General features: G+C 37.1%; 1 pseudogene; it reads left to right on the forward strand.

The window, feature by feature from the left end:
- The first annotated feature begins 7,428 nt into the window (after window positions 1-7,428).
- Window positions 7,429-31,821, forward strand: LOC113897431 (annotated as a pseudogene).
- Window positions 31,822-72,089: the final 40,268 nt, after the last annotated feature.

The raw sequence follows: 72,089 nt of genomic DNA on the forward strand, positions 1-72,089 counted from the left end.
AAAACAGAAACATGGTTTTATGGGTCCTAAACAATGGAAAGTAATTACTGTTGTTAACTACAGCAATGGAAAGCCATTAATATAGTTATAATACAAAATTTGAGGTTTTGACTATTATTAATTTTGCTTATGAATATTTAAGTCTATATTAGGACTTTATGTTAGCAAACATTGTCCATACATGAAAAACAAAAGAATATTTATGCTAATAGGGATTCTTTCTTTGCTATTGCATGACAAATTGAAATACTAAGTTTATGCCTGTAGTTGTTTATGATTTTGGGGAAGTAACTCAACTTACATTTTTTTTTAAACTTCTGGTGTCAACAGGAATAGAGATAGCATCAGATTGTAAAAAGAAATTTATTTGGTTCTTCATTTCAAAGAAGTATGAATGTCTATTGAATTTTGATGCTGAGCTTCTGATTTTCAGGCTAGAGAGAGAGAGAGACAACTCAATTACAACTTATGCTGTAGTTTTAGTGACTAATTGAAAACACAGAGTCTTATTCAATTCTGTGCCATTAGTACTAAAAGGAAAATACTTTTTTTTTTTAAATGAAAAGCTATATTTTTAACACAAAATATTCAGCAAAATATTGTTACCAATAACTGTCATGTCGGTATTTCATATACAGTATGTAGAGATCTCTCTGTCCATATCGTGTCCAGTGTGTGTATGTGCTTACCTGCTCAGTTGTGTCCGACTCTGCAACCCTTTGGGTGTAGCCCACTAGGCTCCTCTGTCCATGGGGATTCTCCAGGAAAGAATATTGGGGTCGGTTGCCATCTCTCCTCTAGGACATCTTCCCAATCTAGGGATCAAACCCAGGACTCTCGCATTGCAGGTAGATTCTTTACTGACTAAACCACCAGGGAAACCCATGAATACTAGAGTGGATAGCCTATCCCTTCTCCAGGGGATCTTCCTGACCCAGGAATCAAACTGGGGTCTCCTGAATGACAGGTAGATTTTTACCAGCTGAGGTACCAGTTCAGTTCAGTTCAGTCACTCAATCATGTCCAACTCTTTGTGACCCCATGAATTGCAGCACACCAGGCCTCCTTGTCCATCACCAATTCCCAGAGTTCACTCAGACTCATGTCCATCGAGTCAGTGATGCCATCCAGCCATCTCATCCTCTGTCGTCCCCTTTTCCTCTTGCCCCCAATCCCTCCCAGCATCAGAGTCTTTTCCAATGAGTCAACTCTTGGCATGAGGTGGCCAAAGTACTGGAGTTTCAGCTTTAGCATCATTCTTCCAAAGAAATCCCAGGGCCGATCTTCTTCAGAATGGACCGGTTGGATCTCCTTGCAGTCCAAGGGACTCTCAAGAGTCTTCTCCAACACCACAGTTCGAAAGCATCAATTCTTTGGTGCTCAGCTTTCTTCACAGTCCAGCTCTCACATCCATACATGACCACTGAAAAAACCATAGCCTTAACTAGACGGACCTTTGTTGGCAAAGTAATATCTCTGCTTTTGAATATGCTATCTAGGTTGGTCATAACTTTCCTTCCAAGGAGTAAGCATCTTTTAATTTCATGGCTGCAATCACCATCACCCCACTCCAGTAATTTGCTTGAAAAATCCCATGGATGGAGGAGCCTGGTAGGCTGCAGTCCATGGGGTCGCTAAGAGTCGGACACGACTGAGCGACTTCCCTTTCACTTTTCACTTTCATCCATTGGAGAAGGAAATGGCAACCCACACCACTGTTCTTGACTGGAGAATCCCAAGGACGGAGGAGCCTGGTGGCTGCCGTCTGTGGGATCACACAGAGTCGGACACGACTGAAGTGACTTAGCAGCGGCAGCAGCAGTGATTTTGGAGCCCCCAAAAATAAAGTCTGACACTGTTTCCACTGTTTCCCCATCTATTTCCCATGAAGGGATGGGACCAGATGCCATGATCTTCGTTTTCTGAATGTTGAGTTTTAAGCCAATTTTTTCACTCTCCTCTTTCACCTTCGTCAAGAGGCTTTTTAGTTCCTCTTCACTTTCTGACATAAGGGTGGTGTCATCTGCATATCTGAAGTTATTGATATTTCTCTCAGCAATCTTGATTCCAGCTTGTGCCTCTTCCAGCCCAGAATTTCTCATGATGTACTCTGCATAGAAGTTAAATAAGCAGGGTGACAGTATCGAGCCTTGACATACTCTTTTTCCTATTTGGAACCAGTCTGTTGTTCCATGTCCAGTTCTAACTGCTGCTTCCTCACCTGCATATAGATTGCTCAAGAGGCAGGTCAGGTGGTCTGGTATTCCCATCTCTTTCAGAATTTTCCACAGTTTCTTGTGATCCATACAGTCAAAGGTTTTGGCATAGTCAATAAAGCAGAAATAGATGTTTTTCTGGAACTCTCTTGCTTTTTCCATGATCCAGACGAAGTTGGAAATTTGGTCTCTGGTTCCTCTACCTTTTTTAAAACCAGCTTGAACATCTGGAAGTTCTCGGTTCACGTATTGCTGAAGCCTGGCTTGGAGAATTTTGAGCATTACTGTACTAGCGTGTGAGTGCAATTGTGTAGTAGTTTGAGCATTCTTTGGTATTGCCTTTCTTTGGGATTGGAATGAAAACTGAGCTTTTCCAGTCCTGTGGCCACTGCTGAGTTTTCCAAATTTGCTGGCATAGTGAATGCAGCACTTTCACAGCATCATCTTTCAGGATTTTAAATAGCTCAACTGGAATTCCATCACCTCCACTAGCTTTGTTCATAGTGATGCTTTCTAAGGCCTACCTGACTTCACAGTCCAGGATATCTTGCTGTTGGTGAGTGGTCACACCATCGTGATTATCTGGGTCATGAAGATATTTTTTGTACAGTTCTTCTGTGTATTCTTGCCACCTCTTCTTAATATCTTTTTCTTCTGTTAGGTCCATATAATTTCTGTCCTTTATCGAGCCCATCTTTGCAGGAAATGTCTCCTTGGTATCTCTAATTTTCTTGAGGAGATCTCTAGTCTTTCCCATTCTGTTGTTTTCCTCTATTTCTTTGCATTGATCACTGAACAAGGCTTTCTTATCTCTTCTTGCTATTCTTTGGAACTCTGCATTCAGATGCTTGTATCTTTCCTTTTCTCCTTTGCTTTTCACTTCTCTTGTTTTCACAGCTATTTGTAAGGCCTCCCCAGTCAGCCATTTTGCTTTTTGGCATTTCTTTTCCATGGGGATGGTCTTGATCCCTGTCTCCTGTACTATGTCATGAACCTCATTCCATAGTTCATCAGGCACTCTATCTATCAGATCTAGGCCCTTAAATCTATTTCTCACTTCCACTGTATAATCATAAGGGATTTGATTTAGGTCATACCTGAATGGTCTAGTGGTTTTCCCTACTTTCTTCAATTTCAATCTGAATTTGGCAGTAAGGAGTTCAAGGTCTGAGCCACAGTCATCTCCTGGTCTTGTTTTTGCTGACTCTATAGAGCTTCTCCATCTTTGGCTGCAAAGAATATAATCAATCTGATTTCGGTGTTGACCATCTGGTGATGTTCATGTGTAGAGTCTTCTCTTGTGTTGTTGGAAGAGGGTGTTTGCTATGATCAGTGCATTTTCTTGGCAAAGCTCTATTAGTCTTTGCCCTGCTTCATTCCATATTCCAAAGCCAAATTTGCCTGTTACTTCAGGTGTTTCTTGACTTCCTACTTTTGCATTCCAGTCTCCTATAATGAAAAGGACATCTTTTTTTGGTGTTAGTTCTAAAAGGTCTTGTAGGTCTTCATAGAACCGTTCAACTTCAGCTTCTTCAGCGTTACTCGTTGGGGCATAGACTTGGATTACTGTGATATTGAATGGTTTGCTTTGGAAATGAACAGAGATCATTCTGTCATTTTTGAGATTGCATCCAAGTACTGCATTTTGGACTCTTCTTGACCATGATGGCTACTCCATTTCTTCTGAGGGATTCCTGCCAGAAGTTGTAGATATAATGGTAATTTGAGTCAAATTCACCCATTCCAGTCCATTTTAGTTCGCTGATTCCTAGAATGTCGATGTTCACTCTTGCCATCTCCTGTTTGACCACTTCCAATTTGCCTTGATTCATGGACCTGACATTCCAGGTTCCTATGCAATAGTGCTCTTTACAGCATTGAACCTTGCTTCAATTATCGGTCACATCCACAACTGGGTATTGTTTTTACTTTGGCTCCATCCTTCATTCTTTCTGGAGTTATTTCTCCACTGATCTCCAGTAGCATATTGGGCACTTACTGACCTGGGGAGTTCCTCTTTCAGTATCCTATCATTTTGCCTTTTCATACTGTTCATGGGGTTCTCAAGGCAAGAATACTGAGGTGCTTTGCCATTCCCTTCTCCAGTGGACCACATTCTGTCAGACCTCTCCACCATGACCTGCCCGTCTTGGGTTGCCCCTTGGGCATGGCTTAGTTTCATTGAGTTAGACAAGGTTGTGGTCCTAGTGTGATTAGATTGACTAGTTTTCTGTGAGTATGGTTTCAGTGTGTCTGCCCTCTGATGCCCTCTTGCAACACCTACCATCTTACTTGGGTTTCTCGTACCTTGGGCGTGGGGTATCTCTTCATGGCTGCTCCAGCAAAGCGCAGTTTCTGCTCCTTACCTTCTGACCTTGAGCGTGGAATAGCTCCTCTAGGCCCTCCTGCGCCAGCTCCTTGGAGGTGGGGTTGTTCCTGGCCGCCTCCCCTGACCTCGGATGTTACAAATATTTTCTACCAGATACTTATTGATTATGTTTTTTGAAGAGCACAGATGTTTGGAATTTTTATAAATTCCAATTAACAATGTTTCATCTCATAGTTCATACATTCTCTGTCCTCTCTAAGAAATCTAGTCTAATTAAAAATTGTGAAGATAATACTCCTTGTTTTCTTTTATTGTCTTACTGATTTTAAGTTTAGGCCTAATGGTTCATCTCAAATTGATTTTTGTGTAAGACATGATAAGAGCCAAGTGTAGCAGCAAGTGATGCTGCTGCTTTTCCTTCTTCCTTTTTCTCCACTTCTCCTCCTCCTCCCCTTCCTCTTCCACTATGAAAAACTTACACCTAAGAATTGGTGAGTTATCATTCCTTTTCTTGAGGATAAAGTATCTACATGAATTACTTGAAGTTCTTCATGGGAGATTTGTTTATTCTCCTCCATTTTTAAATTAATGCAGTCATTTATTTATCAGTATGGACTCATAGTTATTTTATACATTTGTTTATAATCTTATACTACTTGATTTATTTCATTATTCATGTTGTTTTGACTAATGAGAGAAGAGGGCAAAATATTTGATAATTCTGTATTGCAAAGTCATTAAGGGTTAACTTTTAAACAATTTACTAGATTGCCAAAAAAATTAGTAACAATGGATTTAAATGAGACAAAGAACTCTGTGTAAATGATTAAGTCTAAAAATTTATTAATACAGCACTTAACATCTAGGGGCTAAGTTCAATCATTAATGCCTTATTATGTAATAATCAGAATTTGTTTAAGCATAAATTCTTCAGATAAACATTATATATAAAAATAACATACTTGAAATGAGGAAGAAAAATAACTGCTTCTGCTTTCAGAATCTGAATTCTTACATTCAAAATCAAGTTTAAAAAATCAGACGTAAATTAAGGTCTTAACTGTCTGTACTAAGAAAATTTATATCAACGTAGACTTTTATGAATGGTTGAAGGAAACACCGACAAGGAAAAAGCAACATGTCATTAATATTATAGCTAAAGCAAAAAATATTTCATTCTTTGGGACAATAAAACATGAGACACAATAAAAACATGTTTGTTTTTATATTCTAAAATCCCTATTGTTTACATTGAATTATGGACACAATGCAGATAAACTTATTTAGAAAAGTTTAGACAGTTTAGCTGCTCAGTCATGTCCGACTCTTTGCAACCCCATGGACTGTAGCCTACCAGGCTTCTCCGTCCATGGGATTTTCCAGGCAAGAGTACTGGAGTGGGTTGCTATTTAATTCTCCAGAAACTTATTTAAGTTGTATGTAAAAGTCTGGACTGCTTAAAAGGTCTATAAGTAAATCAACAGAAGATGTGTGCTATGTGTTAAGTTGCTTCAGTCATGTCTGACTCTTTAGGACCCTATGGACTGTAGCCCTCCACGCTCCTCTGTCCATAGGATTATTCCAGGCAAGAATACTTGAATGGGTTGCCACTTCCTTCTCTAATGGATCTTTCCAACTCAGGGATCAAACCCAGGTATCTTATGTCTACTGCATTGACAGGTGAGTTCTTTACCACAAGCTCCACCTTTTTAAATTGTTCTAAGACATTCTATGTGACATGAATAGATGTGTGATGTACAGTGTTAAAATGAAAAACTTATTCACTTAAAAGTGCTTCAGATTATATGCAAGAAGTTATAATAAATAACCCCTTTGTTCAATGAGAAGCTCACAACAGAAAGCAGAGACATTTAGGAGAGAAAATATCATTACGTTTAGCAGTAAATTGAGTAAAGTCATGTTTTTTGTGCATTGTTTGCTTTTTATATATTGTCAGAACACAAACTTTAAATGTAACTTTGAATTTGAAGAACCACTATTACTGAAGAATTCAATCACCCACAAAGATATAACATAACATATGACACACAGAAACAGCATTATTAGGGTAATTTTTGACTTAGGAATTTCCAAATCAGAGTCTTGATCTTTTCCTTATATCTGGGGAAAAAGCTGTTAAAATTAGCCACATGAATTATTTCATTTTATAGGTTAAAATGTTAGTGCTCGAAAAATTTTAATGATCTCTCCAGCTTTTCATAATAGCAGAAGCAGAATGAAAACTCAAGACCTTTCCCTTACTCACATTTTCATTTTTCTATTCAAATGTAAAATAGATATTATAAAGAACTAGATCATTTATATATTTTAAAAACAAGATGGTAACAAAAGTATTCTAAAGTTATCACAAGTATTCATAATCACTGGGTATGGAAGTTGTCCACATTTTCCACCAGTTATTACAAAAAAAAATAGTAGTTTTCATCCCCACACATATATACATGCACACAAAATATCAATAATATGGTGATGTAGTCATATTAGGAGGAAATAGTGCTTCATGAAATTTATTAAAAATTACCTCAAAATATAGTTTTTAATGATACTTACAAAATTCAGTTAACCTGCTTATATAAGCTTGAGTACACAAGCTTAAGGCAGAAGAACCAGAGATCAAGTTGGCAATATCTGTTGGATCATAGAAAAAGTGAGGGAATTAAAAAAAAAAAAAATTGTACTTCTGATTCATTAGGACTAAGCTAAAACCTTTGACTGTGTGGATCACAATGAGCTGTGGAAAATTCTTAAAGAGGTGGGAATACCAGACCAACTTAACTGTCTCCTGAGAAACCTTTATGCAACACAAGAAGCAACAGTTAGAACTGGACCTGGAAAAATGGACTGGCTCAAAGAAAAACGGGTATGTCAAGGGTGTGTATTGTGATTCTGTCGAGACCAGCTCAACAAGCAGGGTTTCCAAAGAGCGCAATACGGTGAGAGAATGAGAAATGAGACACAAGAATTCATAGAAAAGCGAGGATCAGGGGACCAACACCACTCGAAGGTGAAGGTGCCAAAACTGAACCCAAGCCAGCTTTATTATACTTCCAGCCGTGAATGAGAGAATATGCAGGGAGTCAAACTATAACTCATGTGGCCTTCACGGCCAAAGAACAAAATGATCATTAACCATTGAGTAATTAGGAAACAGTAATCAATAACAAATTAGTAACTAAGACTAATATTCTTATCTATAGATTTTCCACTAGATACGTAAAACATGTGACTCTGAGATGCCAGTTGAGAAACAGTCTGGGGTCGGTTTTCCAACCCCAGGATCATATCTTGTTTTCAAGATTATGAACTGTTCCCTCTGGACTTGTTCCAAGAGTCTCATGCCATATAGCATCCATTTTATCAATAATTATAAATTTCTTTTGCAGCCCTTGCCGGGGCCTGCTTTTCTTTTATTCTTCCTGTCTCCTACATGATTCTGCTTATTTAACTTATATGCAGAGTACATCATGCAAAATGCTGGGTTGGATGAAGCACAAGCTGGAATGAAGATTACATGATTCTGCTTATTTAACTTATATGCAGAGTACATCATGCAAAATGCTGGGCTGGATGAAGCACAAGCTGGAATGAAGATTGTCGGGAGAAATATCAATAACCTCAGATATGCAGATGATACCATTCTAATGGCAGAACTTTCAAAGAGGAACTAAAAAACTTCTTGATTAGAGTGAAAGAGGGCAGTAAAAAAACTGGCTTAAAATTCAACATTCAAAAAGCTAATATCATGGCATCCAGTCCCAGCACTTCATGGCCAATAAAAGGGAAGAAAAGGAAACAGTGACAGATTTTATTTTATTTGGCTTGAAAATAACTGTGGATGGTGACTTCAAGCACAAAATTAAAAGATGTTTGCTCCTTGGAAGAAAGCTATGACAGACCTAGAAACCATATTAAAAAGCAGAGACATCACTTTGCTAACAAATTTAGTGACACAGTCAAAAGTCAAAGTCATATAGTCAAAGCTGTGGTTTTTCTGGTAGTCATGTACAGATGTGAGAAATGGACCACAAAGAAGGATGAGCACTGAAAAATTGATGCTTTCAAATTACAGTGCTGGAGAAGACTCTTGAGAGTCCCGTGGAGAGCAAGGAGGTCAAACCAGTCAATCCTAAAGGACACCAACCCTGAATATTCATTGGAAGGACTGATGCTGAAGCTAAAGCTCCAATACTTTGGCCACCTGATATGAAGAGTTGATTCATTCGGAAAGACCCTGATTCTGGGAAAGATGGAGGGCAGGAGCAAAAGGGAGCAACAGAGGATGAGATGGTTGGCTGGCATCACCAATTCAATGGACACGAGCTTGTGCAAACTCTGGGAGATAGTAAAGGACAGGGAAGCCTGGAGTGCTGCAGTCCACAGGGTCATAAAGAGTTGGAGACATCCTAGTGACTGAACAACAACAATAAGCTTGAGTAAGATTCCTTGAAAGTATATTAATAAAATATTAGATAGAACCATTAAACATGTAATAGAGTCTATTCTGTATTCTGGACTTACACAACTTTAGAATATAACAAGAAGTTATAAAAATCTTAAATATAGATTCTATATATTTTTGAAAGGGCATTCCATAATTCTTCATTAATGGCACACTGTCTTCAGTGTGACATACTTAAAAAATATTATCTAATAAGTCACTTATATAAGTTCATTTCAGATGAATTTGTAGAAATCTGTAAAAGATTATAGATAGATGCTCTTTATTCTTGAACACAGAAACTTTCTTAAACTCAAAGGACATATAAATCCTTAAAAATGAGAAAGTCATGACTTATAAAAATGAATTGTTCAAAATTATATACTATATTAAGTTCAGAGAACTTGTTTCTATTAACATATTTCTGTCTTCCTCTTTTAATCATGTTTTCTTTCATACATCTCTGCTCTCTTTCACTTCTTCAAAAGAAAAATGTAAAACAATGCACACTGACAGATCTAATAGTTTAATCAAATTTTATAAAAGCTTGGGGAATATTTAGAATTTTACATGAGTCTGATTTTAAAGAGGTGTTTTGCATTAGCAGTCTAGGGAGTTCTGACTTTCTAATACATCAAGGCAGAAGAACAAACATTTGTCATCTAACTGCATAAGATGAACAGAAGTATCTTGCAACATCACTCATAGGAACTACTAGAGGTACAATACAATGAGCATGTTGAAAATATATGGAATTTATTTTCCTGAAAAGGAAATGTCTATCATTATATGCAAAATATCAGCTTGATAAATGATGCTGGTTATTTTAATAAAATATTTTCATATCCCACAGGGAAAAAAACCAAAGCTCAATTGTTAAATTATTTATATTATGGTCAGAATGCAAATTGGCTGGCTTATAAATATCTTTAAAATCAAATGAGAGAACAAGAAATCATCTTTACTACCAATTTGATTTATCCAGATCTTGTAAAATGCCCTGGGAGGTGTGTGTGTGTGTGTGTGTGTGTCTGTGTGTAACTAATTTTATTTTTTCATTGATTTTTCTTCAATTTGTCATCTTCTTGATACTGAAACTGACTTTACTTATTCTGGGTTGTGGCTCTCAGCCTACCCACTTCTGTGTATCTTTCAGTATCTCAGAATTAAGGAAGGAATAAAAACAACTTATCAAACTCCTTTTCAGCTAGCATACTGATTCAACAGTGTGATACTGAAGCACAGGGTTCCTTGATGGCTAAGATGTAAAGAAATGTGCCTGCTAATGCAAGAGACCCAGGTGCAATCCCTGGGTCAGGAAGATCTCTTCGTTAAGGATATGGCAACCCACTCCAATATCCTTGCCAAGGAAATCCTACAGACAGAGAAGCCTGTTGAGCTACAGTCCACAGGGTCTCAAAGAGTTGGACATGACTTAGCAACTAAAACCACCAGCCCCACTGAAGCATAAGGCATCCAATAGCTATTAGTGGTGATAATGAATAAAGTTACAGAAATGAGTAGGTAGCTAGATTCTGAGGTACAGTGTTTAAGAAACAGCAGCATAGAGGTTACAAATAGTGTCTGTTGTCTTTATTTTTATTAGTTACCAGTTCTGTGGGTGTGAAAGTTAACTATAAGGATACCAGCAATGAGAAGAGCAACAGTAACTTTTATCTCTCATTATTTGTTACAGCATTAGCTCTTGAAATATGTTGTTCAGTTTTTAACTTCACTTACTTCCAATTCTCCCTCTTCCCAAAAAGATTTACAGCACATGATTCCATCTATTAGTATATTTTTCAGTTAAAAATGACTGGTGCTAAACTATGACAAATTATATCAATAAACCTGGATAGTATAAATGAGTCTTTATAAGACTAAATCTAAAGTAAGTCTCTCCTAACATACTTTTTGGTAGAAAGAAACACATAATTGAAATTCTCATTGGATCATTACAATAAAAAATAAAGCAATTATCCTACGGTCTTCAAATTATAATTAGGAAATATTCTAACTCATATTGGATTTCCTCGGTGGCTCAGACTGTAAAGATTTGTCTGCAATGCAGGAGACCCAGACTCTATCCCTGGTCAGGAAGATCGTCTTGAGAAGAGCATGGCAACCTACTCTAGAATTCTTGACTGGAGAATTTCATGGACAGAGGAGCCTGGCAGGCTTTGCACTGTCAGACAAAACTGAATGACTAACACTTTCACTTCCTAACTCATTATGTTATAGAACTTTATATGTTATGAATTTTATATTTCATAAACTTTGAGCCAAGTTTGGTTTTACAAAATCAGAAGTATTCAAAGAAAACTCCATCCCCTTTATCCCTTGGGACCTCAATTAAGAAATGGAAAAAAAAAAAAAAAACCTAATTTCTCAACCTTCTTTGAGAGTGAGATGGCCCTGTGAGTTTTAATCAATGAAGTACAAGGACAAATCAGAAAATTTTCTAGGAAACTAATGTGAAATTTATTACTGATTAAAAAACAAAACAAAACAAAACACAATGTAATATCTCACTGGCAATTCCTTTCCTATTCTTTCTTCATTGAATGGTAACATGATGTATAGAACTGTTAAAGTCACATTGTATCCACAGGCATCAAGCACAATAAACTAAAGCCAAAACACAAAGCAAAAAGACAGAAAGAGAACACGAACTTAATAATATCAATGAACTACTGAAACAATCGTTCAAGTTCCTATCTTCAGATTTTTCATTAAATAATGGGTCATCTTGTGGTTTAGGACACTGATTATCAAGTGTTCTGTTGTGGTGGCTTAATGTATCACTTCCTCGTTTTGTGAACTCAGGCCTTAAAATTGAGATGTAGTCCCAAAGATGTGCTGGTTTACATTTAAGTAAAAGTGAAATTATACAAAGAGAATACCACATTAAGCAAATAAAACCTTTAGACTCAATTTTTCAAAATAATTAACTTCCTTATGTGTTTATACAACTCTGAGGCCAGAAATAGCATTTATTTCTGTCTTTCTAGATTTTCAGATAAACATTGGAAGAAGGCCCCTGACCTTAATAATTGAAAGGAATTTTTGAAATTAACCATGGTGACTGTCATAAACTATACCAGAACACTATATGGAAAAAAATGTCACTGGCTTCAGTAACTTTAAAGAACTAAAGCCTTGTTGAATTCTTAATGTCAATATCCAGGAATTATAATTATTCACCCAGTTCCATCTTGTATCTAATTACACAAAATTTCTTCAGCACTATGTTGCTGGGTTAGCTAATATTAAAACGTTCAAGGAAAAATTATTTCTTCATAAGTAGGAAAAATATGTGAAAGTTAATAAACTAGTTGAAGCTTTTTTCCTAAAATACAAATATAAAAGAGTTTAATGTTTTTGAATATTTCAACTTTGGGTACTGTTTTGTAAGAGATTCTTAAATGATTGACTTCAAGTAACACTGTCCCTCTTAAGGCACTTGTGATAGCTTAAGTACTTCACTTGGCCAAGATGATTGAGGCTTTTTAACTTGGAATACTGAGACTCACTAAATAAAGCAAATATTCTGATTGTAACATTTAACATGAGCATAATTTTATTTTTATGGTTGTGCTTACCTACAGCCTATCCACTCATCTTGCATATATTGTTATAAAATACACATTTTTGGCTCTAATCCTATTTTCCTGGGACTCAACCAGGTTCTGGCCACTCAGTGTGTAATAGCAGACAGAAATACAGGTCTAGTTCACATGGGATTATTCTAAATGAATCACTTAATTGCTTCAAGGTTGTTATAATAATTATAATAGCTCAATCACTCTCTTCTATATACCAACATTTTCTTCCTGGAATTTTGGTTATTTTGTTATTTTTTAAATTTACTGCTACTTTTATCTTTTTATTTTGATATTTCCTTCCTAAGTTAAATAACAATAAAATTAGCTAAAATTAACACATTTTTTTTCTGGGCCTATTCTTTCAATGAAAGGAATTTTTAGAAATTATCTTTCTAAGTGGGAATCATTCTACCTTTCTGGTTGAATGGTGAGTGGTAGCCAAACACTCTTTTACCTATTGCTTTCTTACAATAAAAATCTTCCTATAACCATGAGGATACTCTAAATTATGAGGGTCCTATTTTAATATAGAACAACAATAACAAAACAATAAATAATTAACAGAAACATAAAAGACCATAATGAGCAAACAATATGTGGGAAGCAAAAATATTTTTTATGCTGCTAGATGATGCTCTTTCTATAAGACCTGTGAACAGAAAACAGATTTAAATAATGAGTCCCTGTACTATTGGGAAGGAACATTAAGGTTTGATGTTGAGTCCTTCACAAGAGGGCTCTTGATATAATCCTACAAACTGGTAAAAATTGCTTTGATGATTATTCAAGTTTTGTTTATTTGCTTGCTTGCTTGTTTGATGAAGAGCACTATTCATTATGTCCAAAATCCCTTATACCATCCTAAACTATCTGAAGAATAGAGGCAAAAAAGGTAAGGTTTGAAGCCTACTGGAATGGCAGTATATTGTACCAATCCATCCTGGAACACAGGGTGTTGACAGTATTCCTCCAGCCTGCTTCTAATCTTAAGCCACTGACCAAAACCTACGAAGAATAAGCAGGCTTACTTTTTTATTTCTAAGAGACAAAATGCAAAAAGCAACATATGTTCCTGTTCACAGTAACACAATAGTCCCATTTAGGTTATTAATATTGAAAATACTCAGAGTAAGTTAAACCATTAATTACTGTGACAGCATTTATTCTCCCAGTGGCTTATATATGATTAATTGTAACATATGTTACACTGTTTATATAAAAAAAAATAAAGCAAAGGAAGAAATCAGTGAAGAAAACAGCAATTTTTCTGGAGATGTGATGAAAAGCACACCTGTACTATCTCCATTTGTCTCTTTTTACTCTAGCTTCTTTCTTATGCCTTAATTTATGTATCAGGAAGGTTGAAAAAGATTGTCAACTGCTTCTGTTTTGAAATATAACTTATATTTTAGCTAGTAAGATTTTGACATGTGCATGCCAAAAATTCAGAAAAAAATATGTTGAATGCAGGGGTCAGTTCAAATCTCAAAGGCAGCAGATTCCTCCAAAAAATCAATTAAGGGGCAACATTTTGCTTTAAGGGTGAAGCTTTGTTCACAGCCTTTGCTGCTGATGCTGCTGCTAAGTCCCTTCAGTCATGTCTGACTCTTAGCGACTCCATGGATTGCAGCCTACCAGGCTCCTCCGTCCATGGGATTTTCCAGGCAAGAGTACTGGAGTGGGTTGCCATTGCATTCTCTGGTTCACAGCCTTTAAGGGATGATAATTTGTTTGCATTCTTTTAAATAACACTACAGAGTGTATTTACCACATGATTTAGTTTTTTAAAATCTATCTATGAATCATTATTTATAGGAAAATATTAGGGTAAGGTGCAAGTTGAGGAAATAGGAAAAGCATGTGCATATCTTAATCTATAAGCTGTAGTGTATAATAATATCAATATCCTGCATTTCTCCAACTACTAACTTTTAAAGGAAACTTAAGATTTTTCTAAGTTGTATATGAAAAGTGAAAGTGAAGTCGCTCAGTCGTGTCTGACTCTTTGCAACCCCATGGACTGTAGCCTACCAGGATCCTCTGTCCATGGAATTTTCCAGGAAGGAGTACTGGAGTGGGTTGCCATTTCCTTCTCCAGGGGATCTTCCCGACCCAGGGATTGAACATAGGTTTCCCGCATTGCAGGCAGATGCTTTCCATCTGAGCCACCTCTCAATTGGATATGGCTCCGCTTTTCATTGAGATCTATTTTACATATGATGTTTACAGAATAAGGAACTATGGCAAAACTTAGGAGTGAATGGGTGCTTTTGTATAATTTTCAAAGGACTTTTGTGGCTCTAAACACATATCCTGTGATTAAACTAATGGGCAAACAATGAGGTTACTGACCTATTTTGGCAGATTTTAAGTTGCTTCCTTCTGACTCTGCTAATTGCATCTGGTGAATATTGGAAAAGAAACTGCAGGGCTGGAAGGCATTGCTGTCATCCAGCCAATCAGGTGTACATACAGCCAATGGGAGTTATCTTCCCACAGCCTACAGCCCTGAGGTGGTTCCAAGCAGCTGGTGCCCTACCAGAGCCATGTGTCACGTGACTCTGTACATCAGCGATTTCCTACAGTAAGCAAGGGCTTCCCTGCAGCTTTCTTATTTCTGTGCAAAATATCCCCTTCTTATTGAGAAAATATTGCTAAATGTCTATGACTTCAAAGCTTTAGAGAACTGAGGAAACATAGAAAAATTGCCCTTAGTTCCTGGTACCCTGAACTTTGAGCAATGTTAACGGGAGTTATGTGAGCACAAAAGAAATGCAAGTGCAGCAGGACTGCACCCTCAATCATTTGCTGAGCTGTGAGACACATTAAAAGTTAGCTGAGCAGTATCAGAGGCTATTTCAGAGCTGAATACATTTACCATGTTGTCTTCACTTACACCAGCTGTCTTCAAATTAGTTCTACTACTATGAACTGAAAGGGTTTTTGTTATTTAAAATAGCTACCCTTCACTCAAAGATGAGTCTTACATTATGATAAGCATTTTTTCTTTCTAGATTATTGTGCCATGATGAAAAGAGTATATTTCCTGATATATATATATATATATATATATATATACACACACACACACACACATATATAGTATACACACACACACACACACACATATTTTTTTTCCCCCAAAGAGAGAAAGCCAGTATGCTGCAGTAGACTGCATGACAACTGGAACCAAAGGGTCTGCCATTAGTTGAGTATGTTTTTTGAAAACAATCAGTTAATCTTTCTAAACCTATTTCCTCATCTTTAAACATGAGTTAATACCATATAACTTCGTATAATTAAGATTTAAAAAAACAAGTAAGATATTTTGTAACTAGTAAAATGTCATCTATTATTACCATAATTGTCATTTGATTAGTCACTTTCAAACGACCCTTAGCAACAGCAAACGCATAGTGAGACACTATTTTGTTGGGAAATTTGCTTATGCTTATCTTGTACATTCAGCATAACCCCTAAGGTGGTGATTATTGTAAAGTTTGGTTTCGTCCAGGTTTTTCAGTTGTTTCTTAACACAAAACAGATTCTTGTAAACAAAAATTTCTCAAGTAAACACAAAGACTACAAAGAAAAAAGGGAAATCAGCATCCTCCTTTATAAATCTCAGTTTACTATGGTAAAACCACATATAGAGCAAACTATGACTGCTTCCAGAACTCTTTATGTGTGGCCCTGGGGCTTGCTTACAAGCAGTCTTCGGGCACAAGGGCATTGTGAAATTGTCAAAGAATGGGTGGTTGAGGTTCCACTCAGGTTTCACGCTCTCTTTAACTGGTCTGTCTGAGCTCTGCCATGCAGTGTGAGTTTCTAATATTTCACACAGTGCCAAACATCACTCCCTCTCCTGAGGGTCATACTTAGCAAAAAGGCTTGAAAAGTGGCCAGTTGATCCAAGTTCAGTCTGTAAGTTGTCTCCTCAGAACTGCAAATTTCAAACTTTTTACCATTCTTCCTAGCTTCTTCTCTTTCTACAATACTTACTACTAGAAAACCTAAGTACATGCTATATAGTTGGAAGCCACTGTCCTCCTTAAAGACAAGTCCTCTCTGAAAATACTGTCTACCAACTGCCTCAAATAAAAGCCTCCCTGACACGCCCCAAGACAACATTTACGTCAGTATATCTACATAGGTGGAGCTATGGAGGTTGAGGAGGTGCCAGACGTGACGTGAAGTGATGTAGACGTAAACAGACGTGACGTGAGGTGACATAGATAGGCGTGACCTGAAGTACACCTGAGGTAGACGTGATATGACGTGACGCGACGTAGACGTAGGTATTCCGGGCTTGTTAATATTTGTTCCGTGAGTGACTTTCCTCTTTTCCTCAGTTCTTCACCACTTTTGGAAAACTGTCTCTTCACAGGGTATATTATATAATAACCTGATTAGGCAGAGTCACAGGCATGAGTTACTGCCAACCCTTATCCTGTCCAGCTTTGTGAATTTGGGTAAGTTACTTAAATTTCCTGAGCCTCATTTCTCTAAACATTGAGAACATGACTGTAAATAACTGAGGATTTTATTTAAGCATCACATGGCACCGCCTTCAAGTATAATTGTAGTAATTGTTTTTGTAACATTCCTTCTTTTAAAATAATGCCTTTAAAAAAATGCCTCCAGTGCAGCATCTGGGGTTAACTGCTGCCTCATTGGTATTTTGCTCTTTTTCTGCTTAGTGCACACGTTTTACAGATGGGTATGTATCTTCTCAGAAAGGCACTTTATGAAAATCTAATACTTTTAAGTCCGAGTCTGATGGTTATAACACTCAGTTTCTAAACTTTTGATTTTATAATCTGCATTATAGATTTTGTTGTCAAAATGATATTTTTAAAAAGCAAACATGATACTGTTAAAATAGGTACTAGACTTGCATTTTTTGGATTTTTGATAAACAGTAAATGGCATAATGTCAAGGTTAGTGTTTGATTAATGTTAACCTAAATCTGGAATGTAAGAAATGTTTTCTCCAGCAACTTCCAAGGTTCTGCTTGAATCTTCCTTCGCAGAAGTGCACAGGTTAGTAAACATCAATAATAGATGATACTTGTAGAGTATGGATGTTTGATTTTTCACCCAAATATATCTGTATTTCCATATTAGGTTTTCTACTTCTCATCTGTTTCTTCTTCCTTCTCCTCTCTCTCATGGAACAATTTTGATGAAATTATATTCCTTCATTTTCAATTCCACTGCAGTGTTCTTGCCTGGAGAATCTCAGGGACGGGGAGCCTGGTGGGCTGCTGTCTATGGGGTGGCACAGAGTCAGACATGACTGAAGTGACTTAGCAGCAGCAGCCTGTGTTGTTAATGTATTAAATAGTAAATGATGCATGGCTTGGCTTCTCTGGTAGCTCAGCAGGTAAAGAATCTGCCTGCAGTGCAGGTGACTGCGGTTCACATCCTAGATCAGAAAGGTTCCCCTGGAGAAGGGAAAGGCTACCCACTCCAGTATTCTTGGGCTTCCCTGGTGGCTCAGTCAGTAAAGAATTCGTCCACAATGTGGGAGACCTAAGTCGATCCCAGGGTTGGGAAGATCCCCAGGAGGAGGGCACGGCAACCCACTCCAGTATTCTTTCCTGGGGACTGCCCAAGGACAGAGGAACCAGGTGAGCTACCATCCATGGGATCACAAAGAGTCGGACACAACTGAAGCGACTAAACACAGTACACAGCTAGCATAAATGAGATTCTGACTTTTCTGGGCTAGTCACATGACAACTGAGTAGAAGCTAATTATGTATCATCTTCATAAATGTGACATATTTGTGTCACTGTTGTTTTTAAATTTACTAACCTGCCATTTTCCCTGCTTATCAGGCTACAAGAGCTCCAAATAGGGATTTACTGTAAAAGTTAACAGAAATTCCAACAGTGATATGTCCATAAAATATATATCTCTAAAGGAAGCTTTAGGGATATTCTTCATATGTAGTATACATACACTTCCTATGTAGTATAGCGATTACACTTTAATACTGCTTGTTACCAGTTGAGGTTTCTAGCAGCAGAGATTGAGATGGAGTTTGGTATGCAAGATATTTATTAGAGGTTAATGCTCTAGCTTGTAATTATGTTGCAGGATAACCCAGAAAGGATCTTGGGAGTATAATGATTCATCAGAGTGCCCAAAGTGACTTTTTGCAGAGTTCTCTGATGAAAGTGTCAATACAATATTGTAAAGTAATTAACCTCCAATTAAAATAAATAAACTAATATAAAAAAAAAAACCTACAGCTAAAAAAGTGCCACATGTTGAGACCTGTACCTGCATAGACAGAACTGTAGGGATCTAGGTATCCAGGTCAGAGAAGGCAATGGCACCCCACTCCAGTACTCTTACCTGGAAAATCCCATGGACGGAGGAGCCTGGTAGGCTGCAGTCCTTGGGGTCGCTAAGAGTCGGACACGACTGACTTCACTTTCACTTTTCACTTTCATGCATTGGAGAGGGAAATGGCAACTCACTCCAGTGTTCTTGCCTGGAGAATCCCAGGGATGGGGGAGCCTGGTGGGCTGCCCTCTATGGGGTCGCACAGAGTCGGACACGACTGAAATGACTTAGCAGCAGCAGGTATCCAGGTATTCTTCCTGTTAGGAAAACAGTAGCATGTGTATATACGGATTCAGTATATATACTACATCCTAAAGATGGTACCTAATCCTCGGGTAATAACATCTTCAAACTATCCTTCAACTGCGTATTCAGGAAACCATGCCCTTCTCTATCAGGCTGGGGAAAAAAAAAAAAAAAGGTGGTAGGGTGGTATGGTATTTGATACAGACAGTAGATATCATGTAACCTGGCTTACTCTTATATCTCCTTTGCTATGAATTAATTCCCCTGGTCTGGTACAATATTGCAAGGGATTTCATGCCAGGGAATCAGCCCTGAGATCACGGCAGTGGTTGGGTCAGGACAGCAATAGGGAAACTCTATATCCTCAGTATTTATCTCTTTCTAGTAGAGCAAATATGTGGATTTCCAAATTAAAAGGACCATAATGTATAATTTTTTACCAATTGGTCTCCTTGAGGAATAGTGTTATTCTGGGGACTAAGCATTAGTTTCTGTTGCCAGCAGTATGAGCATTCAGTATCATGTACATAAATGCCCCTCATTGAATGGGAGCTCATATTGTTGGTCCAATGAATAGTCTCATCTTTTCCGATGTGACCACTCTCTTTTGTATACAACACAGCAGCAGGAGTATAGTTGATGACTTAGGCTCCTTAATGCCAATGAGCTGAGTGTTCTGCTTGTTAATTAGTCTCCTGTGGTACATGCTCTATGATGTGCATCCATACAAAGGTCTTCACGCTTTGTTCCTGCTCCCTTATGTCTGCCATAGGTTCATACCATGGACCCATTCCATACTTTCATTGCCCAGGTCATGAACAGCTAGGCTATTTGCCACTGCTCATGGCACCATATAAATTATAGTATCAGACCACTTTTCTTTTTATTTTTTTATAGCAAAATGGATGTTCATATGGACAGCATGAAGCTGTCCATTGGGATATATTTCATTCATCATTAACTTTCAAGTCCACTCTTGAGGAAGACTTCAGTGAAGATATTGCTTATATTTGGCACATCCATAAAGTGTCAGTTTTTACTTTATTGCTATTCAAACAAGATTCTTTATATATCAGATTGTGGCCTGCAAGAACAGCACTGGTCCAGCAGTGGTGAATGATATGCAGATCTGAGCTGTTTGCTCACACAGCTGTTTATAACCTCTAGCCCTAATTGTATCTGGTCACAGAGGTACAACTTTATTTATTTTTATTTTATTTTATTTTATTTTTAAACTTTACATAATTGTATTAGTTTTGCCAAATATCAAAATGAATCCACCACAGGTATACGTGTGTTCCCCATCCTGAACCCTCCTCCCTCCTCCCTCCCCATACCATCCCTCTGGGTCGTCCCAGTGCACCAGCCCCAAGCATCCAGTATCGTGCATTGAACCTGGACTGGCATCTCGTTTCATACATGATATTTTACATGTTTCAATGCCATTCTCCCAAATCTTCCCACCCTCTCCCTCTCCCACAGAGTCCATAAGACTGTTCTATACATCAGTGTCTCTTTTACTGTCTCGTACACAGGGTTATTGTTACCATCTTTCTAAATTCCATATATATGCGTTAGTATACTGTATTGGTATTTTTCCTTCTGGCTTACTTCACTCTGTATAATAGGCTCCAGTTTCATTCACCTCATTAGAACTGATTCAAATGTATTCCTTTTAATGGCTAATACTCCATTGGCATGTTTTCAGTGGAGAAGTGCCTGATGAGACAACAAAAACCTATGAGACTATGTATACATCATCTTCCTGAAAATCTTAAAACTTGACAGAATCCATCTCATGGGGATAATTCAGTCTCATAGGTTTTTGTTGTCTCATCAGGCACTTCTCCACCGAAAACATGCCAGGACTTTTTTCTCAAGAGTCCTGTATGTTGTAGATGGCATGGTCTTGCTCCAGAGCCCCAGAGATCTTTATTATGTTTCTTAACTAGCACTTTCTGTAACTTCCATGGGACATTATTTTACCCCCTACCACCACTACAATCCCAAAGAAAGGTAATGCCAAAGAATGCTCAAACTATGACACAATTGCACTCATCTCACATGCTAGTAAAGTAATGCTCAAAATTCTCCAACCAGGCTTCAGCAATACGTGAACCATGAACTTCCAGGTGTTCAAGCTGGTTTTTAACCAGAAGGGAAATAGACACGTGTACCCCAATGTTCATTGCAGCACTGTTTATAATAGCCAGGACATGGAAGCAACCTAGATGTCCATCAGCAGATGAATGGATAAGAAAGCTATGGTACATATACACAATGGAGTATTACTCAGCCATTAAAAAAAAAAAAAAAAAAAACATTTGAATCAGTTCTAATGAGGTGGATGAAACTGGAGCCTATTATACAGAGTGAAGTAAGCCAGAAGGAAAAACATCAATACAGTATAATAATGCATATATATGGAATTTAGAAAAATGGTAACAATAACCCTGTGTACAAGACAGCAAAAGAGACACTGATGTATAGAACAGTCTTATGGACTCTATGGGAGAGGGAGAGGGTGGGAAGATTTGGGAGAATGGCATTGAAACATTTAAAATATCATGTATGAAACGAGATGCCAGTCCAGGTTTGATGCACAATACTGGATGCTTGGGGCTAGTGCACTGGGACGACCCAGAGGGATGGTATGGGGAGGGAGGAGGGAGGAGGGTTCAGGATGGGGAACACATGTATACCTGTGGTGGATTCATTTTGATATTTGGCAAAACTAATACAATTATGTAAAGTTTAAAAATAAAATAAAATTTAAAAAAAAAAAAAAGAAAAGGCAGAGGAACCAAAGATCAAATTGCCAACTTCTGCTGGATCATGGAAAAAGCAAGAGAGTTCCAGAAAAACATCTATTTCTGCTTTACTGACTATGCCAAAGCCTTGGACTGTGTGGATCACAATAAACTGGAAAATTCTGAAAGAGATGGGAATACCAGACCACCCAATCTGCCTCTTGAGAAACCTGTATGAAGGTCAGAAAGCAACAGTTAGAACTGGACATGGAACAACAGACTGATTCCAAATAGGAAAAGGAGTATGTCAAGGCTGGATATTGTCACCCTGCTTATTTAACTTATATGCAGAGTACATCATGAGAAACGCTGGGCTGGAAGAAGCACAAGCTGGAATCAAGATTGCCAGGAGAAATATCAATAACCTCAGATATGCAGGTGACACCACCCTTATGGCAGAAAAGTGAAGAAGAACTAAAGAGTTTCTTGATGAAAGTGAAAGAGGAAAGTGAAAAAGTTGGCTTAAGGCTCAACATTCAGAAAATGAAGATGATGGCATCTGGTCCCATCACTTCATGGCAAATAGATGGGGAAACAGTGGAAATAGTGGCTGACTTTATTTTGGGGGGCTCCAAAATCACTGCAGATGGTGTTTGCAGCCATGAAATTAAAAGACGCTTACTCCTTGGAAGGAAAGTTCTGACCAACCTAGACAGTATATTAAAAAGCAGAGAAATTACTTTGTCAACAAAGGTCCATCAAGTCAAGGCTATGGTTTTTCCAGTGGTCATGTATGGATGTGAGACTTGGACTATAAAGAAAGTTGAGCACTGAAGAATTGATGCTTTTAAACTGTAGTGTTGGAGAAGACTCTTAAGTCCGTTGGACTGCAAGGAGATCCAACCAGTCCATCCTAAAGGAGCTGTGTTCATTGGAAGGACTGATGTTGAAACTGAAACTCCAATACTTTGGCCACCTGATGCGAAGAACTGACTCATTGGAAAAGACCCGATGCTGGGAAAGATTGAGGGCAGGGGGAGAAGGGGACAACAGAGGATGAGATGGTTGGATGGCATTACCAACTTAATGGGCATGGGTATGGGTGAACTCCAGGAGTTTGTGATGGACAGGGAGGCCTGGCATGCTGTGGTTCATGGGATCACAGAGTTGGACTCAACTGAGTGACTGAACTGCATTAAACTGAACCATTACTACTATCTCTTACACAATTAGGTCTGTCAGAATGCATGACAGCTTACACTGCAAACCAGATCTGCTGTAGAGCTCTTTCCTATTTGGGGCCATGCTCAAACCTAGTAGCATTGTGTTACACAGTATATGAGCCTAGACAGTATGCCCAGATGTGGAGTATACTCCTCTAAAGAAGCTTATCAGGGTGTGTGTGTTTTAATTTCATTATGTTTGGAGATACAAGCTGCAATTATTGGTCTTTTACTTTGGAACATATGATATGGCATGCCAGTGATCACTAAATTCTTAACAGTATTACTGAAGTGGAAGACCACTAGCCACTTCTTGCTCCTGTGGCCCAGTCTGTCTAAATGAAAACCACTACTCCTGTGTATTTTAGATCTTTAAGAAAACAGTGTTTTTTCCCAATCCCCTTGTGATGTAATTTTTTAAAACTTATTGTCTTGCTTGTGATAAGGGGTAGTCTCATTGATTGCTATCTGGTCTTCTCAGTTCAGTTCAGTCACTCAGTCGTGTCCGACTCTTTGAAACCCCTTGGACTGCAGCACATCAGGCTTCCCTGTTCATCACCAACTCCCAGAGCTTACTCAAACTCATGTCCTTCGAGTTGGTGATGCCATCCAACAATCTCTACTTCTATCATCTCCTTCTCCTCCTGCCTTCAATCTTTCCCAGCATTGGGGTCTTTTCCATTGAGTCAGTTCTTCACATCAGGTGGCCAAAGTATTTGAGTTTCAGCTTCAGCATCGGTCCTTCCATTGAATATTCAAGATTGATTGCCTTTAGGATGGAATGGTTGGTGTCTCCAAGTGGCTCTCAAGAGTCTTCTCCAACACCACAGTTCAAAAGCATCAGTTCTTTGGCACTCAGCTTTCTTTATAGTCCAACTCTCACATGCATACACGACTACTGGAAAAACCATAGCTTTGACTAGATCGACCTTCTACATAAAAAATCTGGCCTTCGGCATAAAAGCTATTAACCTATGGCTTAGGTTCAGTGTTTGGCTTGCACAAACTGTTGTGTATGCAATTCAAACTATATAGTTGGGGGACATGAAAATTAAAATCAGATAGGTGTTTGGATTCACTGGAACCAAAATAATCTGAATCTTAACCAAAACTTTATATTTTACATGAACACATCAATCACATGCTCGTACTCTCATACCAGGGCAGGGAGGAGTAAGGAGAGGGCATCATAATACATCACATTATTGTAAGAATCTTTGGGGAAGCACTTATAGAGTTTTTATCAAATTACTTTTATAATGTTACAGGGTCCTTCTTCCAGTGGGCCCAGCTGAATCGTCAGGAAATGGTTCTATGCCTGAAAACCGGCAAGAGTTTATTACCTTTTATCTGGTGGAGGGTAAGGTGAGGTTTAACTCCCACTAGCTACTTGGTAGTCCAGCTATGATTTGTTTTTCTCTCTTATGATATAAGCTGAGTGGTGTCCTTATTGGCTTCCCATTTATAATTACTGTTTTTCCTAGGACACTAAGTTCTTTTAACCACTTCCACAACTTTCTGTGAGTCATTACTCCTAAATCTGCAATTTAAGCCTGTTACTCATTATGAAATTTAGTCAACTTCTGGCAGTTAAGGATTGAACCTTGCCTTTATTGCTTTAGGATTCTGTTGTGCTAATTTTTATCAGCTAGTCCAATTCTATAATGACTTTTCCCAAAAAATGAGGAGAACCATTATTGACTTTATAATTATGCTAGTGTTCCTTTCACCAGCGTATCCCTTAAGGTCTTAGTAAATGGTACACATAGGCTATCTCATGAATGTAATTCTGTGGTGTGTCTTACATTGAGCCTTTTAATTCTTTCCTAAATCATCAGCCATGGAAATTGTGGCTTTTTAACTCCACATCGAATGTGTCATCTCTTACTCCACACTGCTTAGAACATTTTAGGGGTACTTTCCTGCTGTTAAATCCTATAACTTGGAATAATGCTCCTAAATCAATAACCTCTCCCTTATCTCCATTTTATGTTCTGACTAGTTTGATCAGGCATTCTTATAATCCAGTCTGTACATGCTCCTTAACTCTAGCTGGTATATTCTAGTTCAGGCTTGCAGCTCCCTTGGAGTATAGCCCTATTTCTTTCTTATGAGGCCCAACATGCCCCTAACTGAGCTATGATGCAACTTAATGTGAGTCATAGGTCCAGTAGCCAGAAGCAGAGGTGATGAAAGGTCTTAAAGAAACACATGTCTTATAGGGGGAAGTTCTCTGTGTAGTTTTCTCTCTTCTTGGAGTGCTTGCTCTTAATTAGCAGATTCATAGTCAACAGAGAAGTCAGGTGTTTGAAAATGTTGTGAGGAATTCTCCCATGTGTCTTCTTAATAAATTCCAAGATTTCTGTTGGTCCTAATTGGGGGTCTAATGCTGCTATAATGGACAATGCCTTGGTTGTATGTCTGCCCTTCTTGGGAGTTCACCATTTGTGACTATTATGTCCTTTGTCCAGTCCTTAGTTTTCTTTGCCTTTGAATTACAAAAGTATCTTCATAGTTTGCCAGGGTGGTCTTTTGGTTTTCAGAGTTGACTTTTAATTGCCTGTCATGCCAAAGGCATCACCAACTCAATGGACATGAGTTTGAGCAAGCTTTGGGAGTTGGTGATGGACAGGGAAGCCTGGAGTGCTGCAGTCCATGGGGTTGCAAAAAGGCACACATGACTGAGCAACTGAACTGAATTTTAATTGCCTGTGAATGTCTAGCAGCTTTCTGTTACATTTTTCTAGAGTATCGATGACATTTAGCCATCCAGTTCCATTGTCCTTATAGCTATCATTTCTCTATACTTCTCAAACATCTAATAAGTGGCACCTACTAGTACAGGTCCTTCTATCTGTTCACTATCACAGTTTTTCACTGGTGAGGATTTTAATAATTCAACTCATGCTAGGAGCTTTCTAAAGTTCAGCTATCATTAGTGATAGGGTCCTCATATCCTACCAGGTAACAAATGATTCACTTCAGAACCCCATCTTATAGTCTGCTTTCTCAGACATCTTCTGGTAACATCTGTCACACTTAGCTGTCCATAAGGAAAAGATAAATTGGAATTTAGCATACAGGCTATTAACTAGGAATCAACATCTGGGATGTTGAGGGGATGGAAGGAGAGGATGGAAGTATTGAGTAGACTGAAAAGTCCTAAAGCACTTTAGGACCAAGAATCTTGAGCCATCACTGTGGAGGAATGTACATGGTCCATCAGGTGTCCTACATTAGGCCTAATAGCAAGGTCTTTATACCAATGTGTCATGAGTCATTAGATAAAAGCTGCACACAGAAGCAAACTCCCTTGAGTGTGGCGACTCATTGTGAAGGAAAACTCTGAAGAAGTTAGTTGGTTTATTTACACCTGGGCAGCAGTTACTTCCATGATCTCTATGTCCATCACACTACATGGAAATCAATCAACAAACACCAAGTGTGTTTGGTTTTGTTGTTGTTGTTCAGTAGCTGTGTCCAACTCTTTGTAACCCCATGGACTATAGCCTGCCAGGCTCTTCTGTCCATGGGATTTCCCAGGCAAGAATACTAGAGTGGCTTCCATTTCCTTTTCCACGAGATCTTCCTGATCCAGGAATTGAGCTTGTGTGTCCTGCATTGGCAGGTGAATTATTTACCACTGAGCCACCAGGGAAGCCCTATCAAGTATGTACTAGATATCATTTACTGTACCAAACACGGACTACAAAAAAGAGGAAGAAAACAGATGCAGGTCATACTTCCAAATATCATAAAAGTTAATACGGGAGTTGATAGATAAACCAGTGCTTAAAGCAGTATCTAAAGGTATCAGTGAAAGAGATATGCCTGGACAGCCTGAGAGTGTCAAGAAAGCAGCTCACTCAGACTGTGAAGAACAGTGAAAGGAAATGGAGTATTTGAAATAGATATTGAAGTAGGTATAATGTAGATAAAAATTAGAGTATTCAAAGGAAATGTATAACCATATAAAAATGGAAAATTTTTGTTATTTGAGGAAATATTTCAGCATAATTTGAGCATAATATGACAATAAGTAAGGGTAAAATGAAAAGGTAGGCAGGATTTGGATGATAGAGAAGAATGGATGACATGCAAGGGAGTACAGTCTGTACAAAATACAGATTCCCTGAAAAGGTTTATTCTAGGCAGTAAAATGATCAGAATTCCACTTTAGGATATTTACTCTGGCTGCAATATGTAGAATGAATTGTAGTAAAGTTAGCCAAGGTACAAGTTATTCTGGTAAATAAATGAGAAAAAATAGAGACTTACAACAATGGCATTTTTTGTTCCACAGTAGAGTGGTACTTCGGAGAAAGCAATGGCACCCCACTCCAGTACTCTTGCCTGGAAAATCTCATGGGGGGAGGAGCCTGGTAGGCTGCAGTCCATGGGGTCGCTAGGAGTCGGACACGACTGAACGACTTCACTTTCATTTTTCTCTTTCATGCATTGGAAAAGGAAATGGCAACCTACTCCAGTGTTCTTGCCTGGAGAATCCCCAGGGACAGGGGAGCCTGGTGGGCTGCCGTCTATGGGGTCGCACAAAGTCGAACATGACTAAAGCGAGTTAGCAGCAGCAGCATTAATTAATATGTTATTGATTTAATATTATTAAATATAGATTCTTTGCATATTCCCCCCAATGTCTAGTGCCTCAAGGAAGGTTGCTACAGATACTAACCATAGGTAGCAAGTAACATCATGATTGTGGTGAATGAAGATGAGAAGGAGAAGGAAGCTGGTTTTGTTTAGGTCACTAGTGTCAAGTCTGTCTCCTGTGTATCTAAGTAGTTTTATAAATATGGCTCAAAGAGTCCTAGGAAAACTCTTTTCTTCCCAGTATGTATTCAGGTCAAGAGAATTTTGTATCCTGCATACACATTATTTTGAAATTCTTTCAAAAGATAACTTTCTTATCCTTTTTTAACTCTTCTCATCATTTTGCCTACTCTTTAAAATATCAGATGGTTCCTTTTTTAGTCCAAGTATTCAGGTTCAACTAAAATCACTGATTTTCACAAACAACATATGCTTATTTTGTTCACTGCTTGTGGAATCATTTGCTATCTTATCTTTGTCTATCTTGAGTCATCCTCAGTCTGTAAGTGTGTCCTTCTTGTTTTAAGTCAGTCCTGGGCCCCAGGAGCCTCTTTAGAGGTCACTAGATGAAAGGGCCCTTTGGATAAATGTTTTAAAGGATCTCTATACTGCATTTTAAGCAAATACTTGACTGAAAATGCTCTTTTTTTTCAAGTACAGTGATGTTAGAGTTGTTAAGCTTTTTCCCATTTATTGCTACTGAATTCACATATGTATCTTCAATATCCTATGCTGTAGTGGTCTCAATAGTTAGCACATTAATCATGCATTATCTTTAGTAGGAACCTTTAGATCTTTGTAAAGTGTATGTGAGACATTTGGATTTAAATTGCACCTCATGCACTTTTCACATTGGCCATGCATAAAGAATAGGTTGGAACAGATTCTCTAGTCCATTTTGTAATGGCGTGACTTCATGACTATATTCAAATCAATGAAAGCGACCTGTAACAATTCCCGTACCTACCCTGGGAGGGTAGTTGTGTCTCCTTCATGCTCTCCTTTCTGCACCAGCTGAATGCAGAAGAAGGCAGAGTCCCAAGAGAGACAGAACCTAAGCCTCTACATGATAGCTTGGAAGAGAGCTGCCTTGCTGACCTAAACTCCCATAAGGACATGTTAGATGAGCAAGAAAAAAATTATGGAGTTTTAAGCCACTGAATTTTTTAGGGTTATTTATTCCTTTGTCTTAACTTATCAACGTAATTTTCAGGCACACTTTTGGCCTAAATATACTTTTGTAATGCATCATGCCTGTCTTTACTACTTAAAACTTAAGTGGTCTAAGAGTATTGCCCAGACTTCCCAGCCTGATCCTCAAAGACCTAAATTAAGTGATTTCAGCCTCTATTTCCAATGTCATCTTTCACTATTTCCTCCTGATACTAAATTATTGTCTACTTCCTGGGAGTGTCATAGTCCTACAAATTTCTTAGCTCTTGGCACACATCGTTCCCTCTGAATTTTTTCTTCTCTACATTCTTAGGAAATTCCGACTTCTCTTCACGACTTTGTGTAATATAAATGATGTGTTGACATCTTGGTTAAGCATTAGTTGCTCTTCCCTAGGTGTTTTCAACTACTATGTGTCCATCATTACTGAAACACTTAGAACTTTTTATTGTAATCATTTGCATATGTATATATTGCTTAATCTGTACAATGAATTGTTCAAGAATGGGAACCTTTCCATATTTGTCTTTATATCCAATGTATATTAAAAAGAAAAATTAGCAGTGTCTGTTTAAAAGAATGGATAACCTTACATTTTCTTTAATGTGACTGTTTAATTTGATTGGCCTGAACTGCTTTTATTTACACTTCATCTCTGAATGCCCTTTTTAGGGGCATACTTACAATCTTAGAAAGTAGCAGAGAAACTTATTTTCTACAATTTCACCTACTGAACTTGTGAAATATGGTTTTCTTTTTAACCATTTCAAAAATTCTTAAAAAGAAAATACTTCTAAGGTGTGTAGTACAAATGTAACTTTTAAGTCTTTCTCCTCAATAACCCCAAACTCTCCAGCTCCTTCAGCACATCCAGTAATTTAAGATTTAGAAAATTGACCTTATTCCCCATATAATAGAAAACATTGCAGTCCTGTCAATAACTGTAAGGGATACCTTGGGCAGTGGATACAAAGCAGTGCTTCCCTTAAAGACTTTTGTCTCAAAGTTGATGATAAGATTCTAAAAATCCATTTTCCTTTTAAACTCAGATATATTCTTTATCTTTTTTGCATCATGACCACCTGTTGACACCACTCTGATTCCTTCTCCCCTTGAAATATGACTCACATCAAGGCTAGCTTTAAAGATTTCATTTAGAAGGATATGATATTGCTACATAAGACTTAAATCTGAAAATTAAATACACTGTTTTTAATAGTTACCTAATCATTCCTTCACATACAATTAAATTTGCTCTCTTTTCTTATAAAGATTTTAGCCCTCCAATGTATTCCTGGGCCATGCCCTTCCTCTTTGACTTTCTTTCTCTGTCTAGATTTTTGCCCTTAAATACCCAATCCCTGCTTTTTATTTTAACTTTTTCCATGGAAGTAATATTTACAGTTCCATAAAGCATAATTAAAAATTTCAGTCACTCAGTCGTGTCTGACTCTTTGCGACCAACTCCCAGAGACTACTTAAACTCATGTCCATCGCGTCGGTGATGCCATCCAACCATCTCATCCTCTGTCATCCCCTTTTCCTCCCACCTTCAATCTTTCCCAGCATCAGGGGCTTTTTCAATGAGTCAGTTCTTCACATCAGGTGGTCAAAGTACTGGAGTTTCAGCTTCAGCTTCAGCCCTTCCAATGAATATTCAGGACTGATTTCCTTTAAGATTTACTGATTGGATCTCCTTGCAGTCCAAAGGACTCTCAAGAGTCTTCTCCAACACCACAATTCAAAAGCATCAATTCTTTCACTCTCAGTTTTCTTTATAGTCCAACTCTCACATCCGTACATGACTACTGGAAAAACCATAGCTTTGACTAGACCGACCTTTCTTGGTAAAGTAATGTCTCTGCTTTTTAATATGGAGTCTAGGTTGGTCATAACTTTTCTTCCAAGGAGCAGGCGTCTTTTAATTTCATGGCTGCAGTCACCATCTGCAGTGATTTTGGAGCCCTCCAAAATAAAGTCTCTACTGTTTCCATTGTTTACATATCTATTTGCCATGAAATGATGGGAGTGGATGCCATGATCTTTGTTTCCTGAATGTTGAGTTTTAAGCCAACTTTTTCACTCTTCTTTTTCACTTTCATCAAGTGGCTCTTTAGTTCTTCTTCAGTTTCTGCCATAAAAGTGGTGTCATCTGCGTTTCTGAGGCTATTGATGCATTATATCTTGTATCTATGATATTAGCATGAAATCTGGTAACTCATACTTAAGACTATTAACTCTTTACAAAATGGTTAAGAATTCATAGTTTGGAAAAACCAGTTAGTTACTTGGCTCCCTTTCTTGTTTGCCTACTGCTTTAATTGGTTTCAGCTGTCAGTTCCCCTACATGTGTCACTCCTTCCTTGGCAAGTAATTAGACTGCATGAAGTTCTAGAGAAAGAAAAGAAAAGGAGGATTGAGACAGAGCGGACACCAAGCTCATCTCCAGAAAAAGGGAAGCAACCAGTTGAAGATTATGAGGATGTACTGAACCCTATGCCAGCATGTTTTTACTCAGTGTCCCGGAAAGAAGCAACTGAAATGCTCGAGAAGAACCCTTCCATGGGAAATATGATCCTGAGGCCTGGCAGTGACAGCAGAAATTACTCCATCACCATCTGGCAGGAGATAGAGTATGTTTAATTTTAAAATCCTGCCAAGAATCAAGCACTACAAAGTGATGAGTGCAGGGAAAAACTACACTATTGATTTGGAAAAGCCTGTAACGCTCCCAAATCTTTTCAGTGTCATTGATTATTTTGTGAAGGAGACGCGAGGAAATTTACGACCATTTATATATTCAACTGATGAAACCCTTGAGACGAAAGGATTTCCTGTGACACCTTTAAAATAATTTTTTTTTAATTGTTTTAATTTTTTTTTTTTTTTTTTAAAATTTCGGGTGTACGCGTGCTCCCCGTCCTGGGCCCTCCTCCCTCCCCCCTCCCCATGCCATCCCCCTGGGCCGTCCCAGCGCACCAGCCCCAAGCATTTAAAAGTAGGGGGGAGGCTGGGGAATCCAAACTTTTTTTTCTCCATGGATGATATTGTGTCAGTTATCTAATGCTATGTAACAAACCACCCCTAAAACATGGTGATTGTATCAATGACCACTTTATTTACTCACAATTCTGCACATCAGCAACTTGGATTCAATTCCGTTGGGCAGTTCTTCTGCTAGCATCTTGATGTCATTTGTAGGACTATAACAAGCTGGTGGCTTGACTGGAGCTGGATGGTCTAAGTTGGCTTCATTCACACATCTGGTGCTGGTGGTCACCTGGGCCTGGCTGAACCATTCTCTTCATGTGGTCTCTAATCCTGAAGGGTTAGCCCACATTCTCTTATGTGAGAACTCAGAGCATTTAAAGAGAGAAGGATAGCTGCATGTCCTTGGGCTAGGAATTCTTAGTGATGAGAATTAAGTATGGCTCTCTTGGAGCTTTCATTATAGGAGAAACTGTGAATTGAATAAATAATCCCAAGTGTGATATATCTTATATACAGGGATTATTTTTCTTCCTTTAAAAAATTTAATTTGCATGCAATAAAATTAAATTTTTGTTGTTAAAAAAAAAAAAAAAAAAGAATTCATAGTTTGGTTGAACCAAAGGGCTCATGGTTCAGTTTACTTTTGAAGATCGTTGTGAAGCAAATGAAAGTATATTCAGTTTGTGCTGTAGCTGTTTCTTGAAACCATGTAAATTTACTACTTAAGCTTAGCCCTAGGCAGTCAGTAGACAATTCTTCACTCAGGATCCTGTCAGATTCAAATCTATGTAACCCTAGAAGGACTTATGGTTGGAATGACTGATGCTCCAATACTTTTGCCACCTGATGTAAAGAACTGACTATTGAAAAAGACCCTGATACTGGGAAAGATTGAAGGCAGGAGGAGAAGGGAACGACAGAGGATTAGATGGTTGGATGGCATCACTGACTTGATGGGCATGAGTTTGAACAAGCTCCAGGAGTTGGTGATGGACAGAGAAGCCTGATGTGCTGCAGTCCGTGGGGTTCACAAAAAAAATCAGACATGACTGAGCGACTGACCTGATCTGAAAGCTAACACATGCCCAGGTTCAAAGAATATATCACATGTATATGTATGTATCACTTTACTTCTAGTTTGGACATTGAACGATCCAGTATTAGAAACTATGGTCATTTACTCCAGCACAGTGCTCTGTGTCAAAGGTAACTGAGAAAATCACCTCCTAAATCCAGGGCATGAATCTCAGTATTCCCTCTGAAGTCAGTTAAACTTCTTTCTCTGTTTTAGGAACTGGGTTTCCTCCTGTTAAAGTTTCTTTACAGATACAGGGAAAATAGGTGGTGTATCCTAAATTTGAATGCATCATCAAAACTCTTTGTAAGGAGTGTCTCTAGGAAATATTTACTGAAACAGCATCTGCCATCCCACCTCTATTTTGAAACCTTTTCCTCTGTGATTTCTGAAGTAAAATCTCAAGCAGAAGTATGGAGGAAATGACTAAAAATGTGTGCATTTATCAATCATATTTGGGTAATTCTTCAAGATTTTCATTATTTGCATTGTATATCCTAAGAACTATCTCAATAATTAGTGTCAATTTTGATTCTTATATCAAAGTTTGTTCATTTGAAGACTATCAATGGACTATAATTATCGTAAAATGTTTACAGACTCTTTTTTTAATGAGGAAAAGTACACATGTGTATAAGGTATATGACTAAGTTTAGTTTGAAAACATTGTTCTCTTGTAAAGATTTTCTGGGAATAATAAATCACAGCACAGGTTCCCCTAACATCAGAGAAGATGAGTGTTCTGTTTCACAAGGTTCAGCAAGCAAATATTTTATCAAATATTTTGTCACCTCTAACCATGGTTTACTTATTTTCCAAGCTGGTATTATGGGATACACACTATCTAGGTCCTCACCTCTCCTGTCATATAAGTCACATTTCAGGTTCTGTTACTTGTAGCATCCACTTCTGTTGGCATTTTATATTCTGCAGATAGCATAAAATCCTACTGTAGTGACTTGAAGGTATAACAGTATGTTGGTTTTGCACCATAAGTTATCCAAGGGTAAGCAATCCAGTATTAAAAAGGGACAAAATTTCTTCTTCTGGTCACACATTCCTAGTATGTAGAGTTTCCTCTTGACATTTGCTGTATTACACTCACATAGTGGAAGCTATCCCTTTGCTACTTTTATTTTATTCTTGAGAGAAAGAAGACCACTAAGTACAATGAAGAGGGTGAGTTAGTAAAAAGTAAATGGTAAAAAAAATAAAGAAAGATACTTTTTTTTTTCTTTTAGTAAGGACTTCTGTTTACATATTATAGACCAAAACTGAGGCCCAAGGTTGGCCCAGTAATGAGAAAAAAATGATCATGAGAAGAGGTTGTTGCTATTGTGAGTGAGAATTTGCTTAGCCAGCTTAAACTATTTGCTTCATGAGTGAAATTTCAAATTTTATGATTTTATCCAAGAGGCTAGTTTCAAATCAGTTTCAAAGATAATGTAAATAAATTCTAGGATATATAAGGTGATTTTTAATAAATTATCACTTAAGCATTGAGTAGTACTTTAAAAAATAATAAGTGTCCCTAGTGGCTAAGTCGGTAAAGAATCTGCCTGCAATGCAGGAGACCTGGGTTTGATGCCTGGGTCAGGAAGATCCCCTATAGGAGGAAATGACAACACACTCCAGAATTATTGCCTAGAGAATTCCATTGACAGAGGAGCCTGGCAGGCTATTGTCCATGGGGTAGCAAAGAGTCAGAGATGACTGAGTGGCTAACACTTTCACTTTCACTAAGCATTGAGTGATGCTTTACAAAATAATAAGCAAAATTTACATATATCATGATAAATTTAATTACACTGCTATCTAAATTTATAAGAATCACATGGTATCAAGAACCTGCTATAGTCCATCTCTGTGCATGTCACCAAAAAATGAGTTAAATTTTTCAGAAAATAGTGAAACTCTCTTCAGTCTATAGTATAGTGGAGGATGGTAAATTATGAGAAGTTGTAGTTATTTTCTGAGAAGCAGAGCTCAGATCCAAGAGAAGGACACTCACGTATTTGAATTCCAACTAATACTGTGTTGAGAAACCAAGTTAGTGGGCCTTAAGTAGAATAAGCAAATCTTTCATTACATAAGACAATTTTGAGAGAGAAATAAGATGCAATTAATAATGTTTGTCAGTAGATGTAAACCAGAATTTTTCTGAGAAAACCAATATTTATGGTCACTCTAGTAATGACCATTATGTTAAAATGAGATAGAAAATAATAGAATAGAATATATATTATTAAAGGTTATCCCATAGTAAAGACATTGTTTCATTATTTTCTTTTGTTCATATATATATATATATATATTCAATATATATATATATATATAAATATATATATATTCAATATATATATATATTTCAGTTCAGTTCAGTTCAGTTCAAAAAATAATAATAAGTCGTGTCAGACTTTTTGCTACCCCACAAATTGCAACACGCCAGGGCTCCCTGTCCATCACCAATTCCTAGAGTTCACTCAAACTCATGTCCACAACCTAGATAGCATTTTCAAAAGCAGAGACATTACTTTGCCAACAAAGGTCCGTCTAGTAAAGGCTATGGTTTTTCCAGTGGTCATGTATGGATGTCAGAGTTGGACTGTGAAGAAAGCTGAGTGCCAAAGAATTGATGCTTTTCAACTGTGGCATTGGAGAAGACTCTTGAGAGTCCCTTGGACTGCAAGGAGATCCAACCAGTCCATCCTAAAGGAGATCGGTCCTGGGTGTTCTTTGGAAGGAATGATGCTAAAGCTGAAACTCCAGTACTTTGGCCACCTCATGCGAAGAGTTGACTCATTGGAAAAGACTCTGATGCTGGGAGGGATGGGGGGCAGGAGGAGAAGGGGACGACAGAGGATGAAATGGCTGGATGGCATCACTGACTTGACGAAAAAGAAAAGAAAAAAAGATAAATGTGCAATGTGATGGATCTGTCAACTTAACAATAACAACAAAACCTGGAAAACGAGGTCCTGCTATTCTCAACACTCTCAACTGTCTCTTCTAAACAACTTAAGAGTCAATCATAGCCAATAATTTTTTATTAGAAAAAATAAGAGCCTCATGATGACTAGACCACTAGGAAGTCTTTATTACTTGTTTTTCTGAAAATATTTTTCCATGTTCTTAGGGTTCTACTTTAGTCCAGAGGCTCTGAAAAATTTTGTCTATCACTTTATTATTCAATAAATACTAAATATATGTATTGGCTATGATTGACTCTTAAGTTGTTTAGAAGAGACAGTTGAGAATGTTAAGAATAGCAGGACCTCATTATCCAGGTTTTGTTGTTATTGTTAAGTTGACAGATCCATCACATTGCATATTTATCTTTTTTTTTTTTTTGGTAAGAACATTTAAGTTCTACTTTCTAAACAAAAACAGCTAGTGGGTCAAAGAAGAACTCAAAAGAGAAACAGGGTTATTGAATATCCTTTAAAAGTTTGGAGAAAAGATGATAGCAAAAGTAATAAATCTAAATGACGTCAATACATACACTCAAATAAGATTGTGCAGTCTTGAAGATTAGACATCAAGCCCATTTAGAATCTATGTTCAGTTCAGTTCAGTCACTCAGTCGTGTCTGATTCTTTGCAATCCCATGAATCGCAGCGCACCAGGCCTCCCTGTCCATCACCAACTCCTGGAGTTTACCCAAACTCATGTCCATTGAGTCGGTGATGCCATCCAGCCATCTCATTCTCTGTTGTCCCCTTCTCCTCCTGCTCCCAATCCCTCCCAGCATCAGGGTCTTTTCCAATGAGTCAACTCTTTGCATGAGATGGCCAAAGTATTGGAGTTTCAGCTTCAACATCAGTCCTTCCAAAGAACACACAGGACCGATTTCCTTTAGGATGGACTGATTGGATTTCCTTGCAGTCCAAGGGACTCTCAAGGGTCTTCTCCAAAACCACAGTTCAAAAGCATCAATTCTTTGGTGCTCAGCCTTCTTGACAGTCCAACTCTCACATCCATACATGACCACTGGAAAAACCATAGCCTTGACTAGACAGACCTTTGTTGGTAAAGTAATGTCTCTTCTTTTCAATATGCTATCTAGGTTGGTCATCGGAGAAGGCAATGGCACCCACTCCAGTAGTTTTGCCTGGAAAATCTCATGGACGGAGGAGCCTGGTAGGCTGCAGTTCATGAGGTCACTAAGAGTCAGACATGACTGAACGACTTCACTTACACTTTTCACTTTCATGCATTGGAGAAGGAAATGGCAACCATTCCAGTGTTCTTGCCTGGAGAATCCTAGGGACAGAGGAGCCTGGTAGGAGGCTGTCTGTGAGGTTGCACAGAGTCTGACATGACTGAAGTGACTTAGCAGCAGCAGCAGCAGATTGGTCATAACTTTCTTTCCAAGGAGTAAGTGTCTTTTAATTTCATGGCTGCAGTCACCATCTGCAGTGATTTTGGAGCCCCCCAAAATAAAGTCAGCCACTATTTCCACTGTTTCCCCATCTATTTCCCATGAAGTGACGAGACCAGATGCCATGATCTTCATTTTCTTAATGTTGAGGTTAAGCCAACTTTTCACTCTCCTCTTTCACTTTCATCAAGAGGCTTTTGAGTTCCTCTTCACTTTCTGCCATAAGGGTGGTGTCATCTGCATATCTCAGCTTATTGATATTTCTCCTGGCAATCTTGATTCCAGCTTGTGGTTCTTCCAGCCCAGCGCTTCTCATGATGTATTCTGCATATAAGTTAAATAAGCAGGGTGACAATATCCAGCCTTGATGTACTCCTTTTCCTATTTGGAACCAGTCTGTTGTTCCATGTCCAGTTCTAACTGTTGCTTCCTGACCTGCATATAGGTTTCTCAAGAGGCAGGTCAGGTGTTCTGGTATTCCCATCTCTTTCAGAATTTTCCACAGTTTAATGTGATCCACACAGCCAAAGGCTTTGGCATAGTCAATAAAACAGAAATAGATATTTTTCTGGAACACTCTTGGTTTTTCAATGATCCGGTGGATGTTGGCAATTTGATCTCTGGTTCCTCTGCCTTTTCTAAAACCAGCTTGAACATCTGGAAGTTCACGGTTCACATATTGCTGAAGCCTGGTTGGAGAATTTTGAGTATGACTTTACTAGTGTATGAGATGAGTGCAATTGTGTGGTAGTTTGAGCATTCTCTGGCATTGCCTTTCTTTGGGATTGGAATGAAAATTAACCTTTTCCAGTCCTGTGGCCACTAGTAGGCAGGACCAATTTCAGTGTTATTCATTGAGCTACCAAAAGTAACTTATCTTTTTCAGCTGCTAAAGATATTGAAGAAAAAGGTGGAAAAAATGTGATTGTTCATGCACTATGAGCAAAGAAGTGAAAGTGAAGTCGCTCGGTCGTGTCCAACTCCTGACGACCCCATGGACTGCAGCCCACCAGGCGTCTCTATCCAGAGGCAATCCACAGGGATTTTACAGGCAAGAGTACTGGAGTGGGGTGCCATTGCCTTCTCCAATGAGCAGAGAAAGTCAGATAGAAAAGGAAGAATTTCAATTACACAGTCATAGTACTAGTGGAGAATGTAGAAGAGGATTTTCATAAACTTAAAACCTCTTTCTGCTGGAGTAGCTGAGACTTAATTTAGTCTGACCTTTTTCACCTTGAAGTCAGATCTAAATGCTGGAGGGTTTACATGGCACAGAGTCATGTGTGTGGGTTGTACCGGTCTCTGGTTGTTTAATATCCATGTTTGCTTATGGTGAACCTTCCATCGCCTGCTTCATGATCTTAAGCATCAATCAATGAAAACCATTCTCGATTTGGCATCTTCCCTGACACTTCTGTGTGATACTGGAGGGAAGTGAAATAATCAGTCTTCTTTCTATAAACTGCTCTGAGTTGTGAAATCTCTCTTCCTAGGCACTCTTTCTCCATGTAGCTGGGGAAAGAATGCAAAACATAGAAACTCTGGGACATTTCTCATTGTCTATATTCTCAGCAGTTCCCTGCTAGTTCTCCTCCATTCTCTAAACCTGAGAAAACCTTTAGTAGCTTTGAGAGATGGGAAGAAAAGGAAAATCTTTCCCTTTTAAAACCCCAAGTCTTTTGACTAAATAAAAGAGCCCTATTAAATCTGAAATCATGAGAATTTCTTTCTTTCTATGTATACTACCATATCACTCCTTTGAGGTGATGAGAAGAAAGGTGACTTAGGAAAAATGACTAAGAAGGAAAATAGGAAGTATCAGTTTATATTTCAGTTTATAATATATATGTATATGTATTTATATAGAGTAAAATTGTATATTATATACTATATATTTTATAAGAAGATTTATAAAATAAGATGAAGTATAATATCCTATATTTATAAACATATTTACAAAATAAGACTATAAAATGTAACTTACTTTTCAAGTTTTTAATTTAATAGAACATCATAGTTTTCTATAGGAAATATAGATATAAAATTATAGAAATAGTGCTCACTTGAAGAATATAAAATACTTTATTTTCTAAATGCCCCAGTTCAGTCACTCAGTAGTGTCCAACTCTTTGTGACCCCATGGACTGCAGCACACCAGGCTTCCCTGTATAGTCTTCCCTGTACAACTCCCAGAGCTTGCTCAAACTCATGTCCACTGAGATGCTGATGCCATCCAACAGTCTCATCCTCTGCCATCCCCTTTTCCTTTTACATTCTTTTTTTTTTTTTTTTTTGGTTTTAATTTTATTTTATTTTTAAACTTTACATAATTGTATTAGTTTTGCCAAAGATCAAAATGAATCCACCACAGGTATACATGTGTTCCCCATCCTGAACCCTCCTCCCTCCTCCCTCCCCATACCATCCCTCTGGGTCGTCCCAGTGCACCAGCCCCAAGCATCCAGTATCGTGCATCGAACCTGGACTGGCAACTCGTTTCTTACATGATATTTTACATGTTACAATGTCATTCTCCCAAATCTTCCCACCCTCTCCCTCTCCCACAGAGTCCATAAGACTGTTCTATACATCAGTGTCTCTTTTGCTGTCTCATACACAGGGTTATTGTTACCATCTTTCTAAATTCCATATATATGCGTTAGAATACTGTATTTATGTTTTTCCTTCTGGCTTACTTCACTCTGTATAATAGGCTCCAGTTTCATCCACCTCTTTAGAACTGATTCAAATGTATTCTTTTTAATGGCTGAGTAATACTCCATTGTGTATATGTACCACTGCTTTCTTATCCATTCATCTGCTGATGGACATCTAGGTTGCTTCCATGTCTTGGCTATTATAAACAGTGCTGCGATGAACATTGGGGTACACGTGTCTCTTTCCCTTCTGGTTTCCTCAGTGTGTATGCCCAGCAGTGGGATTGCTGGATCATAAGGCAGTTCTATTTCCAGTTTTTTAAGGAATCTCCACACTGTTCTCCATAGTGGCTGTACTAGTTTGCATTCCCACCAACAGTGTAAGAGGGTTCCCTTTTCTCCACACCCTCTCCAGCATTTATTATTTGTAGACTTTTGGATCGCAGCCATTCTGACTGGTGTGAAATGGTACCTCATAGTGGTTTTGATTTGCATTTCTCTGATAATGAGTGATGTTGAGCATCTTTTCATGTGTTTGTTAGCCATCTGTATGTCTTTTTTGGAGAAATGTCTATTTAGTTCTTTGGCCCATTTTTTGATTGGGTCGTTTATTTTTCTGGAGTTGAGCTGTAGGAGTTGCTTGTATATTTTTGAGATTAGTTGTTTGTCGGTTGCTTCATTTGCTATTATTTTCTCCCATTCTGAAGGCTGTCTTTTCACCTTGCTAATAGTTTCCTTTGATGTGCAGAAGCTTTTAAGGTTAATTAGGTCCCATTTGTTTATTTTTGCTTTTATTTCCAATATTCTGGGAGGTGGGTCATAGAGGATCCTGCTGTGATGTATGTCGGAGAGTGTTTTGCCTATGTTCTCCTCTAGGAGTTTTATAGTTTCTGGTCTTACGTTTAGATCTTTAATCCATTTTGAGTTTATTTTTGTGTATGGTGTTAGAAAGTGGTCCAGTTTCATTCTTTTACAAGTGGTTGACCAGATTTCCCAGCACCACTTGTTAAAGAGATTGTCTTTAATCCATTGTATATTCTTGCCTCCTTTGTCAAAGATAAGGTGTCCATATGTGCGTGGATTTATCTCTGGGCTTTCTATTTTATTCCATTGATCAATATTTCTGTCTTTGTGCCAGTACCATACTGTCTTGATAACTGTGGCTTTGTAGTAGAGCCTGAAGTCAGGTAGGTTGATTCCTCCAGTTCCATTCTTCTTTCTCAAGATCGCTTTGGCTATTCGAGGTTTTTTGTATTTCCATACAAATTGTGAAATTATTTGTTCTAGCTCTGTGAAGAATACTGTTGGTAGCTTGATAGGGATTGCGTTGAATCTATAAATTGCTTTGGGTAGTATACTCATTTTCACTATATTGATTCTTCCAATCCATGAACATGGTATATTTCTCCATCTATTAGTGTCCTCTTTGATTTCTTTCACCAGTGTTTTATAGTTTTCTATATATAGGTCTTTAGTTTCTTTAGGTAGATATATTCCTAAGTATTTTATTCTTTCTGTTGCAATGGTGAATGGAATTGTTTCCTTAATTTCTCTCTCTGTTTTCTCATTATTAGTGTATAGGAATGCAAGGGATTTCTGTGTGTTGATTTTATATCCTGCAACTTTACTGTAGTCATTGATTATTTCTAGTAATTTTCTGGTGGACTCTTTAGGGTTTTCTATGTAGAGGATCATGTCATCTGCAAATAGTGAGAGTTTTACTTCTTCTTTTCCAATTTGGATTCCTTTTATTTCTTTTTTTGCTCTGATTGCTGTGGCCAAAACTTCCAAAACTATGTTGAATAGTAATGGTGAAAGTGGGCACCCTTGTCTTGTTCCTGACTTTAGAGGAAATGCTTTCAATTTTTCACCATTGAGGATAATGTTTGCAGTGGGTTTGTCATATATAGCTTTTATTATGTTGAGGTATGTTCCTTCTATTCCTGCTTTCTGGAGAGTTTTTATCATAAATGGATGTTGAATTTTGTCAAAGGCTTTCTCTGCATCTATTGAGATAATCATATGGTTTTTATTATTCAATTTGTTAATGTGGTGTATTACATTGATTGATTTGCGGATATTGAAGAATCCTTGCATCCCTGGGATAAAGCCCACTTGATCATGGTGTATGATCTTTTACATTCAATCTTTCCCAGCATCAGCGTCTTTTCCAATGAGTTAGTTCTTCACATCAGGTGGCCATAGTATTGGAGTTTCAGCTTCAGCATCGGTCCTTCGAATGAATATTCAGGACTTAACTTCCTTTAGTATTGACTGGTTTGATCTCCTTGAGGTCCAAAGGACTCTGAAGAGTCTTTTGCAACACCACAATTCAAAAGTATCAATTCTATACATCTGTGTCTCTTTTGCTGTCTCGCATACAGGGTTATCATTACCATCTTTCTAAATTCCATATATATGTGTTAGTATACTGTATTGGTGTTTTTCTTTCTGGCTTACTTCACTCTGTATAATAGGCTCCAGTTTCAATACAATATTGTAAAGTAATTAGCCTCCAATTAAAATAAATAAATTTAAATTAAAAGTGTCAATTCTTCGGTGTTCAGCTTTTCTTACGGTCCCACTCTTACATCCATATATGATACTAGAAAAACCATAGCTTTGACTATATGAACCTTTGTCAGTAAAGTAATGTCTCTGCTTTTTAATATGCTATCTAGATTTATCATAGCTTTTCCTCCAAGGAGCAAGTGTCTTTTAATTTCATGGCTGCAGTCACCATCTACAGTGATTTTGGAGCCCAAGAAAATAAAATCTGTCACTGTTTCCATGGTTTCCCCATCTATTTGCCATGAAGTTATGGAATGAGATGCCATGATCTTCTGTTTTTGAATGTTGATTTTTAAGTCAGCTTTTTCATTCTCTTCTTTCACTTTCTTCAAGAGGCTCTTTAGTTCCTCTTCTCTTTCAGCCATAAGGGGGATATCATCTGCATATCTGAGGTTATTGACTTTTCTCCCAGCAATCTTGATCCCAGCTTGTGCATCATCCAGTCTGGCATTTTGCATGATAAACTCTGCATATAAGTTAAATAAGCAGGGTGACAATATATAGTCTTAACGTTCTCCGTTCCCAGTTTGGAACCAGTCCATTGTTCCATGTCCGGTTCTAACTGTTGCTTCTTGACCTGCATACAGATTTCTCAGGAGGCAGGTAAGGTGGTCTGGTATTCCCATCTCTCTATGAATGTTCCAGTTTGTTGTGATCCACACAGTCAAAGGCTTCAGTATAGTCAATTAAGCAGAAGTAGATATTTTTCTGGAACTCTCTTGCTTTTTCCATGATCCAGCGGATGTTGACAATTTGACCTCTGGTTCCTCTGCCTATTCAAAATCCAGCTTGGACATCTGGAATTTCTCGGTTCACATACTGTTGAAGTCTAGCTTAGAGAATTTTGAGTATTTTACTCTGCTAGCATGTGAGACGAGTGTGATGTGTGGTAGTCTGAGCATTCTTTGGCAGTGCCTTTCTTTGGGATCGGAATGAAAGCTGACCTTTTCCAGTTCTGTGGCCACTGGACTAAATGCCTACTTTTTCTAAATAAAGTGTAGTTTCTCAATAAATATTTGTTAAAAAAAATTAATGCCTACTTGATGGACTTTTGATTGGATTTCTAAATTAATTTCACAAACTTGACTACTGCCAAAGTTATGTTTTAACATTTCCTCTTTCAACATCACTTTATAATATTTGACCTAAACATTGGATTTAGGAACTTAATTTTTATTTGAATTTCCTCTTCACTTTATTAAGAAGAATAGTCTGAAACATAATGAATTCCTCATTAAATAATTGCCAGATATCTATTTTTTAAATCGTGCTGTTTTTGTTTTAATTACTCTGTTTTCATTAAAATATTTTATCAGTTATTATTTAATATGTTGGTGATTGAAAATTAAAATAGATTATATTTATAATTTCAAAAAGCTTGTCTTCTTTATGGAAGATTAATTGAGAAATAATTACATTGTGTCCCAATATATGACAGCAGGGTTTGTGAGAAGTCTTACAGTCTAAGAACTGATTTCTTTTCAAAATGCTACTGTGGTTTGCAACTGTTTTCAATAGCCTACTATTTAATGCTTATCCCTCTTCCTGGTTCCTGGGTAGCTGTGATGGTTATAGGTCATGTCACCTTCTAGTCTTTTTTTTTTTCTAACTTTATGCGTGGCTTCTTAAAGATGATCCTGTTGCATTTTGTTTTCGGGGCAAAAGTCTTGCAGCTGTACCAAAGCTGCCAAATTCGGTGCCTCATTCCTAATACTTAGGTTTTATAATGTAACTTGTGTGTGTTAAGTTCAGTCTCCAACTGTGTCATAAGTTCAGTCTCCAACTGTGTCATATCATCTACCTTAACCCTGAACTTCCTTTTTTACTGATGGTTGAGAGTCACGGTCGTGGTAGAAAGAGGTGGAGAGGGTCTATACAAAAAAATGGACAAAGATATGCAATGGAATTTATCTTAACTCCTCTTTTCCTTATGGTGTCATAGAGGATAATGGGACAGAGACATGTCAGTGACTTAAAAGTGCAGGTGAAGTGGGTGATCACCTTAACAGAAATAATTTATCACTTTGGATGTACCTCTGATAGGAAAACGTCAGTTCTCATATAAAAGACATTTAAAATGGTTCCCATCCTAATAGAACACTGCAAATTGCTATGGTACAAACAAGGAATGGATGGCTATCTTGTGCTGTCAGGGAATATTTATCAGAGCTGGGTTTGAATGAATGAACAGCAATTCACCATTTTTAACCTTGGAAATAATTATACATGAAGAGACAACAATGTACACACACAAGTGCATGGGATTATGGAAGTGCATGAAGTGTTACTTGGTTCTAAGTGGGTGACCTGGTAAAAGTAGTGGTGATGTGGTAAAAGTAGTGGAAGAAGAAAAGAAAGCTGGTAAGAAATCAATCTGAGTAGTAGACTGGCTATAGATTTTGAAGGACTCTATCTCTAGTGCTAAAGTTTTAAGGCTTGATTCTACCCATAGTGTTAATAACTTAGTAATTGTTGTTTGCTCTCTCTAATTTCAGTGAAACAGCATAGAAAGATTTTTTCAAATGACACATTTGCAATCCACTGTGATTGCTTCTAATTTAAACCCTGACAGTGTTTCCAGAATAATTTCTATTTATATCACTATTCAGCAGTTCTCAGAACTGAGTTTATTTCAGAGTTAGCCTTCAGGATGCATCTTCAGAGAGTTATATCAAGAGTTGTACCATTCAGATGTATTCTTTGTTTAACATCGATGTAAATCTATGGAAATAAAGATATAGAATATTGAGAATTTTCATTACGATCAATAAGATTCTGTTACCCTGCACGTCCTTATTTAATATGTATATCTTTTAGGACACAAAGGAAATAACCTTGCTATTCCTCTATTTTCTTCAGTACAGTTTTTTGTTACGTTTTACATTTGCTGCAAGTATTAGAAATGGATTAAAGTCTGATGTATGATCAAACTATAGTTTTACTGTAGCTCCTTTTAATTTACCTGTGTTTCATTATACCCCCTAACACCTTAGCATAATTTCAATATCAGGGTATTAACTGTTTCACTGCTCTTAACAAGACATTTTATATTGAACTACCTACCAAATCTAACCATGAACTGTGTTGCCAAGGAAGATAATTTTCATAGAATTTAAATTTGAGTCATTTTCCAGCTTGCAAGTTGAATCCTAAAGATAATGTTATTGTGATTTTTACCCATACAAGTACCCATGCCATAGTCAATACCTAAATACCTAATGTGGCTGTAAAGCTGGAAAAAGATAATGCATTAATGAAAGTCTTTCTAGGATAGGAGCCATACTTCTACCTTCCTTATGGTGATGATGTTCCTGAAAATAGCCTGTCAAAAATGAGACAAAGAGTTGGGAAAACTTCATGGCAAATTTAACTGAGAAATAATTGTTTTCTCCATCAAGAGAATTGCCTGATAAATGTTTTGCAGAATTTAAAAGTCATTCCAAAATTAGTTTCAAAGAACTGATTGCAAATGACAGTCCCCAAATGTGTTTTTTTCCTTCTTCTTTTTCTCCCTGTCATTGCCAACTCAGAGCATTAAGGAAATCTAACACTGAAAAAGGACTACTCCTGTGAGATGTGAAAATAATTATATGTTCTGCTTGAACTGATAGGCAGAGAAACATTTTGTCTCAGATTCTGCAAAGCATGTCAATTTTGAGTTTGCATGTTTTCTGTTTCTACTACCCACCAGTTGGAGAAGCAGTGATTGGAAAACAAAAGCATTATCTTTACAGCAAGAAACCTTGAAAATTGGATAGATAACATACTTTTCCACTTTTAGTGTAAAATGAATGAAAAGTATGTTATTTCCTGCTGTAGGTTTTGGGAGAGATAAAAGAAATGGTTTTACAAATACAGCCTCAATAATTTTAATATAGCTAGTTCTGTTGCATTAAAAATAGAGTATTTTTAGTATACATATTAATGGAGTCACTGTGATTTAGAAAAATGTTTCTTAGAATGACATTTCATAAAATGAATCTGGTTTTTCATTGACTTCTTTTAAATTTTTAATCCAAGTTTATTTCCTATGTAAAAGAAATGCCCAATAAAGCAAATTATAAACATTTAAAAATGAATCAGATTTTTTTAGATTGTTGGCTACTATAATACTAGTAGTGATTTTGCCAAAGTTGAATGCTATTATACTTTTAGTGATTTTGCAAATTTCCATTACTTTGCAACATTCCAGCTCCTCATTCTCTGCTGTTGATAGTTTCCAGGTCCCATTCTGGCTTTTGTCATATCTTGGTAGACCAAACACTTGTTTTGTTGACCTGAAATCAACTATTTTCCAATTTTTTTTTAAGGTCTTGGACAACTTAAGTAACACTGATGCACCCTGGCATCCCACCACACGACTGAATATTCTCTCTCTCTCCTTCTGCTCTTCTCCACTTTCTAGTCCTCTCTGCCTTTTCACTTTTTCTTCCACTATATTTCTTAGCACCCACCATGTTATTTCTCTCTGGCTGGGTTTGTCAATTTGAATACTTCCCATTTTATTACACAAGACAATTGAAGAATATCCACAAACCATTTGTGAACAAGAGTCCTTGTCTTTCTTAACTAACAGGCCCATCAGAGTCCATTAAAGTATTTTTTTTTTTATGTTTTGAAAGATCTATTTATTCTACCAGAGAGATTATTGCTATCTAGAAGACATAAATAGCCAGAGTCAGCTATTTAATATTTTATACTTATTTAATAACATTTATTTTCATAGCATACATAAGGAAAATTATTTTATCAACACAAAGAGAAATGGTAAAATCTCAGATTACTTCCTTAAAAGAAATTAGTATATGGAATTTTTTTTACCTAAATAAAAAGGAGATCTATACATCAAGATAATTTGTCAGAAATTATAATATTTATATTTATTACCATTGAGATATAAATTGATGTGGAAGATGTCATCGAATATTAAGATTATTATTTTTTCTGCAAGACTGGAAGCTCTATTTTGCCAGACACCTGCCACAGGTGCTATAACTGGACCATTACTCTACATGGCAGCTAGTGAGATTTGTTCACATTTTCAAATGTAGTCCATACATACAGGTAGTGATCCTTCTTTGAACACATAACTTTTCTGATAACTGAACACCTTTGAACAATAACTATAGGTTTGAAATTTTGGACAGATCTCAATCTGCTTAAGCTTCACTCCTGGAATATCTCTTAAACATTGTCACGATGACCAATAATTTTTCTAGGGCCAATAACTGGTAGTAATATTGGAGGTGCACTTATGAAAATGGTACTCTTCTGTCATAGAATTGACATCCAGCTAACACCACCTATAGGACAGTGATATTTTTCACTTTCTGGAGCTCCTGACCACACCCTCAATTAATAAGGAAAAGACCTTGAAATCTCCATTTACTTTCCACCTCCTGAGAATATCTAAAAAAGTGTATCAAGTGGATAGTAAGGAAATATATTTGTTGCAAAATCTCCTGTGATAAATCCTTTTAAACTATTTTCTGTCCTTATCCACATGGAACACCTCTCTCTCTTTCAGAATAACTATGTTGTGTAAACAAAAGTTTCATATTAATCTTGATCACGCCAGTATTCTGGCAGCCAACAGTAGTCCAGGGTTACAGACCCCCGAGGGAACATCCAGGACACTGTTTCATATATATAAATCAGCAGTGTAAGAAAAGTGACAGCTAATGGTAAGAACCACAGGAAATTATACTCAAGTAGGAAATGTAGTTTTACTTGAGTAAATATTCAAGTTCCAGGAATATATAAGAATTACTACTTGGGCTCCTTCACAGTAATGGCATCATGAGACTGTAACTATTTTCTTTCTTCACCCTGTGTCATCACTTCTAGTAACTACAAGCCTGCACTTCTCCATGTGCTTTTTTCCTATTTCCTAATGTTTTTGTTGTGGTCAGTCTATGTAGTTGCTTCCTACTGTCAGTGGCCTGCCTAATGATGAAGAAGTGTTTTAAGTGTGGTGTAACAGAGCTTTCATATTTTTCATGAGATGATTTAGTACTTGAGAGGGATATGAACCAGGAGAATAACCACTGCATTATACATAGCATGTCAAGAAAGTTGTGGAACACACCTGGGCTGTATAAAAAGAATATATAAGCCCAAATCCCACTACAGTAATTCTGGTTTGGGGTAGAATCTTTTCTTCTCTCTTAGAATAGAGCATTTATTTAAAAAACTAGATGTTTTAAATGATTACTTTGTCTTTGGAAGTCAAATATTCCATACCACACTCTCTTTTTCTCCTCTTTTCCATCATTTTACCTCTTCTTGAGTCTAAGCACATCTTAAATATACTATTATGTCTCAAACAAAAAGTTAGTGAATAAAAATTACACTTCTCCAATTCCATGAACTGAAAATATGACTAAGAAGCTCTTTGACAAGGGGAGATTAAGCAGCTGGTTTAACGGACACTGAAGGTTGGAGTTAGAAGGGCAGGCAGTAACAGGAGGCCTGGCTATATCCTAGCAGAGCTGTGATTACCAGGCTGGGATTCAAAGCAGATATCCAGGCACTAGTAAAAAGAAATGCAATAGCAGGTACCTGTAATTATTGAAAAGTAAGAGAAACAACTTCCATTGTCATTTAAGGAGAAAGGATATGTGTACAGGGATAAAATAAAAGGAAACTTTTCTACCATTGTTGTTCTCCCTTTTAGAAAGACTGTATGATCAGTGCAGAGACAAAGGAAACATGTTATTATATATAATGATATCATTATAGTCTATTTTACTTTTGTTTTTCTATCTTTTTAATCTTCTCATAATATATTTAGACAGTTAATGCCCTCTTGTTAAAATTGAAAAAAAAAAAATCTTCAGACACAAAGGAGTAAACTCCTTTCACAATTATAAATTCTGGGTATCATTATTGGATTTTGAACAGACTTTCTGGCTCCAGAAACACAAAAAACAGAAACAGAAAAAATGTTCAAGATATGGTTCTGGAACATTTGCTTAGATTTTACACATATTGAAGATAATGGCTATATCATACTTCCTTGTTCATAATATCTGAATATTATATAACAACTTGTTTATAAATATTCAGTTTATCCTGAGTGATTTAAATTAGGGCAGATAATAGTTTAATTAAAACAGGTATATAAAGTTATAGAAGTGTAACCCAGCATGATTAATTAATGCATCATAGAGAAATTCAGGTATGACCTAAATCAAGTCCCTTATGATTATACAGTGGAAGTGAGAAATAGATTTAAGGGCCTAGATCTGATAGATAGAGTGTCTGATGAACTATGGAATGAGGTTCGTGACATTGTACAGGAGACTGGAATCAAGACCATCCCCATGGAAAAGAAATGCAAAAAAGCAAAATGGCTGTCTGGGGAGGCCTTACAAATAGCTGTGAAAAGAAGAGAAGCAAAAAGCAAAGGAGAAAAGGAAAGATATAAGCATCTGAATGCAGAGTTCCAAAGAATAGCAAGAAGAGATAAGAAAGCCTTCTTCAGCGATCAATGCAAAGAAATAGAGGAAAACAACAGAATGGGAAAGATAGAGATCTCTTCAAGAAAATTAGAGATACCAAGGGAACATTTCATGCAAAGATGGGCTCAATAAAGGACAGAAATGGTATGAACCTAACAGAAGCAGAAGATATTAAGAAGAGGTGGCAAGATTACACAGAAGCACTGTACAAAAAAGATCTTCATGACCCAGATAATCACGATGATGTGATCACTGACCTAGAGCTAGACATCCTGGAATGTGAAGTCAAGTGGCCTTAGAAAGCATCGTTATGAACAAAGCTAGTGGAGGTGATGGAATTCCAGTTGAGCTCTTTCAAATCCTGAAAGATGATGCCGTGAAAGTGCTGCACTCAACATGCCAGCAAATTTGGGAAACTCAGCAGTGGCCACAGGACTGGAAAAGGTCAGTTTTCATTCCAATCCCAAACAAAGGTAATGCCAAAGAATGCTCAAACTACCACACAATTGCACTCATCTCACATACTAGTAATGTAATGCTCAAAATTCTCCAAGTCAAGCTTCAGCAATATGTGAACCGTGAACTTCCAGATGTTCAAGCTGGTTTTAGAAAAGGCAGAGGAACCACAGATCAAATTGCCAACATCTGCTGGATCATCGAAAAAGCAAGAGAGTTCCAGAAAAACATCTATTTCTGCTTTATTGACTATGCCAAAGCCTTTGACTGTGTGGATCATAATAAACTGTGGAAAATTCTGAAAGAGATGAGAATACCAGACCATCTGATCTGCATCTTGAGAAATGTGTATGCAGGTCAGGAAGCAACAGTTAGAACTGGACATGGAACAACAGCCTGGTTCCAAATAGGAAAAGGAGTACGTCAAGGCTGTATATTGTCACCCTGCTTATTTAACTTATATGCAGAGTACATCATGAGAAACGCTGGATTGGAAGAAGCACAAGCTGGAATTAAGATTGCCAGGAGAAATATCAATAACCTTAGATATGCAGATGACACCACTCTTATGGCAGAAAGTGAAGAGGAACTAAAAAGCCTCTTGATGAAAGTGAAAGTGGAGAGTGAAAAAGTTAGCTTCAAGCTCAACATTCAGAAAACGAAGATCATGGCATCCAGCCCCATCAGTTCATGGGAAATAGATGGGGAAACAGTGGAAACAGTGTCAGACTTTATTTTTTGGGCTCCAGAATCACTGCAGATGGTGACCGCAGCCATGAAATTAAAAGACACTTACTCCTTGGAAGGAAAGTTATGACCAACCTAGATAGCATATTCAAGAGCAGAGACATTACTTTGCCAACAAAGGTCCGTCTAGTCAAGGCTATGGTTTTTCCTGTGGTCATGTATGGATGTGAGAGGTGGACTGTGAAGAAGGCTGAGCACCAAAGAATTGATGCTTTCGAACTGTGGTGTTGGAGAAGACTCTTGAGAGTCCCTTGGACTGCAAGGAGATCCAACCAGTCCATTCTAAGGAGATTTCTTTGGAAGGAATGACACTAAAGCTGAAACTCCAGTACTTTGGCCACCTCATGCGAAGAGTTGACTCATTGGAAAAGACTCTGATGCTGGGAGGGATTGGGAGCAAGAGGAGAAGGGGACGACAGACGATGAGATGGCTGGATGGCATCACTGACTCGATGGACATGAGTCTGAGTGAACTCTGGGGGTTGGTGATGGACAGGAAGGCCTGGAGTTCTGCGATCCATGGGGTCGCAAAGAGTCAGACACGCCTGAGTGACTGAACTGAACTGAACTGAGAGAAATTTGAAAACTATTCAATGTCTATAGGTGATTATCAAACAAAAATTGACATATACTTTTTGAGTATGAAAAAACTGGTTTGGCTTATTTATCCATCTAAAATTATAATTGCAAAACAATAGTACAGTCTTTTATAAATTATAACTATACATTAATCTGTACTATACACACACACATATATGTTATATATATAACATATATATATAATACACACACACACACACACACACATATATATATATATATATATATATATATATTACCTTGTGTAAACTTAAACATATGAGTGTTTGGATTATTAAAATTCATAATATAGGGACTTGGGTTGCATATCATAAACTTTAATCCAGATAAATATTTTAAGTGTAATTAGTTGTCTCTCCATCATTGCCCTGCTGCTAAGTCGCTTCAGTCATGTCCGACTCTGTGCAACCCCATAGACGGCAGCCCATCAGGCTCCCCCATCCCTGGTATTCTCCAGGCAAGAACACTGCAGTAGGTTTCCATTTCCTTCTCCAATGTATGAAAGTGAAAAGTGAAAGTGAAGTCCTCAATCGTGTCCGACTCTTAGCGACCCCATGGACTGCAGCCCACCAGGCTCCTCTGTCCATGGGATTTTCCAGGCAAGAATACTGGAGTGGGGTGCCATGTCCTTTTCCATCATTGCCCTAGTATTCACTTTTTTTTACTATTTTTGTGTAAAAAGAAGAAGCTGTCAGTGTTTTCCTGGTACTACTTTTCTGGGCCTCTGCTCCATTTCCTAAATTTATTTCATGGACAGTGTGCTACTTGAGCTATTAGAGTCAAATATCTTTAATTTCACTCCTTTCCCCCACCCAATCATGGTCCTATACGTTTCAAACTTTATTCATTCACTGTAAATATTTTGTCTTCTTAAAATAATGTTTTAAGGCTTCCCTGTCTCTTTTTCCTTATTGCCCAAAATTTATAATTTTTTCCTTGTTTTACTTGCTTCACTTGTGATTCTTATAGTACATTTAAACCATCTTTTTCTCTTGCTAAAATTAAGTTTGTAAGTAAAGATGAAAACTGGTATACTTCACTCTAAAAATCAACCTGGAAAATTCTGGTTATAGGAAAAAGCAAAGCAAACACAGCTATAATTTTCATTTGGTCATTGGGAAACAAAACATTTGAAGAAAGGTTGAGGCCATGAATTGATCTCCCTCTGCATTTCATCCAGGGCTTAAGAAAACTTGATGTGCTTGTGCTATTGATCCAGACCTGTAGTCCCCATAAGCTCATTATCTGAAAGAAAAAAAAAAAAAAAAAGTTATTCAAATGTAGTATACCAGAAAGGTTTTTTCTCTAAAAAAATAACCCCCCAAACCCCTAAAAACTTAAGAAAATGATTGATATTTTCTCTTGAAGAAATAAAATAAAGTCAATATTGTTATGGGGGAGTCCGAAGTTGTTTTTCATTGATAAGTTTAGACAGAGGAGAGATTCCAAGGATATACTTCATAGCACCCTGTTTAAAACTGTTTTCAAGGATGTAAATTCCTGTTTATTGGAGTCATTGTGGAAAATGGAGGTCAGAATTTGTGATTCATTTTTCTAGGCAAAATTATAGATTTTTTAAAAAGTATTCATATTTGTAAATAAACTCTTCAAAGTGTGGCTTAAGGAAAAAATAAACATATAAATCAGTAAAGTAAGCTTAAACAATTTATAAAAAGAAAGAGGAGAGTCAAAAATCTGGCTTAAAACTCAACATTCAGAAGACAAAGATTGTGGCATCTGGTCCCATCACCTCATGGCAAATAGGTGGGGAAGAAGTGGAAACAGTTACAGATTTTATTTTCTTGTGCTCCAGAATCACTGCAATCACTGGTGACTGCAGCCACAGAATTAAAAGATGTTTGCTCCTTGGAAGAAAATCAATGACAAATCTAGACAGCATATTAAAAAAGCTGAGACATCATTTTGCTGACAAAGGTCCATATAGTCAAGGCTATGTTTTTTCTGGTAGTCATGTACAGATGTGAGAGTTGGACAGTAAAGAAGACTGAGTGCTGAAGAACTGATGCTTTCAAATTGTGGTGCTGGAGAAGACTTTTAAGAGTCCCTTGGACAGCAAGGAGATCAAACCAATCAATCCTAAGGGAAATAAACCTTGAATATTCATTGGAAGGAGTGATGCTGAAGCTGAAACCCCAATACTTAAGCCACCTGATACGAAATGTCGATTCTTTGGAAAAGTCCCTGATGCTGGGAAAGATTGAGGGCAAGAGGAGAAGGGAGTTACAGAGGATGAGATGGTTGGATGGAATCACTGCCTCAATGGACATGAGTTTGAGCAAATTCCAGGAGATAGTGAAGGACAAGGAAGCCTGTTATTCTGCAGTCCACGGGGTCTCAAAGAGTCCAACACGACTTAGTGACTGAACAACAACGACGACAACAAGCAATTGTGATGTTATATTTACACTTAAACTAGATTTTAACTCATCAACAATAAAAAAGACAACAGACCTAGGCAGATAAATTACTTCAATAACAAATCTTATTAGTTTTGAATTGTATTTCTTATCAAGTCTTGTTAATTTCCTCCATCAAATTAATTCCTTTTCCTTCAGAATCAGTTTTCCTCCTGTCCTGCAAATTAGAAGTTAACAGTCTTTGTTTCTATATTGTTACTTTCTTCAGCCTTTTTATTCTTCCTTTTAAAAATATGGACAGTTTTATCTTAAACATACACCTCTAAATCATCCTTTTCTTCCTAGCATGGTTTGTCATTACTCTTTCCAGGCTTATTACCATCCCAGTGTGACCATACCATTCATCTGAGTGTGAATTAATACCTCATTTAAGCCATCCCTCACATTACTTCCAGTCAGATCTTCTAAAGACACTGTTTAACACATGCTGCTCCCTTCACTGTGACTTTCTTGTCAGTTTTTATCTGGTGCACCATATCAAATACATATTTCCCTTCCTTTGGATTTTTCCCAGGACATTATGCATGCTGTGTGTTGGTAACTGTACAGAGTAGGAAAGAACAAGAGACAGCCCCTGCAATTTTTGATTTTATAGTCTAGTGGAGAAGATAGTCACTAAACAAGTAATTAGAAGGACACTGAATTTTATAAAGGAAAAGTGCATTAAGCCATGTGAGCATTCTAAGGGGGTCTTAATATTTATTCTACTTTATGTGCTGTTCTTCCCATTACACTTTTCTCTAGCATGGATATTCCTTTGCAGTCAAGCACCCTAAACAATTTAACATTCACTAAAACACATCACACTATTTTAGTAATTGTGTAGTACTTTCCACCCATCCACTGTATAAGATCCTTACAAACCTAGGAGAACAGCATCCCAGATATGACACTTTCTTCTGTGGTTCTTGTGTGTCCTCTGCATACTTTTATGATGATACTTACCACATTACATGTTTTTATAGTTTTATGTGACTGTCTTCTCTTGTTAGTATCCTGAGGGCAGGAAATGTGTTTTACACATGTTTGTAATATTCCAGCATTTAACATGAAGTTTGTCATTTTTAAACCCAATTAATATAGGATGTGTTGGATTGCATTATTTTTATAGATTAGTTATTTTCTATTCTCTTCCAAATATATTAGAAGTTAGTTAAATTTAAAAAAATGATTTTAACTCATGTTTTCTATGATTCTTCTCTAGTTAACATGGCATATATCAATCCATATTTCTCACCTTCACTGAAGTCCCTTTACCTTCCATGGCTTTGTTCTTACCATTTACTTTCTGTTTTGTGCTTCTCAAACTGTTATGTATATCTCTGTAATTTTGGAAGTAGAAGGCACTGTAACAGAATAAGCATAGTCAAACTTATGGGAGCATCATTCTATCTCTAGTATTTGAAGAAAAATAAGCAATTTAACATATAAATAATTTTGAATGTTTTTAAAACAATTGCTGATATATCATGCTGTTTTTCAGTCACCGAATTGTGTCTGACTCTTTGCGACTGCATGGACTTCAGTGATCCCTTCACAAATCATTGCTTTGTAGTGGCTAAGGGGCTTGTACATCTCTAGAAACTATGAGCCATGCCATGCCACCCAAGATGGTCAGGTCATAGTGGAGAGTTCTGACAAATTGTGATACACTGGAGGAGGGAATGGGAAACTACCTCAGTATACTTGCCATGAGAACCTAATGAACTGTATAAAAAGACAAAAAAAAAAAAAAAGATGTATCATATAGTATAATGCAAAATGTATATAATTTCCAAGATGATTTATAGAAATCTTTAATTCCAGGGTGACTTCCAGAAAAATTTAAACTTACAGGGAGTTGTTCGACCTAAACTTTGACAATGTACAAAGGTACTTTAGTATCAGGGTATAAAGAGCTCTGAATTAGAATGGAATGAGAATGGGCTTTGAAGGTATCCAGGACTTCATATTAGGTGTGAAGCCTCAAAAAAATCAATTTGCCTATTTGAACCTTAGTTTTTTCACCCACTGGTGATAATATCACTTTAACAGGATACTCTCAGTATCAAAGAAGATAATGAATGCAAAGTTTCTGATACATATTAGGTAAAGTATGACTGAGTCTCAGTAATTGAGAATATCAAAGTATTAGTGTCTGGAGAAAGTTTATAAGAGATTTCCTGCCATCAATAATATTATTATTTCTAACTTAGAACTTTCATACTCATAGATTTTCTTTGGGCACAATGTTAAGAAAATTAGTAAAGGAGAACCTTGTGTCATAAGGAAGTATTCTATGAAATAGTTCACATTTAAGTGTAAGTTTCAGTTCAGTTCAGTTCAGTCGCTCAGTCTTGTCCAAATCTGCAACCCCATTGACTGCAGTACACCAGGCCTCCCTGTTTGTCACCAACTCCCAGAGTTTACTCAAACTCGTGTCTGTTGAATTGGTGATGCCATCCAACCACATCATCCTCTCTCATCCCTTTCTCCTCCCACCTTCAATCTTTCCCAGCATCAGGGTCTTTTCCAATGAGTCCTTTCTTTGCATCAGGTGGCCAAAGTATTGGAGTTTCAGTTTCAACAGCAGTCCTTCAAATGAACACCCAGGACTGATCTCCTTTAGGATGGACTGGTTGGATCACCTTGCAGTCCAAGGGACTCTCAAGAGTCTTCTCCAACACCACAGTTCAAAAACATCAATTCTCTGGTGCTCAGCTTTCTTTATAGTCCAACTCTCACATCCATACATGATTACTGGAAAAACCATAGCCTTGACTAGACAGACGTTTGTTGGCAAAGTAATGTCTATGCTTTTTAATATGCTGTCTAGGTTGGTCATAACTTTCCTTCCAAGGAGGAAGTGTGTTTTAATTTCATGGCTGCAATCACCATCTGCAGTGATTTTGGAGCCCCAAAAAATAAAGTCAGCCACTGTTTCTCCATCTATTTGCCATGAAATGATGGGACTAGATGCCATGATCTTAGTTTTTTGAATGTTGAGCTTTAAGCCAGCTTTTTCACTCTCCTCTTTCACTTTCATCAAGAGGTGTAACTCAGTTTTAACTGAAAGAACTACCATCTGGTCAGTGTCCAAGGTCTCTTAGAAATGGATTGGATGTTTCATCTGAATGCTTAAGGGCTATTCATCTGAATAGCCATAACAGGATAAATCAGAGGCTACTATCAGATTTAGCACTCTTGTCAAATGCTCCAGTGGAAAGGCCAAAGTTCAAGTGACACAGAGCAAAACTCTTCTCACATTAAGTGTTTGTCTCTTAAGCAAGGCTTTGACAGCATTTCAGTCCCTTGGGAAGCAGTATTACAAATCTTTCCATAATTATCATGGGAGCAAACAGCAAAGTCAGGTGATCAAATGGGTAACAAACAATAAAATTAGATGGCTAAAGGCAAATAGATGCTGTTCTGCCTTACCATCTCAGACAAAATTAATAGTGTTCTTATCAACCCTCCTCCCTTCTCAGAGAAAAAAAGCTGGAAAGGATGCCAAAATATGTATGAAAATGTAATGTCTTTTTTAATGTAGAAAATTTTCCATTTTAAGTTCTCCATAAACACTTAAAATAGAAACCATAGTAGTTTCAATTTATTAGTTGTTTCTTAATTTACTTTTCCTGCCTTCTCTTTTGAAATTGGCAGGATTCCAGATAGGCAATTATACATCCATTTGAAACTGTTAATTAATCTTCCTATCATTGCTTTTCAGAGAACCTAGAGAAACCATTGTTTTTGCAGCTTGATGGCAGGAACTGTAAGAAAATCACTGGAAGCACAGCAACATGATATGAAATAAAATTGTTCTTTGAGTGGATTTATTTCTTGAATGTGCATTTTTAGTGGAGAATTCACTGTGTATAGTGGTGACATTTACTGGTGATGTGGAGTAAATTGATTTCCCCGAAGTCATTTAACCAGCTTAACTATAATTGCAAGTGTAATCAATTAACTGCAAGGGCTCAAATTTCTTGTTTTGTCATGCTTTCCACAAGGAATATGTGCAAAACTGTCTTACTAAACAGCTATTAAAAAAAAAAATTATTGCCAGGTATAAGAATTCTCTATTCCAATATTAGAGGCCTACCCTGAACCATATTTTATGGACCTGTAATTGAGGAAAAAATACTACTGGGTAGAATATGTGGCAGTATTATTTTAAGCACAGTGAAGCTAGAAGTATGTCGGTTCTTTCAAGGATAATGAGATACTTTGTCCATTATATGCTTTAGAAACTGTACAAATAAATAAACTATGGTACATCCAGAAAATAGAATATTATTCAACACTAAAAGGAAATGAGATCCTCAGCCATAAAAAGACATGGAAGAACCTTATATGAATATTGCTAAGGAAGGCAATCTGAAAATACCATGCACTATATGACTCCACAAATATGACATTATGGAAAAGGCAAAACTGTATCAAAAGTAAAAACATCCTCAGTTGCCAGGGGTTGAAGTAGGAGGGAAATGAATAAGTAGAACACACAGGATTTTAAGGGCAGTGAAATACTCTGTGTGTCACCTCACACCAGTCAGAATGACCATCATCAAAAAATTTACAAGCAGTAAATGCTGGAGAGGATGTGGGAAAAAGCAAACCCTCCTATACTGTTGGTGGGAATGTAAGCTGATACAGCCATTATGGAGAACAGTATGAAGATGCCTTAAAAAATAGGAACAAAACTATCATATGACCCAGAAACCCCACTACTGGGCTTATACCCTGAGAAAACCATAACTGAAAAAGATATGTGTACCCAAGTGTTCATTGCAACACTGTATACAGAAGCCAGGACATGGAAGCAACTTGTATGTCCATCAACTGATACATGTATAAAGATGATGTGGTACATATATACAATGGAATATACTCAGCCACAAAAACAAATTTAAGTCAGTGCTAGTGACGTATATTAACCTAGAGCCTGTTATACAGAAGTGAAATAAGTCAGAAAGAAAAAAGCATAGTATATTAATGTGTGTGTGTGTGTGTGTGTATATATATATATATATATATATATATATATATATATATATGTATAAAACCTAGAAAAATGATATATTGGTGAACCTATTTGCAGGGAAGGAATGGAGACATAGATGCAGAGAATGGACTTATGAACCCAGTATGGGAGGGAGAGAGTTGAATGAATGGAGAAAGTAACATCAACATATATACACCATCAAGTATAAGGTGGATAGCTTGTGAGAAGTTGTTGTGGAGAACAGGGAGCCCAGTCTGGTGCTCAGTGATGACCTGGAAGAATCAGATGGGGGTAGGGGAGGGAGGCTAGGGAGGGAGAGGATGTGTGTATAATTATGGCTAATTTGTGTTGCTGTATGGCAGAAACCAACAAACACTGTAGAAACTTAAAAAAAAAAAGTGTGAAATATATAAAAAAAGAAAATACTCTGTGTAATACTATAATAGTGGTTATATGTTGCACATTTGTTAAACCCCATAGAGTGTATAGTACGATCAGTGAATCATAATGTGAACTCTGGACTTTGGGTAATTATGATATGTCATTGTAGGTTCATAAGTTGTAACAGATATTCCACTTTGGTGGGGAATGTTGATAATCCAGGACCCTATGCATGTGTGGTTTTATGGGAAGTCTCTGTACCTTCCCCCTAGTTTTGCTGTGAACCTCAAACTACGCTAAAGTAAAACTTAATAAATTTAAACCCAAATATAGAAACATATTTTTAAATTAAAAGAAAATTCTACATATATATTTTACAGAGCAGTTTTATAACAATACCCCATGTTTTTTAGCCCCAGAAATAGTTATTATATGGGTTTTCGAGTGCATTCTAAAATTTTCATCAAAAGTAGCTACCTTCATAAAGTCTAGATGCATTTTAGATTTTTCTCATATATATTTATACCTTCATTAAGGAAATGGCAACTCACTCCAGTGTTTTTACCTGGAGAATCCCAGGGTTGGCGGAGCCTGGTGGGCTGCCGTCTATGGGGTCGCACAGAGTCAGACACAACTGAAGCGACTTAGCAGCAGCAGCAGCACAATTGCTAAATCTCAAGTGATATGTTTATTTTGCCACCAAATTCTGATTTTTTAATTAAAATCAAGGTAAAAGCTGGATTCTTTAGTCACTGAATTCTTTTACTTTTCTGTCTTTGAAATTATTTATTCACATGGAATGTTATTCATTTAATAAATGCATTTGACAGAATGAGCCTTCAAAAAATGTTAAGCTAATTGTAGCTACCTTTTCTAAAACTTGGTCCTTAGTCAGTTTCACAATATGCATTGAGAAAATATTTCCCATATTCTCTTTTTAATTATGTATTCTGAAAAGTACTTCAGTTAGTTTATAATTTATTTCCCTTTATTGTATTCCACTTACTGTTGGCTGTATTTTTATTTCATGTTTATGGATAAATGTAAGTGATGACCTAATGTTCCAAGATATCCTCATTATAATACTTTCTATTATTTTTTGAAGTGAATATATCAATTCAATTATGTTCAGTTCTATTGCTCAGTCATGTCTTACTCTTTGCGACCCCATGGACTGCATCACAACAGGCTTCCCTGTCCATCACCAACTCCCAGAGCGTGCTCAAACCCATGTCTATTGAGTCAGTGATGCCATCCAACCATCTCATCCTCTGTTTTTCCCTTCTCCTCCTGCCTTTAATCCTTCCAAGCATCAGAGTCTTTTCCAATGAGTCAGTTCTTTGCATCAAGTGCCAAAGTACTGGAGTTTTAGCTTCAGCATCAGTCCTTCCAATGAATATTCAGGACTGATTTCCTTTAGGATGGGCTGGTTTGATCTCCTTGCAGTCCAAGGGACTCTCAAAAGTCTTCTCCAACACCACAGTTCAAAAGTATCAATTCTTCAGTTCTCAGCTTTCTTTATAGTCCAGCTCTGATATCCATACATGACTTGGAAAAACCATAGCTTTGACTAGTTGGACCTTTGTTAGCAAAGTAATGTCTCTGCTTCTATTACTATATTATGATCATAATTCTTATTCCTACAAGTCCCTAGATGACATAGATTTATTAATACCAATGTTTAGTTCATTCTATTTATTGATCATAATGCTTAACCTGGTAGCTGGACATCTGAAGCCATGCCTATTCTCAGGATTTTTATATTCCTCTGAGAATTGCTTGTTATCTTTATAATGTCCCTTTTGGTCTTTTCAGGTGATTTATGACATCTAGATTACTCAAGTTTAATTTTATCTGGACTATTTACTGCTTTGTTATTAATTCTTGTTTAAAAGCTTAAGATTGGGGCTAGGTGCCTTTATATTAAACACTTTCTTGGGTTTTTATGGAATGCACTTTATCATTTGTGAAGCATCTGCTAATCTGGTAACAAACTACAGTGAAGAAAAGCAGTTTTCTTTATATCTTAACTTGTATTATCATAGCTTATCTCTTTTTCAAAGGCATAACTTTGATTGAAAGAATAAATAAAGGCCACGTTTGTATTTGCAAGCCTTTTGAATGTTTGGACAAAATTCTGGACAAAATTATGTATTTTAGGGTTCCTCTGACTCTGTCACTTATAGAAAAAGCTCGTGGTGTATGTATGTGTGAAATATTGTAGGCTTCCTATCATATCTACATTTGTGTGCTCATTTTTAATGTCTATAAGTTGTTTCCTGAAAGGATGTCATGAAAGGGTTCTGAATAATGAAAACAAAACAAAAAATATGTAGTCCATGAATAGGCTACTGGAATAGGTCTGAGAAATATGGAGAAAGATTCTAAAATTCAAAACACATGTCTCTATGACATTCCTTTCCAAGTCCCTGTCTAGGGGTGGAGACTCATGAATTTACATGAATTCATAAGCTAAAACCAGGGTTTATTTTTGATCATTTACTACTTGCAGATGTTAAGGCTAGTCTTTCCTGAACTCCTTAGGGTAATTTACTGCAGATTAAGAGCAAGAAAAATTTCAAATAACAACATGTATAACCTTCAAAATTAGCTGACAAAGATATATGCTCCATTTCTATGATGTAGAATTGCTGCTGAAACTAGACACCCAGAGTAAGATTTTATCTTCAGCACCCTGTTCCTTAGTGAAGAATGAGTTTAGTAGCTAGAATATGAGTGAAAGTGTCTCTTTTTTAACGGAAATGTTTGAGTATGCAATATGCCATCTATGTTCTGTTTTTGCAAGCTTGAAAGCCATGCGTTGACTATGGTAGGTAGGGTCTCAAGGTAGATGGAACAGCAATGTATGGGTCATTCCTTATAGGAGAGAAGTCCAGGAGAGTAACTCAGTCAGAAAGTTCATCATTGCACCTTATGCAAGAGAGAAGTAAAATATTATTGTCTTAGTTAATCTTATGAGACTTAAGGTGGAAATTTAGGTCATTGATATGACAACCTTCCTATTTTCTAATGTAAGCAATTAATGCTTATGCAGAAAATATATAAACTCTCAACTTACGAAGCTCTCTAAACTATATTCTATTTGCATTCAACAAATTTTGACCAATTGTGTTTTAATTTTGTTGACTTGAATTCAAAATATTTTGTTATTTTCTTTATGACTTTGATCAGTGGGTTACTTAGAAGTGTGTGGCTTAATTTACAAATATTTATACCTTTTGTGTGTATTTCTCTTTTACTAATTTCTGGTTTATTTTAGTGGGTGTCAAAAGTACTTCTTGTGATTTTCTTTGTGTGTATTTTATTTTATTTTATGATTCAAAATATAGTTTGGTGAATATTCCAAGTTTACTTGAAAAAATATGTATTCTGCTGTTGTTGATTGAAGTGTTCTATAAATTTCAATTAGGTCAGAGTGAATGATAGTGTTTTTCATATTATCTATATCCTATCTGATTTTCTCTGTATCTTTTATGTTAATTCCTGATTGAAGAGCATTGGGGATTAAACTATAATTTTAAATTTGTCTATTTTCCTCAATTCAGTAGTCATTTTTTTGCTTCATATATTTGGAAACTCTCTTGTTATTACCTAAGCATTTAGGATTGTTAAAATCTTCTTAGTGAATTTTTCCCTTTATGATTATTCAGAATCTCTCTATCCCCCATAATAATCTTATTCTGATACTAATACAAACATTCCAGCATTCTTTTATTAGTATTTGCAGTCTCTATATTTTCATCATTTTATAGGCTTACATTTATCTCTGTTTTATATTAAAAATGAATTTATCATAGATAGTGTATTTTGAGGTTCCAGTGTATTTAATTCAGTCTGGTAACCTCTGACATTTAATTCAAATTTAATACAAGTATTACTGTTGGCAAATTGAAATCCTACAAGACACTTGCCCCTTGGAAGAAAAGCTATGAAAAACCTAGACAGCATATTAAAAAGCAGAGACATCACTTTGCCAACAAAAGTCCTGTATAGTCAAAGCTATGGTTTTTCCAGTAGCATGTACAGTTGTGAGAGTTGGACCACAATGAAACCTGGGCACTGAAGAATTGAAACTTTTGAAGTGTGATGCTGTAAAGACTTGAAAGTCCCTTGAACAGCACAGAGATTAAACCAGTCAATCCTAAAGGAATTCAACTCTGAATATTCACTAGAAGGACTGCTGCTGAAGCTTAAGCTTCAATACGTTGGCCACCTGATGCAAAGAGCCAACTCATTGGAAAAGACCCTGATCTGGGAGAGACTGAAGGCAGGAGGAAAGAGGGTGACAGAGGATGAGATGGTTGGATGGCATCACTGAGTCAGTGAACATGAATGATGTGGGCAAAGTGATGTCTTTGCTTTTTAATATGCTGTCTAGATTTATCATAACTTTTCTTCCAAGAAGCAAGCGTCTTTTAATTTCATTGCTGCAGTCACTGTCCACAGTGATTTGGAGCCCAAGAAAATGAAATTTGTCACTGTGTCCATTTTTTCCCAGTTTGACATGAAGTGATGTGACCAAATACTATGATCTTAGTCTTTTGAATGTTGAGTTTTAAGTCAGCCTTTCACTCTCTTCTTTTCACCTTCATCAAGAGGCTCTTTAGTTCCTCTTCACTTTTTGCCATTAGAGTGGTATCATCTGTATATCTGAGTTTATTATTATTTCTCCTAGCAATCTTGATTCCAGCTTGTGATTGATCCATCAAGACATTTCTCATGATGTACTCTGCATTGTCGTTAAAAAGCAAGGTGACAATATACAGCCTTGGCTTACTCTTTTCCCAATTTTGAACCAGTCTATTGCTTAATGTCTGGTTCTAACTGTTGCTCTTGACCTGATTACACTCTTACTCACTTCTTTAACTTCACCTGTCTACACCACACCGTTTGATATTGTTCAAGTCTTATTAATTTTGTTCTGTTTTTTTTCATTTTGTTCAAATATTTCCTTTGCCCTCAGGAAATGCCTCAGCTGGTCATAGTTTCTTACCTGATGGGATTCCCTACACTTCATTCCTGAAGTGTTTGGGCCATTAACTTCCCTGAAGGATTTGAATTGCAGTTTTTCATTGACCTCACAGACTTGGTAGCACTAAGATACCCAAAGGGATGTCTTGTGTTCCAGACACATTCTTCCTTACCTCAGTTGTGTAGTAGCATTTTAAACCCCCTAGGTAATCAGGGTTGGTCACCCTATTCAGTATAATAACTCTTTTCCTTGCCAGTTGATTCAGAGACATGAAAGGCTCGATGTATACAGATGACATTCAAATTCTAGTTTAATGAAATCCATTGCTGTGTGTCTTATTGGAAGTGATTCTTCCTTTGGGACTAAGACACCTATGCCAGAAGAATATATGGTCACAAGGATGAGAAGTATAAATTTTTAAAGTGGATTAGTAAGGATAATAGTGATTACCCCATTATTCCTGGATCCTAGAGAATACTGGGAATGAGAGAAATAGCTCCATATATTAGACATAGATTTAGAGCATGTATAGTCTTTGAGGATCTTGCCCCATGTATGCAAGGTATTTTCAGCTAACTAGCACTGTATTTGAGTTTTCAAAAGCTTATTCCACAATTCTATCAAGCCATCTGTTTCAGGATGATAAAAAACATAGTAATGGAAGTGCTGCTGGAGGAGAGGATGGCATCCCATTTCAGTATTCTTACCTGGAGAATCCCCATGAACAGAGGAGCCTAGTGGGCTAAAGTCCATGGGGTCACAAAGACTAAGACATGACTGAGTGACTAAGCACATCAGTGGAATCCTTGGGAGGCTGGGAATTCAATTTGTGTTATATTTTAGTCACTTTTAGGATGAAACCCTGTATTTGTTTTTCAAAAATCTTGGCCTTCTGGCTACAGGTTTCTTTGAGGGCACGTATAGACACCTGGCAGGTTGCAGTCTATGGCATCGCAAAGAGTTGGACATGACTGAGTGACTAACCACACATGTAGACACTTGGATTTCTAGCCCCAAGTTCATCTTTTTCTTTCTGTATATTTTCCAGTGCAGTTAGGGGCAGCTGATATATTCCTTAGTTTGACTAATTTATTCTAAGATATCAAAAACATAGTCATGCAGAATTTTATCTTGTAAAAGTATTTGATTGGAATTGCCCAGTAATGACATTCTGAGCATCTCTGTTGTCACATCATGCCATGAGCTACCAGTGTCCTCTTACCACTGTAAATAAGAATCTTTAATGCCTTTAAATCTAATCAGTTTAGAGAACCAATTCAAGGGTGGGGGGTGAAGTGGAAACAGAACCAAATCAGAATATTCATCTGCAAGTTCCTGTTCCTCTAGAAAACCTCTCAATACCAAAATCTGTGTTAGGGTTCCACCAGAAAAAATAACCAGAACCAGTAGGAAGTATCTGAGTATGTAGAGATATATTGAAAGCTATTGAATTAAGTGACTGTGTGGAGAGAGGAGGAAGTCTGAAAAGTTGGAGGGCAGGCTTACAGACTGGAAACTTGAGCAGGAGGTATGTCTGTGGTCTGTCAGCAGATTTTTTTTTCTTTTCTCAGGAAACCTCAGTTTTGCTCTTGAAGCTTTTCATCTGATAGACTGAATCTGAAAACTCAGGTTATTGAAAGTTATCTCCTGTACTTAAAGTTACATGTGATTGTAGATGCCAATCAAGTATACAGAATACCTTCACATCAACATCTGAACAACTGGATTAGTTTGAACTGGGTGGATAGCCTAATCAAATTGACATATAAACTATCAATCACTGTATTTTATGACTAAGATTTACTGTTTCTCACCAAGGAATTTCCTTGTGCTTAGTCATTCAGTCGTGTCCCACTCTTTGCAGCCCTATGGACTGTATCCCCCCAAGTCTCGTCTGTCCATGGAATTTTCCAGGCAAGAACACTGGAGCGTGTTGACATGCCCTCCTCCAGGGGATCTTCCTGACTCAGAGATTGAACCCTGGACTCTTTGTCTTCTGCATTGGCAGGTGGGTTTGTTAACTCTTTACTACTAAGACCACGTGGGAAGCCCCATCAAGGAATAGAAGAGTTACATACTCTTCTTTCAACTTCCCTGAGAGGAGAAGAAAGGAATTTGTAAGTTTTGTTCCCCCTCTTTCACTTGCTGAAGACTTTTGCTTTCTGGGAGATAAGGATCCAGTGAAAGTGACAGGGATAGGCACCTGTCCTCACATAAATGATTACCTTTTTGAGAAAATTTGTGTTGTTCCCCCTGCATTTTAAAGCCTTTTCCTTTGAAAGAAGGACTACAGGAAGTATGTAGTTCTTGTCTCTGCTCCCCACAAGTAGTTAATTACCTTCTGTCACCTAAACCAGTCATCATGCTCTTTCTGATATCTTATCTTGCTCTACATTCCACATTTCTCAAGAGTATCTGGTGGAGGCCCAGAGAAAAGATCTTTGTGAGCGGGGACAAAATCCACTTGTTGGTGCAGTCCCCAAATATTCCAGACTGACCTACCAGTCCATCCTTAACCTTTCAATTCATTTTATTATGGTTTTAACAAATTTCTTTTTATCTTCTTGTGTGGATGCTGATGTCTCTTCCTCCTAATCTGTGTCACAAGTGAGATGTCAGTGTGTCCCTTTTCTCCTTAAAGAGTCCTGTCTCTTTTTAGATATCCACTTATGTGGTTATCTTCTGACCACTGCTTGCTGCTGCTAAGTCACTTCAGTCGTGTCCGACTCTGTGTGACCCCATAGACGGCAGCCCACCAGGCTCCCACATCCCTGGGATTCTCCAGGCAAGAACACTGGAGTGGGTTGCCATTTCCTTCTCCAATGCATGAAAGTGAAAAGTGAAAGTGAAGTCGCTCAGTCATGTCCAACTCTTCGCGACCCCATGGACTACAGCCTACCAGGCTCCTCTGTCCATGGGATTTTCCAGGCAAGAGTACTGGAGTGGGGTGCCATCGCCTTCTCCAGACCACTGCTTAGTAATGGCTAAAGAGAAGTTATGCTTTTATAGTTTATGTGGCATTTTGTCATTTTGACATTAAAGTGACCCTTTTGAAGCTTTCTGCATAAGAAGTAGAAGTGGAAGTAAATATATAGTCTCTTATTAAAATTTTATTCACGATGTATATAAAAGTAATGGTCTGCTCTTATCATTCAGTTTGAAATCATAAAGCCATTTCCTTAATTTTCACAGTCATTCATTTTGAAAAGAAATAAAAATTTAATATGGTTTTAAATTTGTGAGCTCAAACTTATTATTATATAAAGTCCAAATTACAGCAGACAAAAAGTAAAGTCAGATGTTATTAATAATATGGCAGAAAATAATGAGAAAATTTAGGCAAGAATTAGAGCATGGATTTGTTGTCTTTTTGGATCAATACATATAACTCATTGGTTATTACAAATGTTCATTTTGATCATGTATGAGTTATTGATTTTTGTATGGTATTGCTGTTGTAAAAGATGTTAAACTGTATTAATCTAGATGAAAAACTTTTTATTGTAAAAAGACCTTGATCAAGGCTTATGAGCATAGGCTTTATAGAATGGACTAATCCCAGCTGGTGTAGATTGACCACACAGTTAGATCCTGGCCTTCCTGGAGTATGATGGTGAATCTTGATTAACTCTGTGGAATATATACTCAAAAATAAATGATTTTCAATTTTTAACTTTGGTCAGTAAGTTGTTTGGGATACCAGAAAGGTATCCCATTCTGGATTTTGTAGTCAATAATTACATCTGGTTTTAGAATCCTAATGGAGTTTGACTTTAGCATGAGTCAGGTCACTGGAAAGTGCTTAAATGACAAACTTAACATAAGAAACCCCCACCTTGAGATGACTTCGGGTCTCATGGTACCTAGATGCTTCAAATATGCGTCAATGGTAGTTAAGAGTTGGAAGCAAAATGCATCCCATGTGATCCCATAAGTTTTCTATGTGTTACCTAGAGGTAAGTTCATCTTATATGCATTACTTTGAAACTTGACTTTTTAGTTAAATGTTATTATTTCTTTCCCACATCTATACATAAGGAACCATCTCATTCTTTCCAATAAATAAGTAGCATTCTACATTAAATAAACATTTAAATATCTGATTCCTATTAAACATTGTGTGAAAATTGCCATCTCTTTAAATATATAAGTTTTTAATCTTTTTGTGAAGTCTAAACTTGGAATAAAAAGGGCATGATCAGCAAACTATCTAATATTAATGATGTGACTCACTTAATCATAGAGAATTAAATAGTGTAGTTCTAGTCAGCCATCTAAATTTAAAGAAAAAACATAAAATAAGCACATTATTATAGCAAAAAAAATCAATGAGAAATACAAGAAAAATACAGTATAATCTTAAATATAACTAGTAAGGTGGCCACAGTTAGGATTTGGGTACCTAGTAGAAATTTGTTATTCACTAGAGATATATTCTAGGACATTTTGAAATTCATAATTGTGTAAAACTATAGCATATGATTTATTACTTGTAAGATCTGTAGCCCTGAAGATTAAATTTGCTTACAGTTTAATTGAGAAACAAACCAAATTGTGATGTGTGTGGTAGGTGGTTGTATGGAAAAGATAAAGTTCTGACTATATTTTTAGAGTGAAGATCCAAAGTAAAATTCAGTTAAAAGCTGAGTTTTTCTTCTTAAATTTTGCAAGTTTGTAGAAATATATTAATGCTTAACTTCATCTTAAAGATATAGAATATGGCATTTATTTTCATTATTTTAAAAATGTTAGGTATGCATCAGTGTTCTATATATAATGCACCTATTATATTTTATATATATATATATATATATATATAACATGCTACTATGTATAACATATATATGACTATATTTGTTTATATAAAATCAGTGTTTTGGTGTTTTTCTTTCTGGCTTACTTCATTCTGTATAATAGACTCCAGTTTCATCCACCTCATTAGAACTGATTCAAATGTATTCTTTTTAATGGCTGAGTAATACTCCATTGTGTATATGTACCACAGCTTTCTTATCCATTCATCTGCTGATGGACATCTAGGTTGCTTCCATGTCCTGGCTATTATAAACAGTGCTGTGATGAACATTGGGGTATACTAATGCATATATATGGAATTTAGAAAGATGGTAACAATAACCCTGTATACGAGATGGCAAAAGAGACACTGATGTATAGAACAGTCTTTTGGACTCTGTGGGAGAGGGAGAGTGTGGGATGATTTGGGAGAATGGCATTGAAATATGTATAATATCATATATGAAATGAGTCGCCAGTCCAGGTTTGATGCACGATACTGGATGCTTGGGGCTGGTGCACTGGGACAACCCAGAGGGATGGTACAGGGAGGGAGGAGGGAGGAGGGTTCAGGATGGGGAGCACATGTATACCTGTGGCAGATTCATGTTGATATATGGTAAAACCAATACAATATTGTAAAGTTAAAAAATAAAATAAAATAATTTTTTAAAAATCAGTGTTTTGAATATGATTAAAATTTCTATGTCTATTTTATATGAACTGCATTTTTTTTTAATGAATGGATTTCAGTCTGGTAAATTTTCTTATTACTTCTGTGTTTTTCTCCATTGTTGTTCAATGTTCAGTCACAGTCATTTCTGAGTCTTTGAGACCCCATAAACTGCAGCACGCCAAGCTTCTTTGCCCTTCACTATCTCTCGGAATTTGTTCACATTCATGTGATGCCATCCAACCATCTTATCTTCTGTGGCCCCCTTCTTCTCCTGCCTTCAATCTTTCCAAGCATTAGAGTCTTTTCTAATGAGTATTTTTCACATCAGGTGGCCAAAGTTTTGGAGCTTCAGATTCAGCATCAGTCCTTCCAATGAATATTCAGAGTTGATTTCCTTTAGGATTGACTAGTTTATATCCTTGCTGTCCAGGGAGCTCTCAAGAGTCTTCTCCAGCACCACAGTTCTAAAGCATCAATTCCTCAGCACGCAGTCTTCTCAATGATTCAACTCTCACATTTGTACATGACTACTGGAAAAAACATAGCTTTGACTCTACGAACCACTGTTGGCAAAGTGATGTCTCTCCTTTTTAATACCTTGCCCAGGCTTGTCATAGCTTTCTTTGCAAGGAGGAAGCGTCTTTTACTTTCATGGCTACAGTCAACAGACACAGTGATTTTTAGCTTAAGAAGTGATGGGACCAGTTGTCACAATTTTAATTTTTTGAATGTTGAGTTTCAAGTCAGCTTTTTCACCATCAAGAGACTCTATAGTTCTTCACTTTCTGCCATGAGAGTGGTATCATCTGAATATCTAAGGTTTTTTATATTCCTTATGGCAGTCTTGGTTCCAGCTTGTGAGTAATCCAGCCCAACGTTTTGCATGATGTATTCTGAATATAACTTAAGTAATCAGGGTTGTAGTATACAGCTTGACATACTCCTTTCCTAAATTTGAACTAGTCAGTTGTTTCATGTCTAGTTCTAACTGTTGCTTCTTTTCCTGCATACAGGTTTCTCAAGGGACAAGTGAGGTGGTCTGGTATTCCTATCTCTAAGAATTTTCCACAGTTTGCTGTGATCCACACAGTCAAAGGCTTCAGCATAGTTAATGAAGCAGACGTAGTTTTTTTTTTTTTTTTTCCCCTTGCTTTTTCTATGATCCCACAGATGTTGACAATTAGATTTCTGGTTCCTCTACCTTTTTTAAATGTAGCTTGTACATCTGGAAGTCCTCGGTTCACATACTGTTTAATGGTAGCTTGAAGGATTTTAAGCATTACCTTGTTAGCAGGTGAAATGAGCACAATTGTACAGTAGTTTGAACATTCTTTGGCATTGCATTTATTTGGGATTGGAATAAATACTTACCTTTTCCAATCCTGTGATTACTGCTGACTTTCTCAAATTTCCTGGCATATTCAGGGTAGCTCTTTAACAGCATCATCTTTTAGGATTAGAAGTGGATCAGGTGGAATTCCTTCACCTCCACTAGCTTTGTTTGTAGTAATGCTTCCTAAGGCCAACTTGACTTCACATCCTAGGATGTCTGGCCCTAAAGGAGTGACCACACCATTGTGTTTATCCAGACCACTAAGACCTTTCTGTATAGTTCTTCTGCGTATTCTTGCCACCTCTTCTTAATCTCTGCTGCTTCTGTTAGGTCTTTGCCATTTTTGTCCTTTTATTATCTTTTATCTTTGCATAAGATGTTCCCTTGGTATTTCCAATTTTATTGAAGTGATCACTAGTCTTTCCCATCTTATTTTTTTTGCTCCATTTTTTGCATTGCTCACTTAAGAAGGCTTTCTTTTCTCTCCCTGCTATTCTCTGGAATTCTGCATTCAATTGAGTATATCTTTCCCTTTGTCCCTGCCTTTGACTTCTCTTCTCAGCTATTTGTAAGGCCTCA

This window comes from Bos indicus x Bos taurus, chromosome 8, assembly GCF_003369695.1.
Source record: "Bos indicus x Bos taurus breed Angus x Brahman F1 hybrid chromosome 8, Bos_hybrid_MaternalHap_v2.0, whole genome shotgun sequence".
Taxonomy (NCBI): domain Eukaryota; kingdom Metazoa; phylum Chordata; class Mammalia; order Artiodactyla; family Bovidae; genus Bos; species Bos indicus x Bos taurus.